The sequence below is a fragment of the Cornus florida genome, unplaced genomic scaffold (genome assembly GCF_030987335.1).
Source record: "Cornus florida cultivar Cherokee Brave unplaced genomic scaffold, ASM3098733v1 CherokeeBrave_3.0.0_Hap2_Chr10, whole genome shotgun sequence".
Taxonomy (NCBI): domain Eukaryota; kingdom Viridiplantae; phylum Streptophyta; class Magnoliopsida; order Cornales; family Cornaceae; genus Cornus; species Cornus florida.
Window position 1 is genome coordinate 109,696,435 of NW_026775580.1, and position 60,948 is coordinate 109,757,382.

The 60,948-nt window shown below is 34.6% G+C and overlaps 5 protein-coding genes and 1 pseudogene across 9 annotated transcripts; 3 read left to right on the forward strand and 3 right to left on the reverse strand.

Moving 5' to 3' along the window:
- Positions 1-3,127: 3,127 nt before the first annotated feature.
- On the forward strand, positions 3,128-9,305 carry LOC132277003 (sucrose synthase-like). 3 transcript variants are annotated; one of them, XM_059778691.1, is made up of 14 exons: positions 3,128-3,286; positions 5,158-5,283; positions 5,453-5,579; positions 5,692-5,843; positions 5,933-6,125; positions 6,349-6,684; positions 6,780-6,875; positions 6,967-7,140; positions 7,244-7,360; positions 7,449-7,615; positions 7,703-7,927; positions 8,009-8,572; positions 8,678-8,816; positions 8,970-9,305. In XM_059778691.1, exons 2-14 carry the CDS (start codon positions 5,186-5,188, stop codon positions 8,997-8,999), a joined length of 2,418 nt encoding a protein of 805 aa, XP_059634674.1. In that variant the 5' UTR covers positions 3,128-3,286; positions 5,158-5,185; the 3' UTR covers positions 9,000-9,305. The 3 variants fall into 3 exon arrangements, with proteins under 3 accessions (XP_059634674.1, XP_059634675.1, XP_059634673.1); XM_059778692.1 differs by lacking the exon at positions 3,128-3,286 and adding an exon at positions 4,066-4,223; XM_059778690.1 differs by lacking the exon at positions 3,128-3,286 and having other exon boundaries at positions 5,092-5,283.
- Positions 8,876-13,342, reverse strand: LOC132277004 (protein STABILIZED1-like; annotated as a pseudogene).
- Positions 13,343-19,062: 5,720 nt separating this feature from the next.
- Positions 19,063-21,033, forward strand: LOC132278380 (pectinesterase-like). Its single transcript, XM_059780172.1, has 2 exons — positions 19,063-20,185; positions 20,339-21,033. The coding sequence occupies exons 1-2, from the start codon at positions 19,063-19,065 to the stop codon at positions 21,031-21,033; spliced, it is 1,818 nt and encodes a 605-aa protein (XP_059636155.1).
- A 139-nt stretch (positions 21,034-21,172) lies between these two features.
- On the reverse strand, positions 21,173-35,593 carry LOC132277006 (uncharacterized). Of its 2 annotated transcripts, none has more exons than XM_059778693.1 (11): positions 34,614-35,593; positions 32,543-32,819; positions 32,148-32,333; positions 31,268-31,420; positions 30,680-31,150; positions 26,786-28,912; positions 25,386-25,585; positions 25,136-25,291; positions 23,663-23,897; positions 22,565-22,878; positions 21,173-22,073 (listed from the first exon to the last, which is right to left on the reverse strand). In XM_059778693.1, the coding sequence occupies exons 1-11, from the start codon at positions 35,384-35,386 to the stop codon at positions 21,746-21,748; spliced, it is 5,220 nt and encodes a 1,739-aa protein (XP_059634676.1). In that variant the 5' UTR covers positions 35,387-35,593; the 3' UTR covers positions 21,173-21,745. The 2 variants fall into 2 exon arrangements, with proteins under 2 accessions (XP_059634676.1, XP_059634677.1); XM_059778694.1 differs by having other exon boundaries at positions 32,543-32,919; positions 34,614-34,648.
- A 7,170-nt stretch (positions 35,594-42,763) lies between these two features.
- On the forward strand, positions 42,764-43,535 carry LOC132279809 (auxin-responsive protein SAUR76). The gene has a single exon (XM_059781850.1). It carries the CDS (start codon positions 42,833-42,835, stop codon positions 43,190-43,192), a length of 360 nt encoding a protein of 119 aa, XP_059637833.1. The 5' UTR covers positions 42,764-42,832; the 3' UTR covers positions 43,193-43,535.
- Positions 43,536-57,221: 13,686 nt separating this feature from the next.
- LOC132279811 (protein SMALL AUXIN UP-REGULATED RNA 51) lies at positions 57,222-60,398 on the reverse strand. 2 transcript variants are annotated; one of them, XM_059781853.1, is made up of 3 exons: positions 59,870-60,398; positions 57,938-58,503; positions 57,222-57,531 (listed from the first exon to the last, which is right to left on the reverse strand). In XM_059781853.1, the coding sequence occupies exons 2-3, from the start codon at positions 58,392-58,394 to the stop codon at positions 57,503-57,505; spliced, it is 486 nt and encodes a 161-aa protein (XP_059637836.1). In that variant the 5' UTR covers positions 58,395-58,503; positions 59,870-60,398; the 3' UTR covers positions 57,222-57,502. The 2 variants fall into 2 exon arrangements, with proteins under 2 accessions (XP_059637836.1, XP_059637835.1); XM_059781852.1 differs by lacking the exon at positions 59,870-60,398 and having other exon boundaries at positions 57,938-58,685.
- Between the last annotated feature and the right edge of the window lie 550 nt (positions 60,399-60,948).

Below are 60,948 nucleotides of genomic sequence, written 5' to 3' on the forward strand. Positions count from 1 at the left end.
TATATTCTTATATGACGACGGTAGCAATACGTTCATTGGTCAATGCGTGCACCTCGACACCCATATTTCTTACAAGTTGGGTATGTCTCCCACCACTTATGCTGGAGACGAGAAAAAGCAAGTTCTCAACCTCAAATTTTCAAAAGAAAGAAAAGAAAAAGAGGCCAACAGTGATGTCAATTGTCAAATCTTACGATTCTATCCTCACCAACAAAAAATAAAACAAGATAAATTGAAGGGTCTAACAATGCTATCCTAACATTCTGCTTCTATTCATTTTTAGTGATAGTCTATATATTTTCTTTTTCTTTCTTGTTCCTTTTTTCTTTGACAACCTTAAGTTCAATCGAACTCAGCTTTTCTTTTTCACCTTCTTATGCATAATATTTCCATTTTCGTCACATGAAAAACATTTTTGATAATAATATTATTCCATTCGGATAAACATAGTTGGAATTTGACACCATTTGAAATTGAAAGTCGATGACCGTATAAAAATCTACACTTGGACCATGGTTTCCTATGATTAGTTGCGTGTCAAATAAGTACTTTCCATTTCCATTCCATAAGTACCAAACACCAAATTAAAGTTTGTCCAACATTTTTGGTATGTTTATTTTATTTTATTGTATTAATTTAGTGGGCCATGCCCATCATAGTCATACTACCAAATTGTATCAAAAGATAGAAGGGACGTTGTCACGTTGCTGTGCTGGTAAAAGTAACCATCATGGTAAAGGGGGCTGTTGTTGGAAACGGACAAATCATGCCAGCCTGGCTTGGATCAACTAGTACTATTATTAATTTATTGGTTGGGAAAATTGCACCACAAGTTAAAATGATTTGTCTAAAATTTGAACATGCTGCAATTCCAATTGGTAACAACACTATGTGGAACGAGAATCACGACTTATGAAACAGAGGTTGTTGATTTTGACACTTTCTTCTAGGGGCAAGGTGTAAACATGTTTTTGGAATTTATCCGAAATTTGTCATCCAAAAATACACATGCATGGGGGATCATTTTCACAAAATGGATAAGAAGATATGGCGGGGAGAAGAAAATTCCATGCACACTTTCCTATTACCAAATGTTCTAGAATGTGGAACATGGGCAATTGAAAAACACTTTCCTATTACCAAATGTTCTAGAATATGGAACTTTGGGCTATTGAAAAATTAACTTTGGATGCTCTCAAGGCATTGAGAGAAATAAAGGATTATATATTTAAGTCTTTATTTGACATTGAATCATATAAAGACTAATCTCAATAATTCACTACTTGCATCTAACTATTGTAGCATCATTATTATTAATTTTTTTTTTATTCTTTTCACTCCGTTTATTTAGATGTAAAATATTTTTATTTTTATAATATTTGGTTGTAATAAAATATTTATGAAGAGAAAAAAAAAAATTAAAAAATTAATTTAATCACTAATTTTCATTAAATTATTTTACATGTTCAGACTTTTCAAAATTAAAAAATACATATTTTGTGTTTCCTAAATATAATTAAATTTTTATTTTTATTTTGGTTAAGTGGTACAATCTCACTTCCCTTAATTCCATTGAACAGTAGGCCGCTGAAACATCAAAATAATTAATATCATTTATGGGAATATGCGCGTGTGTACTGTACTTAAAACACTCTCTCTCTCTATATAAATTGTACTTGAAAATTGAATTTATGATGCTGCTATCTACAGAAGTTTGTAGTCTATAATGGAGAAACTTAAAAATTCAACCCACAAAGTTGCGTTCGTATTTGGCAGAGACAGAACATGGCTTGCGTGGAAATCAAACGTCTGTGTCCCCACAAACTAGCCAACCAATAGATTTCCAAACTTTCTATTTATTTATTATTTATGAGAAAGACGGTAGCCAATGGATTTACCAGCACAATTTCAACGATCGCTTCGAAATATTCATATATATATCCACATATACCAGTAAACACACACACACGCGTGTATTCATACAACTATAAAGCTGTATAGTATTGTAATATAGTAGAGTAATAACTTAAAAAAGAAATAACTATATTTACCTCCTCTAAAGAATATACAAAGAACACCTAAATAGAAGAAACTCCTATCCCGTGTTTAATATTTACTTAAAATCATAAAATATCCTTAAAAAAATTTAAAAAGAGTATTTTATTTGTATTTTGGCCATACTAGAAGTACTCATTTATCACTTTTTCAAAAGCTAAACAATGATATATATGGTAAGTCAATATTATTTTTGAAATTTTAAGAAAAATCCATGTTATTTGGACATTCAATAGAGGTAAGTGTAATTATTGTCTTAGAAAATACGTAGCTCTGGGGATGGTTTGTAATAAGATAATTGAAAATAAAAAATTGTTAAAAAACGCCAATAAGGGAAGCTCAGATCCTCTGCGGTTCCCTCAGGTTCCTTTAAACAACAACCAATAATACTCGACACGTCACCCATCCAAATCTCGCGCCATTCCCCACAAAATCACTCCACCGAACCGTGACTGGCGATTAATGTCTGAACACGAAACAATTTTTTATTCACTTTAGACAAAAATTTGTGTGTGAAATGACGAAAATCACCCCTAGTTCAACAGTAACGTGGGTCGCTCCAATGGGATGATCAGAAGAACTCCCCGCCAAAGAAAAGGACCGGTAAGCAAAGATCGTTGACTAAAACACCCAATAGCAGGCTAGAAACCATTGAAAAGCACGAATACTTTTATTTAAAGTTTAAACTAGTATAAATGTATGTAGACGTACACATATATGTCATGTATTTATATATATATACATACAGTTTTGTCAAAGTAGTATCTAGTATGTGACGAACATGAGCATGAGCATGAACATGAACATGAGCATGAGCATGAACATGAACATGAACATGAACATGAACAGTGAGGCTAAAATACAATACTATAATTTAAACTAAAATAGTGGTAATAGAGGAAGAACAAAGTGGATATAAGAGGGGCAGTGGTTAAATTAATTAATTTTGTGGGGCATAATTAATTAGAAACAGTGTACGGAAGTGGTAATAGAAAACAGGGGTTATGAAAGGGTGAAGAAAAGGAAAGTGGTTTTGTGAAAGGAACGCTGAAACCAGAGGAAGGTGTGGTGACCAATTGATCTTTCACGGAAACCGAAGGCCCACTGGCCAACACCAAACCATCATCACCATTTTTCTATATCAAATTTATATAGATCTATGTATATATAAAGCCACCCAAGCCTTACTCTTCTCTCATTCATTCATCCCACTCCTTTGATCTTTCTGTGTGTGAGTACCGTGTGTATTGTTACTCTATTTATTTCATTATTTTACTTGGTTTTTTTTGTTCTTTTCTTTTCTTTTCTCTTCTGTGGTTTGGTTGGTTGTTTTGTTGATAATGCTTTTTGAAAGGTAAATTATATAAGGATATGCGTGTATATTCCGGTTTTGCAGGTGTTTTAAGTTAGTCCATATCAATATATGTCGGTGGCTGAAATAATATTGTGTCGAATTAAATTGTCTTAATAGAGACTTTGTTGATCTTGAGTTATGGAGAGAGATGGTTTTTATTTCTTCTTTCAGATTTCATTTTCAGTAGCTTTAGGAGAGATAATTTCATTTTCAGAACACACTAGAGAGACTAATTTGTCGGTTTTGTGAGATCTGGTAATTAAGACTTCGTAACTTCAAAATGGTAAATATTTTATTAATGTTAAAAGATTCCCGCAATCTCTTCGTCTTTCTTCGTTTTTATTTATTCTGTAGGATTATCGCAATCTCTGTTTAACTTTGATTTTTGTGGCAACTAAAATCAAAGTCAGAGGTTTCTTGGTTGAAAAGTTGTGGTCTTAATTGAACTTAAATTTAACATTTATTGCCCTGACATATTTGGATGGTGGACATAATCTGCTTATTTATTTACTGCCGGAGATTTGACTTCTCCGACGAGATTAAGGCGGGCGGAAAATATATTGACTCAGAAATATATATATATATATATATATGTGTGTGTGTGTGTGTGTGTGAGAGAGAAAGGAAAGTACTATACGGTGTAGAATTTTCTCACCAGCATTCCATTTTGAGGAGTTAGATGTTGGGAATACCATTCTAAGTTTGAGAATTTCTCAGCCTTTTTTCTGTATAAATAAATTCTCAGATGGAGCTGTAAAGCATTCATCTCTAAACCCTTTTCTCTTTGCTTCTTCTACTGCTCTTCCTCCTCCTTGTGAGTAGTTTAGTTTATGCTTTCTGATTAATTAATTTTCTCTGTATTGGGTCCTTGTCAAATCTTCCAATTTCATTTAACTTTTCTTTTTCTCCCTTCCAAACGGCCTTGCTACCAGATCAGCCTGTTCTGCTTCTTATGAACCAAAAAAAAAAAAATAAATAAATAAAAAAAAAATCATTAAATTTCTGTTCTGTCTCTCAGGAAAAAACAGAGAAGAAAACAAATCAATCATGTTTTCGTTTCTTTCTATTTCTCAGGTGTTTTGAGATAGGAAAAACAAACAAAGATTAGATCCTGTGTTGGTTGAATAGTCACTTTTATTAATAGTTGACACAGATGACATGTATTTGTTTTGATTTCGTTTTATCTGATATTTTAGTATATAATTCTCTTTGAACATTCTTATTTTTGTTTGGAAAGCTATTAATTCGAACTTTTCTGGTAAACCAAGCATAGTTTTGTATTTTAACTTGTTTTTCAATACTCTGCATTTTCCGAATAGAGAGTAGATATTAACTAGTTTCACTGTATCAAAGGTTTCTATTAGAATCCTTTTTAATTTGGGTTTCAATACTCTCCCACATCTATCCGTTTATGTTTCTCCAATTGAATCTAATTTTTTAAGTCACACATTAAATTATTTACCCAAATCAGTTACTTAACACATTAACCCTAATTAAGCTGTCAGATCAAGCATTAGTCATGGGGTTTGGTTGGTATGTATCTATTGTCCTTGATTTACGTTGATCTAATAAATATAAGTAGGTGGGCGGTTTGGTAGGTTTTGAAAATATGACATAGATCCTCCTCCTAATTAGGTGGCCTTTATTTTATTTTATTTATATTTTATTTTCTCATACTGCTTTTTATAAGTATAGTTTTGGATAAACCAATGTGTATGTATGTCTAACAGTTTGTCTCTCATTTGAAGGTTGTGTGAAAATTCGTAACCAGAGGACATGGCTGAACGTACTCTGACTCGGGTTCACAGCCTCCGTGATCGCTTGGATGAAACTATGTTTGCTCACCGTAACGAAATATTGTTGCTTCTGTCAAAGTATGTATTCCCTCAACGTTTTTCTGGTTAAATTTATTGTTTGTTATGAAAAAACCTTTTTTATTTTGTACCTCATTTATGGTTCTTTATTGTTAATGTTAGATAATTAGATCAGAATTGAGAATTTACATATATTCTATGTTTATGTGGGGGCTTCTTGGAATTGCAGGATTGAAAATCATGGTAAAGGAATTTTGAAACAACATCAGCTTATGGCTGAGTTTGAAGAGCTTCCTAAAGATGCCCAAGACAAATTGCATGATGGTGCATTCATTGAGCTTTTGAAATCAACACAGGTAAGCTTGATTGACACTTGAATTAATTCTTTGATTTGGGTTATACTTAAATTATAATAAACTGTGTGAGTGAATCTGTTAATTTTTTTTATAATTGATTGTTTTACAACAGGAAGCAATTGTCTTGTCTCCATGGATTGCTCTTGCTGTTCGTTTAAGGCCTGGTGTCTGGGAATACTTGAGAGTTAATACTCAGGCCCTTGTTGCTGAGGAGCTGACTGTGCCAGAGTTTCTGCAATTCAAAGAAGAACTTGTGGATGGAGAGTAAGTTTGAGTCTGGATTATTATTTCATTTAAGTTTTTTCTCTTTGCTTCTATTTTGTTTATTGATTGATGCTTGTTTTGATGCACAGCCGCAACGGGAACTTTGTTCTTGAGTTGGACTTTGAACCATTCAACGAGTCTGTTCCTCGCCCTACTCTTTCCAAGTCCATTGGCAATGGGGTTGAGTTCCTCAACAGGCACCTCTCTGCAAAAATGTTCCATGACAAGGAGAGCATGTTCCCACTCCTTGATTTTCTTCGAGTCCACCACTACAAGGGAAAGGTAAAATTGTTTTCCCTAATTTATTTATTACAATTTGATGATAGAATAATGGTAGAACCCAAATGAAAAAACATTGTTTTTCTTGTACAAGAATTATTGTTAAGTTTCAAATCTGTCCTAGAAAAAAAAAAAAAAAACATTGTCAAGATAGGAAATTCTTTATGGATCTCTTTAAGGTATTCTAGAACATGTTCATTATTGTAATATATGATATTCTGTGCAGACAATGATGTTGAATGACAGAATTAAAAGCTTAGATTCACTCCAATCTGTTTTAAGAAAGGCAGGGGACTATCTTACGACACTCACACCAGACACGCCCTATTCTGAGTTTGAACACAAGTTTCAAGAGATTGGTTTGGAGAGAGGTTGGGGTGATACCGCTGAACGAGTATTGGAAATGATCCATCTGCTTTTGGACCTTCTTGAGGCTCCTGATTCATGCACTCTGGAGAAATTTCTTGGGAGAATACCTATGGTTTTCAATGTTGTTATTCTTTCTCCCCACGGTTACTTTGCTCAAGATAATGTTTTGGGCTATCCCGACACTGGTGGCCAGGTGTGTTCATACAGAAAATTATGTAATCTTCATTTTTTTTTGGCATTATAATGCTCATAAACATTAACTTTTGTCTTTTGATTTTGTCTGTAAAGGTTGTTTACATTTTGGATCAAGTGCCTGCTATGGAGCGCGAGATGCTTCTACGAATAAAGCAGCAAGGACTTGATATTGTCCCTCGCATTCTCATTGTTAGTATTGCATTAGTTGTATTTTTTTTTTCCTTTTTTCATTGATTTGTTTGTTCTTATTTTTAATGCACTATGATGCTATTGTACCTAGGTTACTAGACTTCTCCCAGATGCAGCAGGCACCACTTGCGGTCAGCGTCTTGAGAAAGTTTACGGAACAGAGCATTCACATATTCTTCGAGTGCCCTTCAGAACTGAAAAGGGAATTCTCCGCAAATGGATTTCACGTTTTGAAGTGTGGCCATACATGGAGACTTTCTCTGATGTAAAAAGTTCTATCATACTAATTTTTTCTACCGTTTTCAGTGTTCTTTCTACAATTTATTTTGTATCAATTTTGTCTAACCTTAATCTTCTAAATTGTGCAGGATGTTGCACATGAAGTTACCAAAGAGTTGCAGGCAAAGCCAGATTTGATCATTGGCAACTACAGTGAGGGTAACCTTGTTGCCACCTTGCTATCTCAGAAATTAGGTGTAACCCAGGTTTGTGCTATAAGTATTATTCAAGTTTCTTTTCTTTATCTTCATTTTGCAACCAAAATGTTTTGTAATGCGTTTGCTACCTTTGCAGTGTACCATTGCTCATGCATTGGAGAAAACAAAATATCCTGATTCCGATATCTACTGGAGAAATTTTGATGAAAAGTATCACTTTTCCAGCCAGTTTACGGCTGATCTTATTGCAATGAATCAATCTGATTTCATTATCACCAGCACATTCCAGGAGATAGCCGGAAGGTATAACCTATTTTAAGTAACTATATAATTTCTGTGTCAAATATCTATTCTATGAGATCTAAACTTCTATCCATTACATTTTCCCAGTAAGAACACCGTAGGACAGTATGAGAGTCATACTGCCTTTACCATGCCTGGGCTGTACCGTGTCGTTCACGGGATTGATGTGTTCGACCCCAAATTCAACATAGTTTCGCCAGGGGCCGATATGTCCCTATACTTCTGTTATAAAGAGCACGAAAAGAGATTGACGGCACTTCACCCCGAAATTGAAGAGCTTCTTTATAGTTCTGTTGAGAACGAAGAGCATTTGTAAGTTTCCATTCCTTTTACTACTGCATTTTCCTCCGTGTGTTTGGATAACTGCTTACTGATAAGTTGTTGTCTTAACAGATTGGTGTTGAAAGACCGGAACAAGCCCATCATATTTACCATGGCCAGGTTGGACAATGTGAAGAATTTAACAGGACTTGTTGAGTTGTATGGTAAGAATGAGAAGCTCCGTGAGTTGGCCAACCTTGTTTTGGTAGGAGGAGACCGGAGGAAAGAATCAAAGGATTTGGAAGAGATAGCGCAGATGAAGAAGATGTACGATCTCATAGAAAAGTACAAGTTGAATGGTCACTTTAGATGGATTTCTTCCCAGATGAACCGGGTGAGAAATGGTGAACTGTACCGGTGCATTGCTGACACAAAGGGAGTTTTTGTGCAACCTGCATTTTATGAGGCATTCGGCCTGACTGTGGTTGAGGCCATGACCTGTGGTCTTCCAACATTTGCAACATGCCATGGTGGTCCAGCTGAGATTATTGTTCATGGAAAATCTGGTTTCCATATTGATCCTTATCATGGTGATCAGGTTGGTGACCTGCTTGTCAATTTCTTTGAGACTTGTAAGCAAGACCCTTCTCATTGGGACACGATTTCAGAGGGAGGTCTGAAGCGCATTCAGGAGAAGTAAGCATGCATAACAAGCTTTCATTAGACTTGAAATTCTATAAAATTATTTTGCGTAGTTAGGTAAATCACTTACTGATCCTTTTTCTTTGCTTGGTTTTGTAGATACACATGGCAGATTTATTCTGAGCGGTTAATGACACTGGCTGGGGTTTATGGGTTCTGGAAATATGTGTCCAAACTTGATCGTCGTGAGACCCGCCGTTATCTTGAAATGTTTTATGCTCTGAAATACCGCAAGTTGGTATGCTCCTTTGCCTATTCTCTTCTTTGTCAAAAGGATTCTTTCACTTCACATTAGGATTCTATTTTTTTTTTTTTTTTTTTTAAATGTTTTTGCTTTTATTTTTTTTTTCCTTTTTGGGGTTGGGCTAATGATGATCTTTGTTGTTTTCAGGCTGAGTCAGTGCCCCTGGCTGTTGAGTAGATGAAAGGAAGAATATTTGGGCTGGGGAAGTGGAAGTTTCTTGAGTTGAATAACTCTCACCGTTTGAGATTGTTGGAATTATTGAAGAGGCTTCTGTGTTTTCCTTAATTTTTTGCTTTCCATATTGGCAGTGCTTGAACATGTTTGTTTCTTTTTTGTTGTTGTCGTCAGTCACACTAAAAATGTTGACTTGTCGATTTTTTTTTTTGCATTCCCCTTTTGCCTTTATGAGATTTGAAGATTGAATATTATTAGACATTCTGAGTAGTGAGTTATTATATAAATAAAGTCGAATTTAAATTCCCACATTATAGTTTCGTATTTTTTTCTTTTGTTGTGTGTGATGGAATTTATTGAAATCCAGTTTCATCCATCTTTTTTATTGAGAAAAGTATTACTTGAAAGAGAGAGTTTACTTGGGATGTGGACAGGGTCTAATTACTTGTATGAGTTACTTGTGTTTTGAATGTTACCAAATAATATTCTAGTTGGACTCCATCCCACCTTATTTTTTCTGTGTTTGGATGCAACTATGAGCTAGGGACCAAAGTAACAAGTAACTAGCTATTATATGTAAACCAGGTTCAAGGAACAGAGTTATTGCTTTAGAAAAGACCTTCAATTCTGGTCACTTCAGTTCCTTTCAGGACCCTGTTCTTTGTCATTTTCTAGGCCAACTCTCTATGAATGAATGCACAAGTTAAGGCCGAATTGATTTCATATTTGGAGAAGCAGTGTTGATTTACAAAAACTACGCGAAACCCTTATTTCCTTTTCTTGGATAATGATGTTTTTATCTTGTGAATTAGTACCTTCATTTGTTCTGAGTTTGGATGAAAAATGGTGGGAAGCAATGTTGGTGAAAAGGGAGGTTTAGTTGTTTTATGGAATAACTCTGTCATCATTTGAGATTGTTTCACTTCAATGGGAGCCTATCAATTCTAGTGACAAGAGTTGAAATGTTGCTGTCATTTCTTACCCCCACCCCCCCACCTATTGTGGTTTGAATTTATTTACTTTTACAATCTGAATTGCTATATCTACAAAAATAAACTTCTTTTTTTTGACTTTGTGCATAAGAGTGGAAACTACTGACATGACTTTGGACTACTAGCACTTATCTAATCTACCATAATGATGGAAAGCAATACATGTAATAGTTATTCTACCTTTCCCATATTTTCATTTCATGGCTCATTAATTTAATTCTTCTATAGTTGCCACAATTTTGTTTATCCCCTTTATTTTTGTAAGTCGGTGCTATTGTACTTTTCCTCCTCCACTCATCTTGCATCAAGCCTGTTTTTTTTTTTTTTTTTTTTTTTTCCCTGAATGTGTTGATTTTGTTGAAGAACAGATGTTACAGTATACTACTGAGAAGAAGTGGCAGAAACCTCAGGTACACCCCAAGATCAACCAAAGAAATTCAAGAGCAAAGCTACAAACATAAGAAGTGAATGACAGGAATCAGTACCTATTAAGAAAATCAGACAGGGAGATGCCCAAGGTAGAAATTCCTGCAAAACATGCTTCCATAGCCTGTTTTAGGATGTTGCTAAACAATTTTCTTAGCCTCCTACGTTACCTAATGTTTGCTAAGCTTCTATGGGTACGTTATCCGGGCCTATCGATTAATTACTCCCCATCTTCTTAACTGTGTGCTTTACCAACTGTGTGCTTTACCTCCTTGTCAATGATGTTTTTTTCTAGCTTTACCGCTAAGCTTTGCATATTTTATCACCACAAAACATTTAGAGCAGTACAGTAATCCGTCTCTCATCTCACCTCCTAGCAAAAAACATAAGACACCTTGTGCAAGAAACAAATATCCTACAAGACTAGTATTGAAATCTTCAAGCAGAACAAATGTATATGTTCACAAATTCTACACTTCTCCCAAAAACTTAGTAGAACATATATAATGAAGACACAAAAAATTAATGCTAATATATACTATAATAAGGGAGACTGTAAACCAGATGGGAAGTTCAAGGATTAAATACCTACCAAAAAACAGAATAGTATAATAGTTATATAATGGTTATATCAACAAGAATGAAAAGGCACAAAATGATGTTGGGCCTAGGAGATCTTTTGCAGTACCTGACCAAATTGCAAATGAATTTCCAGAAAAGAAATATATATACTTTTAATTTCAACACTCACTCACACTCCTAAGCACTCAGTTACTACACTCCTAGTCTCCTACTATTCATATGATGATCTTCATTACAAAGTAAATATATATGAGTAAATGTTATGGATGACAAAATTTATCCTCAACCATCATCCAAAATAAAATAAAAATGAAGACAACAAGAGTTACTAACCAGCTAAAAAAAATGCAATAACAGTAATTCCAACACTGAAATTCCAATAATTATATTAAATAATGCTTCAAGTATTCAACTCTCCAAAGCAGTAGTTGTCAAGGCAAACGAATCATAAGCAAAACTTCTAAAGTACACAGAAATTAGGTAATGACTAGTGACAGTACTTATGCACCTTCCTTTCGTGCCAAAATAACTTGGCCACGGCTGCAAACACATGGGGATCATGGTGGCATCTTTTTTATTGCATCCATGCTCTTGACACTTAGGCAACATATACTGCTCGCTACTCTTTCAGCAGCCTCAGTCTCCTTCATCCAAGCTTCCCTGTCTATCGCCAATCCCTCCCTTTGCAGAGTCTTAATACCCCTTTCTATAATCTTGTGAACCATAGCAGTATTCCCATTAGCTTCCTCTAACTTTGCAGCAGTAATCCAAATTGCAAGCTCCTCCTTAGGGAGCTTCTCCCTCGCCTTATTAAGAACCCTCTTGGCATTATTATAAGTTTCCAGCCTCACAAGAGCAAGCCATAAGTCCACATTCAAGGGACAGCATTGAACGGCCCTCTGGAGCAAAAGCCTAGCATCCTCCTCCTCATTGGCAAGCTTCACAACCGCCTTCCAGAGCCAAACAGAATCAGGTATATGTTCAACCCCCAGTCTCAAGATCCTATTTTTATTAGCCTCATCGTCTTCTAACTTTGCAGCCTCCATCCACTTCACTGAATTGGGAATCACCTTCAAACCCTTGGCTATCAAAGCCTTGGCTTCGTCAGGACTTGCCAACCGACACATATCCAACCAAACACCATCATTCTTGGGGCACTCCTCACAACCTTTCTTTATTAACTGCCTGGCTGCCTGAATCTGACCTGCAATTTCCTCCAATCTCGCAGCTGCAATCCAACCATGAGGGTGCGTTGGATTGGTCTGAGTAAACGACTAAGCAACAACCTAGCTTTTTTGATAACCGATATCTCTATACGTATACCACCAGTAATGTTCAAAGTCCTAAGAAGATCGATCAGATACCCCATCGGATCAACAACAGTCAATCCTGTTACGGAGTCAGAAACCCTATCCGACTTCAATGATAACAATGTACCCAACGCAGACAAATCTGTCACATTCTTCGGATCCAGACTATCCCCCTCAAACTTGTTTTTCTTATTATTCCTCAATGAATAATAATCTCCAATTTCGGGAATACTATCCCACTCTTGCGCTGGCAGTGTATACAGTTTCCTCTTCAAATCCGCAAACTGTTCAGTGATGTTTATGTTAGAGGCCCGGTACTTCTCAATCTCTTGCTTCAGCCTCCTATCCTTCCTCCTGGAATCCATCCGCTCATCAATCGCCTCCCACATTGCATCAGCTTCCTCGTCATACTCTGCTGATACAAACAACCTGGCATCATTCCCCTCATACTCATCATCAAACTTCTGATTCTCATCATACCCCTTATCGTCAGCTTCCTCCTCCTCCTCTTCTTCCCCTTTTACCCGCCTGCGACCAACCCCGGCACTCCTGCACCGCCAATTGTGATGGCAGACCGATCAGGGAGGTCAGGGGTAGCACGAGCTGGACCAATATCAGACCGGGTGGTGAACCCAGTAGCACCACGGCCCAGTCCGGCAACGTAGTTCGCCGGAGGTTCAGTATTGAGGAACTCTAAACTGTTCTTAGGAGGCACGAGGCCTCCGACGAGAGGGATGTGTAGTGTGGAAGTCGAATTGGGTTCGACGCCGGGTTCAGAGATAGGGATGGAGTCATCGCTTGCGATTAACGAGCGTGGGGACAAGAAGCGGCGTTTGAACACCATAACTCAGTTCTGTGCTTGGGAAAAGAAGCAGCAAAATTAAGGTTTGGAAAACCTGAAACGAAGCCAAGCAACCGCAGAGCCTTGATATCTGTTTGTGGTGCGGGAGGATTTCACATAAATTGGTTTCGAAGAAGGATCTCTCAATCTCATATGATTGAATGGGTGAGATTTTAAAAAGAGTCTGGAATGGGATGGGATTTCATAGGGAATATAATAATAACAAATTTCGATGAAAATTTTGAGAATTTGACAAGGTGATGGATAACTATTTTAAGTTACTAAAATATAAAAAAATAAATATTTTTTCTAAATTTCAATTCATTCCAAACGTGAATAAAATTTTAATTTAATTACAATCTAATTCATTTTTCAACTCTAATTTTAAATCCAAAAAAATTGATTTCAAACAAATCCTAAGGTTTCCATCCTTCAAACTTATATTTTTCATGTCTTATTCTAAAATTATACAAAAAAATAATAATAATAAATAATATTTTTTTTTTCTAAATTTCAATTTATTCCAAACGTGAATAAAATTTTAATTTAACTACAATCTAATTCATTTTTCAATTCTAATTTTAAATCCGAAAAAATTTGATTTCAAACAAATCCTAAGATTTAGGAAGGGTAACTCTCTATATGCCTTCCTTATTTATTATTTTCTTAATTTTGTAATTACATGTGCAATTTAATTACATCATATTACTTAATAAATTAAAGAGTTTATATGGATAGCCTAAAAAAAAAATAGGTTTGTTATTATATTTTGGAGATGATTGATACATTTATTTATATAGCTTGGATTAGATAATTTATATTTGGATGAGTTTTAATTTTAAGTTGACAATAAAAAGGATGGGTCTAAATTATAGAGTAATGATTCCAAAATGAGAGTTAATTAATGAACTTTTTCACGAATTAACAAACTAAATTGAGGAGTGTTTGATATTGGTTTTATTTATTTTTCTTTTTCTACGCCCAGATCGATTTGGTTATTTGTCAAACATATATGCCCAGACTGAGTATTTGCAAGAGTCATATTTTGAAGCACGTGTATTACATGCTGATAATACACGCGTATGCATGTGTATTATGATTCGAATACAGCACGTTGTAACGGGTGTAATCAATTTCTTTTTTTTAGGTATTCACGCATTAATATGTTAGAAGAAGATAGTTACATGGGGATGAAAAATGTAAGGGTAAAGTACACTAATACCTCTTGAGGTTTGCTAAAAGGACACATAGATGAAACTTATCCCATTTTTGGACAATGATACCCCCTCAAGTTTGATACTTATACCAAAGACACCCCAATGATAATGAATTGATATTTTTGCCCTTTGACTTTTATATTGACCAATTTCAATATTGAAATTACCTATCTAACATTCTCTGCAAACCCATTCTTTCCGCAATGTAAACTGAATACTCTGTATGAGATACTGCCAGTTTTGGAAATTGATATTGGTTATTTTCAGAAGAATTTTGGAATAAAGATTATATAATGAACTTCTACAGGTGATGTGTAATTCATAGTAGCAGCATCAGTGAATCACAAATTCAAGCTTGATACAGGGTTTTCTCTTTACCTAGACCTTGCTGTTTGTTTTTTTATTTCAGTGATCACAGTTGTTTTAAGTATTGATGATTAAATTTAGCACGGTTTGTAGTCATAACTGTCATATGTATCAAATTGCCAAGATTGAAATTGCATGGAAAAAGATTTGAGAAGACCTTTTCGGTTCTATTGTGTACAGTAAACAGTAAAGTTTTAGAGAGATCGGACAAAAATGGGATCTAAGGTTGGATATGGTTTCGAACTTCCTTTTTTTTTTCTTTGTTTTTTTTTTTTCTCCAATCAGCTGTTAAATAAATGGTGCTGCTCATGAGTTTGTGCCTAACTCTGTGTGTGCTTTTTTTTCACCAATCAAATGAACTAAATTTAACCTCCAAGCTTAAATAAAAGTGACCTAACCAACAACGAGCTGGTGAGATATGACGAAGGACTGAATAGCTGTTCTCGTTATTGTGACATATCATTTGCAAGATTGAAGTAGTAAATTTTTAAGTGGATTCATTGATCCACATAATTTTATAGGATTGGGAGAGCAATTTGTTCCATGCCATCTAGATGATGGATGATTGTTTCACTGATATTCGCTTTTGTTGCACAAAGTATACAACGTCCAAAAGTTCCTCTTTCCAACACCAATAGTTTACATTGCTGACGACGACCTCAAACATTACACCAACAGATCCACTGCTTTGAGCTCCGATTGGCCGACGGTGGAATCGCTTGGTGCCTTCATCTCTCTTTTTCATTGCCTATTATACTGGCGAGATCGTGGCGGTTGTCAAGTCCGACAAGAACGTTGAGACCTTCTGTGGCCAAGTAGCCGCCATCATAGTTAATGAGGGCGACATCGGAACAGCCATCGCCGAAACGGAAGACGAACTCGACCAAACCAAATCGAAGGCCTCTTGTTCATCGTCAGATTTGATTCACCGGTGCGATTCATCCCGCTGTAGCTTCCGCTGCCTCCTTGTGTTTGTATATACATATATGTGTATATAAAGTATTGGAAGGGTGAAGGGGCGGCTGGTGTTGGCGCGGCAAGAGAATGCAGATGTTGTCTCGCCACCACCGTACTCATCCTTCACCGGACAATTTCACTGTCGGAGTATAGAGAAAGAGAGGAGGGGTAATTACAGGAAGGAGTAATATATATATATATATATATTTGCACAGATGGGTATATGTGTCTATATCGGTGTACAAAGAGAGAAAGGAGAAGGTCAATTAGGTCATTTAACTGTTTTTGATATTTTATTATTAAAATTAATCAAATGATGTAGGGTAAATTAGACCTTTCACACGTTTTTAGACTATGTTTGGCTGTCAAATTTAACAAGGGGGTGTCATTGTCCAAAAATTGAATAAGTTTCATCTGAGTGTCCTTTTGGCAAACCTCAGGGGGTGTTAGTGTACTTTACCCAAAATGTAATGAGTTGGGTTGGACTTGAAGCAAAAGTTGCTGAGTTAAGCACGGGTTGATGTGAAACTCGATCCAACTCGTTGAGTTGACCTCTATTCAGCTTTAGCAATATCCCCTTTATATCTAACTATCTAAGGATGTGTTTGAATAGACAGGGGAAAAAAGAAAAGAAATGATAGTATTAGTCATGAGAGAAAAGAAAAGAAAAGAAAGTATAGTAATAATTTCTATTAAGCTATGTTTGGTGTGAGTGAATGGAGTCAAATGAAGGTGGAATGGAATGCATTTGTTTCCATTCTCTTGTTTGGTGTGTTGCATTAAAAGTGGAATGGCCATTCTTAGGGAATGTCCATTCCATCAAAAAGGTGGGAATGCTCATTCCACTTCTTGAGAGGTGGAATGACCATTCCATTCCCACTAAGAATTAATAAAGTAATAAAATAATTTAAAGAGATAATTCTCGCATACACACACTATATATATATATATATATATATATATATATATATATATATATATATATAATATGTATCTATATGTTGTTTGTTCCCCCTCTCTCTACCTCGTTTATTTTTCCTCTCTATTATCTATTTCCCTCGTTATTCTTGTTTGGATAAGATAGAGGGGAGAAAAAAAAAGAAAGGATAGTAAACAAATTACTTTTTTATCCTTTCGTAACCACGGGACTTGAATGGAATAATAAATCTGTATATTGATTTGTGGAGATTAATTTTGGTATTATCAAAATACTACTTAAAATCACTGTGCTTTCTCTCATATCTTCTCAAAATTGAAGAGAAAACAAATAAGAGACCCAATCCTTCCACTTAACTTATCCAAACACAAACTTACACTATCTTTTCTTTTCTTCTCTCTCCCTATCCCTCCAAATCAACCCTACCAAACACACCCTAAGAGCATATCTAATGGCCGCCCATATTCAAAATATAACAATGGATGAAAATCTCTTCTTGGTTTTAACTTTTATCTCCTACGATATTACACAAATATATGATATATCTATATGTAACACTGGATATTCTCCTTAACTAGGGTTCCCTCCAACTCGTTCTCTCTCTTCTTGACTTGACCTAAGGTGCTTCATCTGATTCCTTATTAAATTCTGTTAGATCTGTACCAACAAAATTGGTATTCTTCTTCTGATCGTCAATCTTTTGTTCCTTTCCAATTAACCAAACAACCCATGATGTTTTTAGTTGGTTATTTTGCGTTTGATAGCAAAATGGCAAAGCTATATATATTTTCTATTTTCCTTATTCATATATATCAGAAGCAAAGTAAGTTCCTTCTGGATGCTATCAGGAAGGTACCTTATAGTTCAGGATTCGGTTAATTTTTTCCTTTTATTTCTCAATTTGGTCGTCTAGAACAATTTCAATCAAAGTTAAGAGGGTAACTTTACTTTTTAAAATTTAATTTTTTTCGAGTATTTTTCCTATTTATTCTGTTAATTATCTCACTGATTAGAGTCTCTGAGCAATATTTATATCCTCACAATGCTCTTGGTGATATTCTTTTGGGGTATAATATCAGTCTCAATGGCTGTGACACATAAATGAATGGTTTGGAGTTATTGAAATTTGTATCTTAATGACATCTCAAAATATTTCTTAGGCTGTAACAGTTTGAATCCTCAAGCTTTTCACCCTAATTTCTTTTTTAATTTTACTTTATTTGTTGCCTTGGGGTGATAGATTTTTTTGGAAACCCGTGCATATTTGTATATGTTGAAATTCAGGTGCATTAGGATAATTTTATTTATTTATTTATTACTAGAATAAATTTTAACCCAGCAAATATATATATATATATATATATATATATATATATATATATATATATTATTAATATTAGCTTGTCCAAAAATATATTAGCTTACCTCATTAACAATTCTTAGATTCGTCCTTAGTTCTGCACATCCTGAAGTTAAGACTCATAGATCTATTGAGGGTTCAGTTCGTGTGGGCATTCATTTCCATTAAAAAAATTTATTTTTGTATTTTATATCTCTAAATTTTTATTTTTTTAAAAATATATACTCATAAAAATTTGAAATTGCTCCACCGAAATTACAGAAAAATCCTACTATATAAATTCTCCCTTCCCCACAAATGATTTTTGGGTCCATCACTGGTCAAGACAATGATATATGTCAGGAGGAACTTGCTCCGAATGTTTTCTTAGATCATACCTTTTCGATTCAAATATATTATCCGTTCAGTCTTTTAGTTTGTTCTCTTTCACACTAACACACACACTACACATTTAAACTTAAAAAAAGTTCAAAACTAGAGTAATTTCTTGCTTCTCAAAATCTTATTTGCTCTTCAATTCTTCTACCCAAAAAACACATGTTTTTCAATCATTGGATTTAAAACAATCCCATTATGAAGCAGAACAGAGGTCTTTGATTACTGACACAATAGAACTAGAATGATATGGTTTTTCAAGCATTGGATTTATGTGCTGAAGATTCATTATGTAAATTGGAAAATAAAAGCAATACAAAAAGTCCTCTGTGCTTTAAAAATTTCAGCAATCAACAGAAAGGACCATGGTATATGTTTCATTTGTAATCATAACTATTTTTGTGGGTTTTTTTTTTTTTTTTTTTTTTTTGGGTGCCTTTGACATTCAATCGGCCAGTGGTAATTGGGCCAAACAATTAAACAAAGGCCTAGATCCAGTCCAAACCTGTAACGATATCAAAACACAAACTTTTTCACATTCTAGCCGTTTGGAAGGCTGGCGTTAAATGGCCAAAATTTTGGTTTGTTCTCTCTCTCTCTCTCTCTCTCTCTCTCACACACACACACACACACATTTTCTCAAAATCTTATTTGCTCTTCAATTCTTATACCCATCTTTTATCTGTTGTGTTAAAACAGAAAAATGGAGTCCCCCACCAGTACCATCAAGAGCCCAACAGATCAAACCTCCATAAATCTGAAGAAAACCCACCATCATAAGACGATGATCACATGTACTCTAGTCGTCGTCTCTCTCACCCTCATCACAATACTCCTCACTTCACTCCTCACAAGAAGACATCACTCTTCTCCTCCTACACAAACAAAGGATGGTCACTCATCATCATCATCATCTTCACCACTACTCCGTCCCATCATCTTCATCAAGAAAGCTTGCTCAAACACTCTCTACCCTTCTTTATGCTTCAACACCCTCTCTTCTCTTCCTCTCTCCAACATCAACTCCACAACCCTCCATCACATTCTTGAATTTGCCATCAATCGAACAATGAATCGGGTCGCAAAAGCTCGACATGTTGTGGGTTTTTTAACCCTTCAAGAATTGAATTCTCAGGAAAAGAATGCTCTGAAAGATTGCTTGGAGATGTTGGACCAAACCCTTTATGAACTTGGACAAGCCATTGATGAGTTGGTTATGTACTCTGCTTCAATGGGTCATCATCGTCATCGTCATCGATCATATGGTAATCTCAAAACCCTACTCAGTGCGGCCATGACAAACGAGAACACTTGCATTGATGGGTTCTCTGATTTGGAAACTTTAAAAGGTCAAAAGGGTGGTCACAAACAGTATCTCCAAAACTTCTTGACTCCTATCTCTCGCATGATCAGCAATTGCTTGGCCATTATCAAACACATGGAGACTATAAATCATGAAGATCAAACCCTCGACAATCAAAATTTGTTGATTAACAGGGTCCCAGAAAATGAGTTCCAAGCATGGATGATGACAAGTGATCATAGAAAGGCGATGAAAAGTGCATTCAGAATTAGGCCAAATGTTGTCGTTGCCAGAGATGGGAGTGGAAAATACAGTACAATTGGAGAGGCTGTGAGTATGGCGCCAAACGCTAGCGAAAACCGTTATGTGATTAAAATCAAGGCAGGAACATACAAGGAGAATGTGGAGATCCCCAGGGAGAAGGTTAACATCATGTTGATCGGAGATGGGATGAATTCAACGGTGATCACGGGGTCTAGAAACTTTGTTGATGGATGTTCCGCTTTCAATTCAGCTACCTTAAGTAAGCTAGCTAGCTGCATTTACGTTTGCATTTTCCTTGTAGAGTTTGTGCTCTAAGAATGTCACCACGTTTAATTTTCTTATGTTTTGATTCAGAACTCTGCATAATCAATCTATATAGGACTAACTGTGTCTTTCACCAAAATTTTTGCAGCTGTGGTTGGAGACAAGTTCTTGGCTAGGGACCTCACAATCATGAACACAGCAGGTCCCAGGAAGCACCAGGCAGTTGCTCTAAGAGTGAATTCCAATGCTGCCTTCTATCGTTGTAACTTCACTTCCTATCAGGACACCCTTTATACTCATTCACTGCGCCAATTTTATCGCGAATGCACAATCCAAGGCACCATTGATTTCATCTTTGGAAATGCTGAGGCAATCTTTCAAAACTGCCTCATACTTGTTCGTAAACCCATCACTGGTCAGAAGAACATGATCACTGCTCAGGGGAGAGAGGATCCTAATCAGAATACTGGCATATCATTGCAGAACTGCACCATAGTTGCTGCACCAGACCTTGCTGCTACAGAGAGGGGAAACGTTACGACATTCCTGGGGAGGCCATGGAGGAACTATTCGAGGACTATGATCATGAAGAGCTATTTGGGGGACCTGATACACCCACGAGGTTGGTTTAAGTGGGATAAATATAGCACTTTAGACACCGTAGAGTACATCGAATGCATGAATTTCGGACCTGGATCAGACACCAGAAGAAGAGTTAAATGGCCAGGCTTTACAAAGAATTGCAGTGAAGACATAGCAAGGAAATTTACGGTGGGGGAATTCTTACATGGTAGAGATGATTGGTTAGAGTCCACAGGTTTTCCTATTTTTGATGGTTCATAAACTATATAGGTCATTTAAGAGAACTACTGAAATTTCTCAAGAGGCTAGAATGTGTGTGTGTGTGTGTGTGTGTGTGTGTTTGTGTGTATATATATATATATATAAGGAACACAAAAAGAATGTAACGAAAACAAGATCAGCATTCACAAACTTGACATCAGCATCGTTCATTGACGCTATTTTTTTCTATTTCAATAATTGCCCCATTTTGCTTCAGGGGTTACCAGTTACTGGAACATTTACAGTACATAAACCAGCCTCAAGCCTCGCGGCTCTTGCAAAGGGAAAAAAATAGAAGGCAAGAGAAACCTTCTGTACACCGATGCAGCTAAACTATATACAGCTTACTCTTCACGTTTACTCTCCCGGTTACAAAAAACCGCCTTACATTACATCTTTGGTATTTCCTGACTGTACAATACAATGAATTCCCTGGCCACTGACAATTTAAGCACTTGAGGATGCCTTGAAACTACAATGTCCTTTTTGATCTTGTATTTGCTTTCTTTCTTTACTCTTCTTTTCTTTTTCTTTTCCCCTTTCCCCATTTTTGTAACTCTCATTTTCTCTGTACTACTTTCACAGCAGGCAAACTCGGACTGAATATTAATTAATAGTTCACATGAAGCACCGAGCCTTTCCAAGTCTTAACACACTGCATCTTAAACCACTGAATATTCAGCAGCATACCTTCTTCATATTCTGCCTTCGGTTACCTTATTGTGTAGTCTCTAATTCCAGAATGGTCCTTGTTTTTTGGCTTCTCATGGAGAGGCTCCCTTGGATAGAGAACTATTGCCAACAATAAAGAGAGAGCAATACCAGCAACCCCGCTAAACGGTTGGAATGCGTGAGTACCGGTTACCCACCGTGGAAAATTGGGCTGAGAGGTCAAGAAACCACCATGTTGTAAGACAAAACTTGAAGCCATTATCCCTGCACGCAAACCGATGGGGAGAGAGAGGCTACCCTGGCTTCTTTGCCGTGCCCCTGCCAAACCCAGTGATAACAGCCATAGTCCTGGTATCGCCCATGGAGACCTGGAGCCCATTGAAGGATAGGATTATGACATTTTTATCTTGCATAAAGTCAGGCTAGTCAGCACACTGAATCATAAATGGTAATTTTAATAAATTACAGTAAAGAATCAGCAGGAAAAACCTCTCTATACTACATTGGAATGAAAAAGCATAATCATCACAAAAAGTATTTTGAAATGGAGGGTGCCATGGGGGACAAAAAGAGCAAATGAATATGGGCAAACCAAGTGGTGGGCTGGGTGTGTGCATGTGTGTGTCAAACACAGATTTCTGAAAGGGCGTAAGGGAAGGAAATCTAGCATCAAGACCCCCAGTGATTCTAGTTTCTTTAGAATTTAGAAACAATTTCAACATATTCAGAACTGATATAACACTTGATTTGACTAATCAGAAGTGTTTAAAGAGAAACTTCCAAATACATGAGAGAGAAAAAAATACGCATGAAGGACAAAGGTAACAAGTGATTCAAAAATGCAAAATGAAGAACATACCTCTGAAATAAGGAAAACACAAATCCTGAAATGATAATTCCACGATAATATCCAAGATCTGCTGCAATTTCATCAGGCAACCATGACCTGAAAAGCAATTCTTCCACCAATGCAACACCTGTTGCTGTTATGAGTCCTTGACCAACTAGTATAAGCATTCGCCCATACACTTTGATCCACGTCACAGCATCTAAAGAAGATGATGGAAGAGTGGAAGGCCAAGATACACGAACACAACCCAGTAATGTATTTACAGAATGTATTGATAAAACAAGCATTACTCCTCCAATCAAACCCTTTAGAAAAAATTGGATCTGCAAGGAAGACACCAACATTAGCAGTTCTGTCTAAGCTGACTAGTGTCGGAAAAATGTTCACAATATTGAAGTCTTAAACCTCACCATGGACTTATAAGGAGAAAAGTAGATATTAATGACAAGTGTATTGATATCGACAACAAATTGCGAGAACAGCAAAGTTTAGGATTCATGGTAATGAGAAGTAGTTTCCAATTATATGGACTCCGGGTATGGCTTAGATAGGGTATAATCTTCATGAAGCCAGCCCCAAGTGAGGCTATTTGAGTTGATTGAGTAATTTTAAAAAGTGATTGTCAATAACCTGAATTCATGAGTCACAAAAAGTCTAAGAAAGCTATGTTAGTCCTTATTATATCAGATGGCACCAAGTTTTTTCTCCCCTTTCTGGAAGGGCCTTTTATTTCTTCAAATTAGAAGAGATTAAGAAAGGGGCTGGGTGGGGCTGTAGCTAAATGGTTCCCGGAGGACTCCACTATATCGCTGATCAACTAAGTATAATGAATTCATGCAACAATCACTGAATTGATTCTGAATACAAGAGTTCATTGCATATCTAAAGCTTGATTTCTTGACACATCCCGTCTGAAGAAAAAAGCACAGTAAAAAATTCAAACAGCCAGGAACATAGTTTCAATCAGCATTGTCCCACTACAATAGCCCATAACATTTAACTGAACAATATGTAACATGCCTACATGATATCCAGAACTTTTCTCCACTTTTTTCCTTACATGATACTTTAAGGACGTTGTCTTCATGAAAGAATAGAAATCCATACCTTTGGCAATGAAGTCAAATCCAGCCCATATTGCTGAAGCGGATCTTCATACCCTCGAATTCTTTTGCCCCACAACGTAACAAGTATCATAATAGAGGTGTAGAGGCCAAAAATACAAGCAAGCTCAGCAATTTTGCTGGAGGTATGTGTCGCCCAGTTCCTTACAAGTGTTGGAAGCAAGGGGACAACAACCGGTGACCATAAAACAAGAACCATGCAGACAAACCCGAGAATCCTGAGGGAAGAAAGTAGGACAGTAGAACTTAATTAGAATAATATCCAGATGCAGAATACAACCTCAATTAGAAAAGCATGAATGGTCAAAACATCTATAAAAAGAATAACAAAAACATACCCGATAAGTAACAGAAAATACAATTGGGCTCTGCTTATGAAAAAATGTATGCCATGTTCTTAATTAGCAGTTTAATGGCTACAAAATAAATAAATAAAAATTCGTACAGTTCAATTGACTTAAAGAATAGGGAAAAGGGAGATGAACTGTTAAGTATTTGCTTATATGCATATAAACATACAAAATCACAAACACAAAGTAGATAATACTTCAAACATCATAAAATTGAAAAAGATAATACTTCAAAGATCATATTGAAAAAATATAACATATATAAAAAATAAATAAATAAAAACTTAACAAAATAAAAAAGTAGAGAATACTTCAAACATTATAAAACTGAAAAAGATAATACTTCAAAGATCAAGTCACAACTAACAAGGTAGACACAGAAAGCAAAGGAAATTTTTTTTATATACGTATAACTGACCTCTGGGGTGGAAAATTAAAAAATCAATAGATTTGTAGATCAAACAAGATCCACCAAAAATCTCTCAAGATTTAATATCAACAAGAATTCTATGTAAGATCTAACCTATATGAAGTGAAGATTTAATATCAACAAGAATTCTATGTAAGATCTAACCTATATGAAGTGAAAATATAATATATATATATATATATATATATATATATGTTATGAGAAACGTAACAAACCCAAGATAGAATCAAGAATCACGACAAAAAAGTTAACACACCACACAAAGAACACAAACATTTATACGTGGTTCGGCAACAGCCTACGTTTTTGGATCCGGCAAAAGTTTTCACTATGTGTAAAATTGGAGATTACAAGTTTTCAGCCCCTCACTCTGTTTCTGTACGAATTTCAGAGTCTCACTGTTCAACGGGTCGTCGGGTCATAAGCGGGTCATAAAGCGAGCTGGCACCAAATTCGGGCCATAAAATCACAATATATATATATATATATAAATATTGAGAGCTTACCAATTGAATGAAAAGTCCCTAAATCATAATTCAAGATTTAAGCTGCTTAGATTGAATGCACTTGTTTACAGAACTTTTAATTGTTTTTTTGTTACTTTCAAATGAATGCACTTGTTTTCATATTTTCAGTTCACAAAGCAGGATGGGAGAAAACTCAGCAACATATTCACCTCTGGAACAAGGGGCGTTCAGCAAGACGCAGAAACAAAATAAGCCTGTCAGTCAAACTCATAGCACCACGAAAACCGCCCCAGAGCAGAGCAACTTTACCAACCAGCCTCAACATGCCACCCTTCTGTCCCCATTCTGCCAACATTGCAACCAACCTGCTTGCAGGAGGAAATTGGTAAATTAAAGAAAGGAGAAGAGAAAATATAAGTGGATGAAAGAGGGAATAATTCCAGCACCAATTAACCCGACCTTTCTTGATCCACTTCACCATCTTCTGTTGTAGGTACCACAGGACCAGCTACAGACATGGCTTTTTCTGCAAGGCTTGTGACTAGGTTATTTTGGCTTTTTTCAGACATTTCCACCTCAAGCTTGTCAGGCTCCGGATAACTTTCTTTCTTGAAGGAGACTGACAAAGTTTCAGCTGTTTCACTACCTTTACGTGCATCCTTCATGCACATAAATCACCAAGAAGTATGAGAAACACACAAATGGATGGAAAATGATGGTACAATCTACATGCAAGGTTATTATGAAGGGGTATAGTGCTGTTTTAATCACAGAATTTTATATGACTTCATACTCCTGTCCCACAAAATTTAAATTCTATGGGAAAAAAAAAAAAAAAAAAAAAAACACAAATTTCAAGAGTTTTTAGTTTTCCAGTATCACCCTCCCTCTGTTTGATGATATAATTGAATTTTTTTTCCCTTTCTGGTGAGTATTTAATTGAATTTTTACAAGGTAATGAGTGGAAAGAAGAAAAAACGTGAAGCTTTACTTTTCCCCAAATGCATAAATACTGTGGTAGTGTACAGAAAAGACTGAACAATGCGAATCTTCTGTGTAGTGGACACATAATGGAAGTGTCAACAGAGTTCTATCCCAGAAAACAGAAATTCACTGGACGCATAATGGAAGTGTCAACAGAGTTTTTTTCAGTATATGGTTTTCCTCATAACGATGGATGAAAGGGAGAATAGAGGGAAGGATCATTGACCAAATTTGATGCTTGGTGAAGCGAATTAAACATTGAAATTATAGGTATATTAATTGTTGCCATACATAGTGGATATTCATGCACTCATCTCCTCACCACTCCAAGCCATAGTTCTTATTAAGTTATTGTTTATAGCTTGCATAATATTTCATTCTTACATCATATACGTGTTATATCAGTATCTTTTTTTTCTCTACCTATTTTCAAAACATGTAAAAAATATACCAGAACACTATATTGAAAAATATGGGGAAAAAATTACACATGTATCATGATTTGACCACCATAAATATTATTAAATACATGGACACCAGATCGAGAAAGATGGAAAGCAGAAGAAAAAAGACGAGCCCTAGACAGCTTACTACACAAGAGTTGACATAATAAAGCTGCTAAAAAATCTGCACTAGATTAAAAAAAATTAAAAGATAAAAACTATATGGACCGAAAAAATAGGCACCTGTCAAAAAATAAATAAAAGAACAAAAAAAAAGGAAAGATAGTCACAGAATTCTTGTACCTGATTAATCAAAAATTCAAAATCACCCACTCAAGAACCTCACTATATAAAATAGAACTTCATATGAGCAAGTTATTGAAAAAAAACAAAATGATAATATGACAGCTTGAGAGAAGATATACTTGTTACCTGTTGATGCACCAGTAAAGCAGATGCCCCCAGAGCAGCAGAAACAGCACTAACCATGACAGCGTCATTGTTTAGATTTTTTGATTCAGCTTCCTCTGAATTCTGCAAATCATAATTATGATCAATCTTATCAGAAGGGAATTGATTAATCTCTATTTCATGGTGAACACGATTCCTTTCCCCAGAATTGACTTGATCAAGCACCAAAGCTTCATGTTGGCCATTGCCATTCACTGTGGCTACAATAAAGAATTTTCTCAAAGCAGCTAAGCAAGAGCCTACAATGACACCAACTGGCAGCAATCTTCTCAAATAACTGGTTTCCTGGACAGCAATTGAAATAGCCTTTATGATGTGCTCTCCATTAAGAGTGCCAACTTTTTCTGAAGTACAATCCTTACCATCCAAAAACAATACACGCTCCTTGCCACGTCCTACAGCCAGTGACACAGCATCTGCGATGAGTTCGAAATCTCTGGCAAGATCGGGTACCATTTCCTTCATGTCACCTGAACTTAGCTTCCGACCAACTTCAACATTCAAAGAATGCAATATAATTTTTTTAACCAAGCTCATTAACTCCACTGATGTATCACCAACCTCAACTTTTTGATTCAGTTCATCCACAGCCTCAGATTCTGCAACTGGTTCCTGTCGTTTTTCAGCATCTAATATTACATATGATGGTTCAATAATTTCACCTGTATAATTTGCTTTTGAAGTTGAATGAGCTTGAACCTTTATTTCAACACCTTCAAGAGTTGCACCATCACCAATAGGAATTTTACTGTTTCCTGGTTGTTCCAGAAGCTTCCATAGACCTTCTTCTGGAAAATAGTCAAGAAATAAAGCAGTAGTTTTATCTAAATCTAGTGGTTTGGTACTTGCCATATTTGACAAAAGATATTTTCGGAGGTATTCCTTATAACATGCGTCTCCAAACGGATTTGTAATCATGTATGGTTTAATATCATTGAAGTATCTTTTTGCCAAAAGTTTTTGACCACCCAAATGTTCCTTCATTTCATTTTTCTGCTCACCTATGTGGCTAGCTGTATCACTTCCTCGAGAACTATCAATAATGCTCCTGTCAAACGATATGGGGTGTTTAATAGGTTTCCCTTCTACCCATCTCGTTCTTGCATGATTCTGTAAATCCATTATATTACATGGAGGAGCATCTAACTTATCAGATGGTAGAATCATGTCGTCATTATTTTCTTCTCTCTCTTCCAACTTCTCATCACCAATGATGAGATTATTCTCAGACGGAAACACAGTTTTCTGGTCCTTGATCTCGTTTCCATCTTTAACTTCAATTTCTTTTTCTTTTTCCTCCAACTGAGTAATCATATTTTCAATTACACCAAAAACACTGTTAACAGCCACTTGGGTGGAATCATCCATCCCTGTCAAGGCATCTAATGCCTCTGAAACGCCGAAGGTTGGGGAATCAGGACTATCTTGATTCACAACAGGCTGCAAAGTTTTTTCTTCCCTTTTCTGATTATCACTGCCCTCCCTTTCTGTCAATTCGGTCTCAGGAGAGGATACTGGAGAGGAGTTTCCTTCCTCCTTGGTTGAAGATATTGTTTTATTTTGTTCATATGAAGAATCTGTAATATTTTCTTCACCTGGCTGTATAGTATTCTCAATAACTACCTGGTTATTATCAAATTCATTGTCATCCTTCTTTACTGAATCACTGATATCACTACTGTGACTACCTGTTGATTGAAACTGATCTTTATCAATGGATTCTTGCAAATTCTCAGAAGCCTGAAGCTCTGGTCCTACTCCCCCAGCACACTTATCTGTGTTAGGTTGATTCTTATTAGAGTCATCTGCCAGGTCATTAACCCTTTCCTGCTGCTCTGATGAATGAGGATCTTCATGCCCACCTTCTGTATTGGATAGTCCTCCGCCTTGTTCTTGGAACTTGGGATTTAACGCTGATGCCATATTAGGAATCTGACTGACATTCAACAGTTTGTCAAAATTTAAATTAGTCCCTTGGTTATGCAAAATTCCAGAAACAGCAGATGTAAGCTTTCCACGAACATCTTCAGGAACAGCATCTTGCAAAGCTGTCATTAGTGTCTCTCCTTGACCCACAGCAGTCAGAACCTAGACATCAATGGCAAATAATTGTGATTATATATTTGAAAAAAAGGAAAAGATTAGACATGTTTTGACAATGTAATGAAATGCTCTCTCTATTAAGTAGCACTAGCAAAAACGTGTTCTATACCGTGGCCTCATATAACAGAATTTTTTTGATGATATGGAAATACACAATCAAGAAGCACATACTAATACTTAAATGGCAATTTATTGTTCTACAGATGTCATTCACCGCATTAATGTCATGAATACCGGCAATTCTATTTTTGGAAAACAAATAGACAAATCCTACTTCTTGTTTCACCAAGTAAATCTCAATTGCACGCCAAAAGCAGTGTGATAACACCCGATAGAAACAGAATTGATCCACTTTTAATTTTCCTCTACAAGGGCAGATCTCTGTGTGCTCTAGGTGCACAATTCTATAAAAGCCACACAAATGATATTATAACAACAACAGGAATTTCTCCAAGAAAGGTATAGTAGCACAAAGAAACTTAGAAGAGCTAGCACATTCTCACAACTTGTGTTAAAAATTTATCCACTTTTAATTTTCCTCTACAAGGGCAGATCTCTCTGTGCTCTAGGCGCACAATTCTATAAAAGCTACACAAATGATATTATAACGACATGAATTTCTCCAAGAAAGATACAGTAGCACAAAGAAACTTTGAAGAACTAGCACATTCTCAGAACTTTAGTTAACAAATAACAGTAACATACAGCTTATGAAGCTACAGAAAGAAGAAGACCAAAAAATAAAAATATTACCAGTGTTGCTTCAACTCCAACCCATGTGACATCTTGGAGGTGTGCACAACTACATACACACCCTATCAAGCTATTGTTTGATAAAACTGAAAACAAGTACTGAAAATTTTAAGAGCTGAATTTTAAGTGCTGAATTTTGTAAGTGGTAATTAAAAAATAAATGTTTTTAAATATATTTTTGAATTTTTAGTGTGCAGCATTCGGTGGTAAGTGATGTCCCCGTCACTTAAAATTTTGCCTCATTTAAAGTGGCGCTTACCGTTTTCAGTGATATTCAAATTGCGCCACCAAATGCACTTAACTGGATAAGCACTTAATTCGTTCAAAATTAAGCGCTGAATTGAGTTTTCAAACAGCATCTAACTCAACTAAATAATGCCCTGCCCCTAATATTTGGATAGGTTACATTAATTCTATTTTTAAATTTTGCTCTATTTAGAGTCACTAATTCAATCGTACTACATGTTACCATGTCTTGCTATCCCAAACCAAGTTGGTTTTGATACTTCCCATTGCTAACAATTATATGCAAGTGGACCATCATGATTTCTCATTGGTGCAATTATTAGTTTCATTGTACATCACCAAAAGTTCTTCATCAGTTTGTTCTAATTCTATCTCCAATTCGTACTCTCAGATTTGAACGTGTTCGCACACTTAGCAGCCCAAACATTTATCATTGCACCAAAGCAATGGCCCCAAGTCTTAAATAACATAAGCGTACTAATTCATGAACTGAAACCATAATGTATTTACATTGTTTAAGCACAAACTGAAAATTCTCACAGTAGTACTGGGTACTTGTTCTGTTATAATGGTATTCACAAGGCACAGATGATAGGCCATAGGCGGTAAATTTTCGAGTGCATTTGGGTCTGAACTCTGGAGAAAACAGGCCTTACGTTAAATAATTATATAAGTCATATGCCCACTTCAAACCAACAAAGCACTTTACCAAGACACCAAAAATAAGGGAAACAAACAATTCATAAGCATCACCTTCTTCTTCTGTTCTTCCGACAGAGTGCCAGGCATAGTTACATCAAGCACATTCATAACCACTTGTGTCGTCTGTAGTACTTTGCCTGTTTCACTGTCTACACTATCCATAGGACCAACTCCCTCTTTGACTAATTCTGCATCCACAGAGCTAGTCTGCTGTACCGCACTATTGTTCTCTTGTCGCAGTCCTTTTTCAAGTTTAAAGTTTATCTGTAAATCTCGCTTGAATCTTGAAGGGATGCTAGTTGTGATGTCACTTCCTTCAAGCATCTCCTTCGAAGGCACTACCGAATACCCATTTAAAGCATCTGATTGGCGAAGATTCAGGAGTCTGTTTATTGTGTCGCTCTTATTAGATGCTCTACCTTCTGCCAGTGCAAAACCTTTTGAAGGATTGATGGTAACATCTACATCTTTCAAAAGAGGATGACGACCTTTCAGAAGTCCAAGCTCCACAGCAGTGAGCCACTGCATGTAGACATTTTTAACTCTCAAATCAGGCCCAACTTGGATAGAATACAAGGCAAATACAGTACAATGGAATAACTTTCTTCCATGATAATAATATATAATCCAAGTCGTTACCTCAATGGTGAGGTGCTGGCACCATGATATGGTGAATCTGTCACTTCCAATAACTGTAGATGGGAAACAAGAACACAGGAGCAAGCTTGTAAATGGATTTTCGGCAATCAAACTGTGTGGAATAGAGAATAGAGGCACTGTCCCTTCGTCAGTCTGATAAAATAACAGAACTCTAACATGTCAGATATTCATTAAGGGGCAAAAGGTCATGTAAAGCTAAAAGTTCTACAAATAATGATGACAGGTGGATGATAGAGTACTGTTTGCAAAACAATATTACACACGTAGTTTATGCATGCACAAGCATAAGAATTTCCTCAAACAATTAAAGGTAGAATCTTCTGAACATAGAATTCATAGGCAAGCCGCTAAAATTCTTTCCCAGGGAGAGAGGATTCATAATTTGCTTAAAACCTCAAACTAAAGTGACATGGTTGACTTTCAACCAACACACTGGTAATAAAAATGCAAAGTATGTACATTAACACATGAAATCGATAGTACTATGTGCACGCAACAATGCATAAAGCAGTAATATTTTAAGATAGAACAGCACAATGGAAGTATCAACACATCCATACAAGCATCTCTTAAAAAGAAATCACAACGCACATAAATTTTTTTAAAACGCATGACAAGAGCGATCTTGTTAAATATTCAAATGTAAGATGGCATAAGAAGTACAAAATATGCAACTATATAAAGAGTACAAGGAAACTTCCAATTCCCAAGCACACCTTGTGTGCTAGGTTTTGTTTAGAAATCTTAAATGGCATCAAATTCATAGTAGATACAAAGCAGAGCGTCCACGTGCAAAGCACAAGTGATGTTGCTGAAAATACAAATGCAGTATAACCAAAATATTTGCACAAGTGTTCACCTGTATAAAGAGAACAGGAATTTTCACATTCCCAACCACAACTCGTGTGCTAGATTTTGCATAGAAATCTTCTATGGCATCAAATCCATATGACACCATAGATACTTCTCTCTCAAAATCACGAACAGATTTTGCCAATAGAGCCTTTTCCACATCAAACCCTTTTCCCCTACCATGAAATAGCTCCTGAAATCATCAAATAAACACTATGCAGCAACTAAGACAGTGATTATATTAATGACAAGTACTAAATAGTTGACCGTTAACCCAACTCAAAGCATACGGCATACCACATCTAGCATTCTATTTCTTTTAAGATAAAGGATCTCTTTTCTTACAACAAAGCAGATGTAGCATGTGTATTGAACACATGAAAGTTCAAAAGAATAACCAACCTTGTTAGATCGCAAAATATCTATCAAGCCACTCATGAGCTTCTGATCAACAGAAGTATAATGAGTAGCAGACTTTGTGGCCTCCTCTAAGTCAAAAGGATTGTCTATGCATGTGGCAGCCGTAAGAGGTGTTTTCTCTCCAACTTCTGCTAGGTACTTTGTCAACATGTTTGCACCATAACCCCAGCCAACACCCATCAATGTTGTCCATGGTCTTTCCCTTTTGACGAACTGTATAGCTGTGCGGATATCATCGCTGTCAGCAGCTGTAAATAACCTACATAAATGAAGTGGTTTAAGATGTCCTACTATCAGCTTGTTTTGCAAGAAAACCCCAAAAAGGGATCAGGAATGCAACAACCTTCTCATCCAGGAACCTGAACATGAAATTGGTTTTATTTTTAAACAATTAACATAAAACCAAAGATGCAAAGCATTACATATCTTCTCAAACACAATGTCAGAAAAACTGATTAATAGAGGTACTACTTGATTGCACATTGCACATAGGCGTCTTTCTAAGCGACAAAGTCGTTGCTCTTTTACTTAAAAAGAACAAATAAATAATTTTACATAATGCGACCAAATGGTACCTAAATTAACAGAATATTCATTCACCGAACCGTGAAAGGCAACAAAGCCCAATATGTTAATCAGATGGACTTGAATCATAAAGTACCAACAGGGATGTAAGCAAGTTAAGGTGCAGGAACAAGGAACATTGCCCTTTATGAGGTCCAATAGCTAAAAGCATTTTAAGTAACCATACTTTCATATAATACATACATACATAATACAATGTCCGTGTTACATTTATGCTACTAAATATATAAATAAAATTTTGTCATGAACATCTTGATAATATGAATGATACACAACTTTTTGTATAGTTTTAAAACCAGATTATTACATGTTCCTAAATCTGGAACGTAAATATAAGTTGTTATTAATCTATTTTAGCAGCCAATTGTGAGCATAACAAACTTTAGAATGTCATAGAAAATTTGCTTTAAACTTGTAACAACCCTAACCCTACCTAGACACAATATTGTCCGCTTTTGGCTCCCCCGAACCAGAGACTTCCCAAGGGGTCACCCAGGTACTACTACAGGTTAAGCACGCTTAACTCCAGAGTTCTCTTAGGTTCATGGCCATTACAGTTTTAAAACACGTTGTGTCACAGAAGGGTATTGAATCTACATATAGCACTGGCCTTTTCCCAGTCAATGTGGAATTGTGCACCTATCGCTCGCCCGGTGTGGTAGTTCGCTAGCGCCTCGCACCTGCCCACATAGGTTGCCACAAAACTACAGGCAGGTGAAGGTAGATTCTCCTAGATAGAATTAAACCCAGGTCAACAACCAAACCCATCAACCAGCAGAACAGAATGCTAGTGTAACAGATTTGTAAATAAGCTCCATCAAGAGCCACGTGAGCAATCAAATAAGAAACAGCAGCTAGGCCGAAGCCTAATATTTCCTCAGGCTAGCCCTAACTAGCCCAATGTCCCCTTCCGTGCTAGCTCCATGCTATCGTACAAGCCTACTCAGTAAGCCATATACATAGTACCATAACAAATAACATGTGTTATCATCTTTTGTGATTTTTAGTGTTTGTATTACTGAGACACTATTATTAAGCATGAAGTCGTGCACTGATTTTTACAACAATTCTACATGAACCACTACTATCAATATGTGAGAAGTTCATATCTAGGTGACTGGGCAATTGCAGCACCAAAACAAGAAGAAACTGTGATTAATTGCAGTTGAACATCCATGAGCGTAAAAATTTGTTCCCAGAAAAGTTCATATCCATGTGACCAAACAAATGCAGCAACAAAATTAGAAGAAACTATGATTAATCCTACTTGAACCGCTATCAATATGCAACTTTGTTCCTGGAAAAGTTCTTATGTATTTGATTGAGCAATTGCAGCAATAAAACAAGAAGAAACTATGATCAATTCAACTATCGCTATCAATATTCAAATTTGTTCCCGTAAAAGTTGATATGTATTTGATTGAGTAATTGCAGCAACAAAATGAGAATAAATGATGATTAACCTTACCGTGGTGTGGTGAGTGGCGAACCAGCACATCCCCTAGGGTTCATTACAACAGGAAAATAACCATGCTTCAAGCATTCAAACACAAACGACCGAATATTCCTATCCATACTCCCTTCAGCTGTTCCCGGAATAAGCAAGAGTGTTGTATCCAATCCATGCTCATCAGTCAAGTCTAAATTCGCCGGCCAGTCCAACGAAATTACTCCTCCATCATCAGTGCCCACACACTCTCTCTGATACACTAATCTCTCCTCCAACAAATTCTCTTTCCCATCACGTTCTCTCACTTGAATCATCCCGGTGTTCAACCTCACAAAATGTCTATCCTCCTCCACCAACTTCTCATTCACATCCTCCAACAATTCACCTCCCTCAAACAATAGGGAGGGACACCGTAACATCACGAAGCGATTAAACGGCGTCGGACTCGTGAACAATATCCACTCTCCGATATCACAAGGTTCAAAATTTTGCTTCGGTTTCAGGCGAGATAGATACAGAGCGAGGCCGGAGGTAAAACCGAGCGCCGGAGCTAACAAATCTAATGAATTCACAGAAGGAAACAGAGAAACCACGTTTTCAAATAAATTATCGAATGGTAATGGACCTAATTGATTGCGAACTACGAGGGTTCGATTGATTTTGAATCTTCGTCGCCTCCATTCTCGATATTCGCGGATATTGAAGGTTCTTTTTAGGAGAATTGAGAAATTCCGAGGAGGTCTTAACAGAGAATTTGGGGGAAAGTTAAGAAAATTCGATTTGAGGCTCATTGGTGACCAATAGATTTGTGCGTCGTTGAATTATTCGAACTTGATAGCTCAAGAATCAAGATAGAGAGCCATGTCTGAACCTGAAAGAGAGATATGAGATGAAGAGTGAAAGCTCCAGAAGCAACGAAACATTAGAGAGAGAGAGAGACAGAATGTGGACCGTACAAAATTGCAGAGGTGAAATGGTGAGCGGTCCTTCGGTGGGCTCAAAAAGTTGAACCAACGTACGGCAGGCACGGACTAAGAGGGATTGCTCGGTCCCACCGCTAGGGACGGGTGCGATCCACTCATTGGACTGGCTTGCACAACCATTATGTATGTGTTGCGTGGGTTGGGAAATTTGAAATGTGCCTGTTTCTTATGGGGCAAAAATTGAACGAGCGAGAGAGGAAAGAGGTACAAAAGAAAAATTACGTAGGATTTATAACAAAAAGAGTCAAGCATGTTTTATAAATGAAGGTTTAATGCTGATGAAATTATTTCAGTTTACGTAATACTACGTACCTTATTTTTGCACAAAATTCATGAAGTTCATTAAATACAAATTACTTTATTCGTGGATTCAAAAAATTGTGTGAGAGGCCGATGGACAATAGTAAAATTTTGTTTTTATAATATTAAAGGAGCAATATTAAAATTTTATCCGTATATAAATTTTTTTTAAAAAAAAATTATTACTATAAAATACTATAAATTTTTTTAAAAAAAATCAGTATGGACAATGATAGGGTGTATATGCTTAATATAAATAGATACACTTACACTAACACTAAAAAAAAACAAAGCAATCATGTGTGAAAAAAGTGAGGAGAGTTTTAAAAGTTTAAGGGAGTTGTTTTTAGGGTTGCATACGAGCTGAATTGAGTAATGGTGTGCTCGAGCTCAACTCGGTCAGGTGATAGAATGTTCAAGCTCGACTCGAGCTCGAGTCGAGAAAATTTGGTTCAAGCTCGGCTCGGCTATGTTTGACAAGCCTCGAGCCGTGCTCGATAGCTCGTTTAATTTTTAATTTTTATTTTAATTTTTATTTTTTTGTGGTACTTCACATCTAACGGATCGTGAAAAAAAAATAAATAAATAAATTTGAGAAAGAAATAGATTTGCAACAATAAAAAGAGAGAAATTTGAGAGAAAAATAGAAAGAAAATGATAAAGTTGATCGAAAATTAAACTTATCAGAGTTGATTTTGATGCAAGAAATTGAGAGATGCACAGATTAATAGTAAACTCCAAAATCTAAACTCAAAATCAGTTTGGATGAAAGATGATTAATACATAAATGTGTTGCTGTTGCTGTTTGATGGGATGATAAAATATAAAAAGAGAAAGAGATAAAAGTAAGATTCCATGAGAGAAAGCAGATTGTTGAGTGTGTTGAGAGAAAGCAGATTGTTGAGTGTGTTGACTACTAATAATTTTAGAAAAAAGGAAGATGATTAGGGTTAGACATAAGACATGGGCTTGGGTTTGATTGTACAAATGAGCTTGGTTTTTTTTTTAAATGAATAAATAATAAAATTAGGTCTAAAACAAAAAGGACAAAAAAATTTAATGTGTCAATGGACTAAGTCTTCATAACATAAAATTATATATTATAATTGGATATATATATTATAATCATGTATGTGTTTTATCGAGCTCAGTTCGTGACCGATTGATGAACAAATGAGTCGAGCCTATTGATGTTCAGACTCAGCTCGTTTATAAATCGAGCCGAGTAATTCACGAGCCGAACCCGAGCAATTCGCTAACGGCTCGGCTCATTTGCAACCCTAGTTGTTTCAAATTTGTTGGGCTCGAATGTGAGTTATTTCGAGTTAATTGGACTAAAAGTGAATTTTGTAATTGATTGGATCAAGGTGTATTACATGATTTCATGAATGTAAGTGCAACTTTCGTAATAGTTTCCACGTCAAAGAGATTTTAACTATTTTCAAAAAATGATTACATACTCTAAGCTTAAATTATTGCTATTTTGATTATTTTGTTGTAACAAAAGAAGGGAAGAGATAATGAGATGCTTTTATTTTTCTTTTGTTTCTTTGAAATTAACTGGTCTCAATGAATAACCTATTTTGTGATAGATAGTGCAGGACGCTAGTATGATACCGATGACAGCAACACAATTTTTAGTGTGGGTCGTCACTGGTCATAGGTGGGTGTAACAAAAGTGGTGATGTCGTAGCTCAGGTGGTGGCCATCAAAACATGCTTGATTGGTTTTAATTAGGAATTATGGGCTTCAAAACATGCTTGATCACTTTGGAACTTGGGACTATATATAAGAATGTCCAATTTCTATTCTGACCCACTGAAACAATAAAAATATGAACACTTTCAAGTGGTCTAACTTCTCCAATTTCCACTTCACAAACATACCCTTAAAGTTACATACATACTTTCATTAGGCCCAAACCCCATGAGTAACAACTAGGTCTCTGTGGCCCATCACAGCTCGGAACCATCATACAACATTAAGATCTAGCCTGAAAAAGAAAAAAAAAATGGTCTACTCTCTATTTTCTCCCTGATTTTAACACTCCATACCAGAGTCCAGTCACGAGTCGTGTGCTCCGATCTGTGTCTTCAGAACTATACAACTTCAATGTGCTAGGTAAATTTGTGAGAATGGTTTGAAGCCATTGTATCATACATAACTTTTGCATCGTAACTTTCATTTACCAGTATATCAATATCACAGTATTTGACATCAGTTCATTCTTGTACGTTGAAGGTAAATGGCAAATTTCAAATGAATTCTTTTTGCCCATCCTTATTGTTTATGAGTCAAATACTTCCTTCTCTATGCTAGAGCTACATTTTGTCGTCCTATGACATTACAAGTTACAACACGCACCTTAATTTCTTACCTGCAAATGCATACTTCAACCAATAGATGTCGAGAAACGAGTATAATCACTAATTGTGGCTAAAATAGAACACAAGTACTGATCTTGTGTGTGGCAAAATTACTAATAAGATCTTAGCAGTACCGCTGAAACCTTTTAACTGGTAATTCTTTAAATTAAAAAAAAAAATTATGGCCACATCGAGACTCAAATTTTGTGATAGATGCTCATATTATCATGTCAACATCTTAAATATTTTGCGAATTTCAACTCATAGTGTCGTCATGCCGTATTACTTATCCACACTTGAACAAAGCATGTGCAGTATTTCTACTTTGGTTGTCATGTTATTTTGTTGAGGACATAAAGAGCGTTACTGAGCTTTCCGTCTACTCCCATCAAAACTCTATTTTCACTGCCTCATACAAGACATTATATCCAATTTATGTCTCTTCATGGCAAATCATACGTGACACACTACCAAACTAATTGATGGGATCGTTAAGAGGATAGTCTTTGAGAGGCCAAGGAGGGAGGAACGTCTGGTCTTTAACACCACCAAACTTTAATTTAAAGTTTGCTGACTCATTTAGAATTTTAGATACACTACTTAAATGTTTGGCATCTACGGCACGGGTATTGTACTGCAATGAATATTTCACAGTGCACATGTGACTGTGGGGAGTCTCTTGGAAAACACCAGAAATGAGAAGGGTATTCTTCAACCATGCACTTGCGCGTTGTCCATTGGCAGGATCTAGGATACACTCGGTATAATGAAAACTTGAATGTTATAGTATTTGAGTACTGAATACATATTCTAGCCAACTCGAATCATAAATTTAGGATTGTATTACACTAAGTGATCAGATGTTTATGGCATGATTGAATCACCTGAATAATTACACTCAGTGTACAAGTTTTGTGTATTAATAATATATTCTTTGTTTTCTTTTACTATAAATTACCCACAACACAAATTAGTAAGCTTCACCTAACTAGGTTAATAATGGTCTATGTGATCTAAAAACACTAACCACGTACATGCAAAAACAAAACCCTCAAGAAATCAAGTGCAGTAGATTGTGTTGATTTGCTCTCAGCTGCAAATCCTGCCATGATTGGATTGTGTTTTCAACAGAGAATCACATAATAGAACAGTCCAAAAACAAGCATATGATCCATTGATTTTGACGAAAACCTGTCCCTTCATGAAACTATCACTTTCTATTAAACATGTATTAATTAGATAATATAATTTTTTTAACAAAATAGTCTTAAAGGAATCTTGAAGACCTTCCTCTCCCATACTTTATTCCTTTAATTTATACATTAATCCCTTGTCTTTGTAATGTCCTTCCAGTAATATTTTTAATATTTCCTTAAGGGAAGCCCTCTTGAAGCTAGGGAACAAAACAACGCGTGGAGGTTGGTTGTAATAATTAAATAAAATCACATTTAACTTTTTCATTAACACCATCAATCAACAAAATATATATTCATCAAATTAATCAAGAAGATGTAGTTGGCAGCTGATCACTTCTTTGTGAGTTCATTGTATGTTCTAATCATTTTGAAGCATATAATTAGCGTGTTTTTCGAATTTATTGCTTAATCATTTTCAAGCATAAACCAATCCGAAAAATAAAAAATTAAAAAAAAGTAATTAAAAAATGTACTAGGATATATAGGTTTGTGTATGATATATATATATATATATATATATATATATATGAATTCACATGGGAGGCAGTATGGGCATGATACATTCCGCTAATGATAAGTGTTGAAATGGGGTGAATGTTTTATGGAACATGCTCATATTCCCATGTGCTGCTAACGTGCTTTTGTTAATTCAAAACGGCGCTTGGGTCTCTATCAAGAATTGGACCATGAAATGTCACTGTACATAATAACCAATTCCAATTTGATTTCTTAAGTTCACAACACATACATTAATTGTCTGAAAATGCCCCCATATCCTGCTCTCATGTACCAAACCTAAGGGCAATGAATCCAATGTAAGAGAGTCATGCATGCCAACAACGTAGACAGAGAAAAAAACAGTGTGTTTTGTACATTTTTCAGACACAGTTCGTTCCATTCTCCAAACAGCAAACTGACAGTTTCGGCTAACAATATACTGAAATAGTTGAACTTAGTTTGGTAGCTAGTTTTACATATCCCAATTTATCAAGGCAAATAATTCATATCTATGGTGGTAGTTTTTTTTTTTTTTTTTTTTTTTTTTCGATTAGGTGACACCTGCATGGTATAACCTTTTGCAATTGTGATTTATAACAAAATGTATACTTTTACAAATGTTATTTACGAAGAATCTAAACAAAATGTAACAGAACAGTTTGTGGTGAAATGATTAACCAATAACATATAATAACAAAGTAACAACTAAATTTATTTAAATCTATCAAAAAATTATATATGTATACTTAATTTATTCCCTTTTGTTTCATTTTCCTTTAAAAATCGTGGTTGTTACCACCTGTTGGTTCCCATTCTAGAAAGAACGTATACTCCTAATTAATTAATTTTATTTTTTATTTTTTATTTATGTCAACTATTCTAAATTTTACTTCCTATTCTCTTCAGAATTTAAATATTCAAGATTAGGAATAATAATAAAATGAAGTTGGACAATAAGCTCCAAACTTGGCAACGGCCAATGCACATGTCTGTCGCTTGCAGCAGCACTTTTCCTTTGAAGATAGAATAGAGTAGAATAGAATCAGTTGGTTTTCATTGCTAGTTTAGAGAGACCAACAACTTTCTAGTTGGTATGTTCATTTAAAACAAAACCCTAGACAATTTTTAATTGTTCCATCTTTTTGACTTAATTTGAGTAATGGGTCCCAATCACCGAAATTTAAGCTATGACTACATTAATTAAACTCTTTTGTAAAACATGTTAAGGATGATTTAAAAAAAAAAAAAAAACCCCCTAATTAGGTTAGATTCTGGTCAATTAAGTTCATCAAAAGCCAGTTCCATACTTGTTAAGTGATGATAATGCTTGCGAGAAAGAAAGCATAGAAAGGATGCCACTCTGTTATAAGAGTTTTGACCTCTTCCTCAAAATTATGAAATTAAAACACACACACATATAATTGGAATTTTGAAAATCATTTCCTTGTTAACATCACGTAAGAGTAAATTGAGTAATTACATATGTGATTATAAGTGTTACAGTCAAGGCACGTGGCTCCGTCCTCTTACTAGTTGGATTTATATCTTAGGTGAACGTAGTCTATGGACCCCTACAAGCTTGCCCCGAGATGTTAGTGGGAACGTCGAGATACTATGCGAACGTTGTCCTCGAGCCATGCAGTAGCACCCGGGCTTGACTTGCATGAATCTCGAGCAAGGGTGAAAACTGCTGGGGCAAGTGCTAAGGTGCGCCATCGTGAGATACATCCTTCCCATTTATTCACCCTTGCTAGGGCAATTGTTAGAGTGTGCGGGCACAGACCCAATGTGGGACCAGTTGGGGGCAGATGCCCCCAACTGGATTTTTTATATTTTCATTTTATATCTTAATTTTTTAGAATTTATGAAAATGTCCCCACTAAAATTACAATTTGCCCTAATTGATATATATATATTTTTTTTGCATTTTATACTTTAAACTTTTAATAATTTATGAAAATTCCCCCCACTAAAATTACAATTTAGATCCACTATTTTATTTATTTATTTATTTTTTTGCATTTTATACTTTATATTTTTTAAAATTTATGAAAAAATCTAATTAAAATTATAAAAATGGACTCACTATATAAGTTTGCCCCCACAAATTAAAAGCCCATCCCCCTCACAAAATTTTTTGGGTCCATCACTGATGGTGTGCCATGTGGAATCGTGGGATACATCCCCTAGGCATGGTATAAGAGTAATTGCACCAGATAAATTGTTATAAATCTACTGCATATTATATATGATTAATGATTATTAAACCAAAGCCAACACATAAAATATATGTATATGTGTGCATTTATCACTACATTAACATGATAGGACTATACGAGGTATATTTACTTATGAGAAATTATACAGCTTTGTACTTTTTCCTTTTCCAATATATATTTCCAAAAACATATTACTCCCATGTACTCATAAATTGAAAGAGTAGAGAGATTTATAAGAATAAATATTTAAGTATGTTCCGTGTATCGTATACCTGATTAATCAGAATCGTTCTTGGTGTATATGTATGCGCAAATACTATGCATGTACATTCTAATTAGCCTAATGTATGGTGTGTCATGCTCTCGGAATACCTACAAACTTATAGTTAATTACGCAAAAGCAGGAGTACTCCTCATAAACTCACCTGACACCCTCGCACCAAAAAAGCACCGCGCAGCTGGTTTCTTCCGAGCCGCCATTGTCTTCCCACCAAGCTGGGCCCACACACATGAGCCGTTAAGCGTAACCGCACTTCTCCCAATTTACAATTCCACCCTTCTCCCACCCCTTTATAAACGAACCTTCCTTCAGCTTTCTCAGCCCCCGATAAACCCCATTCCCTTTCTCTCTCCTGCTCTCTGTTTCTTTCTCTATCTCTCCCAACTCTCTCTGTGATGGCCAAAGGAGGAAGCAAACTGACCAAATTGAAGTCAGTGTTAAAGAAATGGAACTCGTTCGGCAGACACGGCCGAGTCAATGGCAGTTCAATCGCCGCCGCCAATAACTCTTCCGACGACGACATTTCCCGGGACCTCCACCCCGTGTACGTCGGAAAGTCGCGCCGCCGCTACCTGATCAGCTCCGACGTCATCGACCACCCCCTCTTCAGAGAGCTCGTGGAGAAGTCCGGCGACTCCGAGTCCATCACCGTCGGCTGCGAGGTGGTACTGTTCGAGCACTTGCTGTGGATGCTCGAAAATGCTGATCCTCAGCCCGAGTCGTTGGAAGAACTCGTCGAGTTCTACGCTTGCTGAAAGAAGCTAGCTAATTTACTGTTATTACTACGCTGTAACTGAAAAAGTAACTGCTTGGAGGGTGGTTATTTTGTTACTCAATTCATGATATGGTATATAGTTGTAAATTCGATCTCTAAGGTTGATGCTGATGATTAGCGGTGTTGAAAAATAAAAAATTATTGAAAAGGGAAAAATAAAAAAGATAGAGAGAAAGAGAGTTAAGTGATGAGTTTGATTGAACGGTGAGGATTGAGCTATTTTACATCGGCTAATCTTGTACGGCCTGATGAGGATTATGATCGGTAATGTATTGTTGTTGTTCATTCTTTTATATATATATAAAAAATGTTCATTCCCATTATTCATAAATGTTTTTAATATCCAGCATTACTTATGTTCTTTTCGATCTTCTTCATGTTTGTTTTTTTTCTGAAATAAAATGTGATTTTCAATCAAGACTATCTCATTCAAATTTATAAAAAAATCACACTTAATTGAATAATATATAAGATATGTTGGTACATATGTATAGATTTATGTGAGGGTGCTATATATATGTGTGTGTGTGTGTATTATAGTACAACCTAGTATTTGTACTAATGTATTATTCTGTAGGCCAGTACATGTTTTATCGTGCCATTCCATCCACAGAATACCTGTGTAAGGGGTCTCGATCATAAGAATATTGAAATAGAAGATACAAGTGATAAAAGAATGTCATCAACAATGGACTTCAAGTCCATTCTCATAAATTTTGTTTTTTGTTATTTATTGAAAAAACTTACTTCTATTTTTTTTATAAAATTTTATATTTTATTTTTTATAAAATTGTTCAAGTAAATATTGTTTCAACTGTGAAAATGTAAAGAAGAGGTGAACAAAAAAGTGAGCAGGTGTGAAATAATAAAATATGGTATTTCACGACTTAAATGTTGTATAAATTCAACGTAATATTAGCATTATTAATTTTCTACTCGACATAATGTCTCTACAATGTATACTCAAAATTACCTCTTCTCGTACGTGGACTTGACCAAAATTAAGATTTGGCAGAACCATATACTGATAACAGAGACTACAGAGTGTATCACCCCTGCTCAAAACAAATGGGCATATATATATATATAAATGTATACTCCTCTTGCACTATGTAGCTGACTACGTATTGCAAATCTTTTTGGAAATTAAGTTACAATAGAGAAGGATATTTTTTATTCTCAAAATGTTAAAATTGAATATAGGCTCATGAAGTGACTAATTTTAAAATTATCCTTCACTAAAATCTTATCCTAACATAGTAACGTGTCAAATACTGAATACTCTGAAAATCTATGACAATGACCGACACGAAATGCATATATCATAAACAAAACTTTCTCTCTTATGATATGTGCATTTCGTGCGTCATGAAACTGATTTATGATGCATTCAGTAATCCATTTGTCTTCAAATGAAGATAAAATCTTAATATGAAAATTTTACTGTTATTAAAATGAAAACAGTATACAGATGCAACTTCAATGATTGATGATGATATCATAATATATTTCTCCCAAATCAATATTTAAAATTGTTTTCCATCATGTAATTGAACACAGTTAGGTTGCTGTCTATGAACATCATGATTGTCCAATTGAATACAAAACATTTAGTAAAACCATACATGCTTCATTATCTGTTTTAGACGCCATTTGTTGAATTATTATTTCTTGGTGGAAATACTTGATTTGGCTTGCTACTTATATTTTAACAACAAACTTTTCACTACCTCCAAAGCCATAATAAAATAATATTACAGTTAATTATATACAACGGTAAAAAAAATATATATTTTATTTTCACCAAACATCATTAGGATTTTTGTTTTTAAAAACTCCGAGTTAGGTTCAAATCTAGTTGACTTGAGAACTTAGCTGTGGCTCATCCCAAATCTGCCCCACTGCCAGCAAAATTCGTAATTGTCGCTCAAATTGGGTACTACTTTTCATTGTAAAAAAAAATAAAAAATTTGTAGCTGCAAACAATTTTCATATAGTAAGACAGCAAGTCAAAACAACTTTGTAGGAGGCACCATACTCTTTCAATTAAAATTGATTATTAAGATTCTTTATTATATATATATATATATATATATATATATAAAATAGTATTGTTGAAGTAAAGTAAAGAAAAGTGTATAGTTTACCATACAAATGATTGGGTTGTTAGAGATGCTTTGTTGAGATATACCACACACGCTCTGTTGGTTGCTTTTTAATGGTTGGATATGAAACCTTTTGTATTACACTTTTTATAAAGATTATACTAATTTAATGCATAGTGGAAGCCACAAATTTTGGGTCACTTCACGCAATTTAGCACCTGATTACCTGTAACGCGTTTCCAAGCTGCCAATACCAACCATAAAGTTATGCATTCCACACCAGACGGATCCCCCCGTTACCCAATCCCGTTTCAAATCAGATTTTCATATACAGTCGAGTCATTACAAACTTGTCAGTAAGAGAAGTTTTATTATTTAAAAATTTAAAAGTCAATTTAGTTTGTTACTTAAAAAACTTTTCAAAAATTTAAAAAATATAAAACTGTTTTCAGATAGTTCTCAAAAGCCGACTATTTTTTTTCTTTTTTAAGTTTTTATAAAAATAATTTTTAAAAATTGTCAACAAATTAAATTTTTTTATTTTTTAGTTCTTAAAAAAACTGAACTAAGCCAACCTAAGTACATCACCATCGTGAAATGTTTTCAGAAATATTTGATACGAACGAATAAAAAAAAAAGTGAAAAAGTATTCATGTTCAAAAAAAAAAATCATAAAAAAAGGTCAGGGCATTTTGAGTTTTAAAAAAATAGAAAAAAGAAAGGCAACACATAAAACAAGTTTGAGGATCATTTCTAAAAGCTACTAGATCTTAATAAGTTTCTTGAAAGTACAGAATAGTTTTTTGGAAAAAATACTATCTAGAGAATATTTTTCGCATTGTCAGACTCTAAAAGTTCACGATCTTAGTCATATGAGTATGACTTTTCACGAGAGCCAGCCTTGATTGAATGGAAAAATTGATTCATTGAAAAATGTTCTCTTCGTATGTACAAATAATACCGCGCAGATTTGATCAGTGTATAATAATTAGGGATGCAGACAGAGGGGTTGGAGCTGGATTTGAATAGGGTCGAATATGAATTATGACTCATATTCAATTTGCTTGTATCGGTTTAAATATGAGTTGCGTGAAAATGAATCAGATCAATCTGTCATGACCCACCAAACCATTTTAAGAAGAAAAAAAATATTATTATTTTGAATAATCTCATTATTATTATATAAATATTAATTAACATAAACAAAAATATCAAAACCAAGAACTTTGAGAGAGAGAACAAAATGTAGAGAGAGAAAGCTTTCTTTATTTCTTTTTATTTTTTCTATACATCTCGGATACACACCAATACACACACATGTATATATATATCCATAAGCCAAACTTACAAAATAAGCTAAGGAAACAACCTGCTTGTATGTATTCAATGTGTTCACACCTACAACATTATATATATACAATGAATCTATACACATAATTCAAACATATCAAATTCTCTCAATAGTGGGCCACACTACTAATTATATTTCTTCCAAATTTTCATAAATAGTGAACCCCACGCCCCACACACACACACACACACACACACATATATATATATATATCAATTATTATAATTTTTTATTTTAGATAGATAAAAGCTTGTAAAAATATGTATGAATGATTGTAAATTCTTTATTTTATTTTGAAAATTCTTTAAATTAATATTATTTTATTTTGTGACTAAACATGCATGAAGGTAAGATATTATATATATTATATGAAATCATCTGTTAAGTTTTTTATAGAATAAATAATTAAATGAATAAATCAGGTCGTTTTGCTTTGAAATACATATGTAAACATAGATTTCTTTCGAGTCATGTATTACATGCACGAGGAGTCCATGATGCAGAGAGAATTTTAGGAAGAGATAGTGGAATAGAGAATTTCAAAAAGAAAGAAATAAATTTGAGTCAAATAGAAGTTGAGAAACTGGGTTTCTTATATAATGGGTGATATATGGATTAAAATGGATAAATATGAGTTACTCATTTTGGCTCATATTTTAAAATAATTCACCAATATTAATTTTAAAACGGATAAATATGAATGAATTGATGGGTCAAAGACCCATTTTGTCACCCCTAATAATAATAAGAGCCTGTTGTACATTTGTACTCCGCTGCCTGCTATATTCCTTTTCATGCTGCTTCTTGTGTTTGATGATGCCTTTGTCTGTTTTTTTTCGGTTTTTTTCTTGAGTTGATGGCTTTGATTTTCTTTTATCATAGAGAATAACCAGATTTTTTTTTGATTAAGTCCTAGAGAATAACCCTTGTAAACTTATACTCCAATTGGTTCCTTTTAATTAAGTCTCAACTTACCTACCAAGCAGATAACAATAATAAAAAATATTACAGCAAACGAGAATGTATATTGGATTTAATTGAAGTTTTTAAAAAACTTAAAAAGAGTAACTAAGGTGAGGTACGTTGTTTGGTGCGAAATGCAAGTATCGATATAGACAAAATATGCATAAGAAGACGACCCGTGTTTTGAGGCTTTTATGACGGAAAATAACCCAATCATGTTCGCTTTATATCAATTTTCATTATCTATATATATATATATGGTTACTCTGTATCGCAACTGTATATACTTATGGGGTTTATGTCATGTTGCAAGGGTAGTGCTACTAACAAGTGGAAGTCAGTTAGATGGCCAGAGAGACCAGCCCACGTGGTAGTGGGCCGTGAAATCCCAATGTACCTTTTCAGGGCCCATCTCACGAGTAATGTTGCTCCTTTCATTTTTGTCTGCAAATTCATGAATACCAACTTTGAATTTTCATGTCATTCCAATGTGTGAGTGTGAGAGAGAGAAAAAAATAGAGAGAGAAGCAAGAGAGAGAGAGATGGGGGACAACCAAGTCCGTGTGCAGCTGTCTTTAGTATTCAGACATCTAAATTGTATCTTCGTTTCAAGTCCCATGGTTTTAGTGAATCAAATAAATTTAGATATCAATGTGCATACAAAATGTATGTATTAATTAAATTTAAATGAGAATAAATTTCGAATTCTGGTCATATATGAAGAATTTTGCACATTATATTTGGATGAGTTTTTCGATAAAATAAAATAAACCATTTAACAAGGACAAAATTGATATTTGAAAAATAGTTGAATATGAAAAAGAAAAAGAAAAGACTAGCAAATTCGGCCCACAGTATATTTGGGAGAGCAGGTGTGGGCCAATAGACAGATATGACAGTCTAGTACCAACAGGACAGGTTGAGATGCGAAGGCCCACCAATTTAAGAGTTTATCTCCGAATATGCAGTAGCCCGTAAAGTTGTCTAAATAAAATAAGCAACCTATTAGTAGTTGCAACTGACTTTTATCTTCTTCAATGCTTTGTGACCTCCCGTACTCTCAGAATCATTCCAGTGAACACACACACACACAAGTGGATGAGCATTTTGGTTGAGTAAGTCATCGCCATAATAATACTCTTTTTATCTTATATTAAGTGTCTTCGTTGATAATTATAATTTATGTATAAATTATATATATGTGTGTATGTGTGTATGACAACATTGACAGGGTGTTAGAGACCTAAGAGCAATTGCAGTGAGCTCTTCAAAGCCCATTTTCCGTGAGCAAAAGGACCTTTGGGCGTGCAACGGCCTAGTAAAAAATGGAGGAGCCCAGTTTTGCTTGCGGGTCAGCTCGCGGTATTCAGCGAGCCAGCCCGCGATCATCGAAATTTTTTTTTTTTATTTTTTATTGCAAAATGACACCGTTTTTTGTTACCTTTTTTATTTTTTCTTCCAACGGTTGTGCACAGTGACTGAATAGTGCCTTAAGGCACTGTATGGCAAATTTTTTTTTTTAAAAAAACCTAAAAATATGTTATTTAGGGCTCTTTTTTTAAAAAAAATAAAATAAAATAAACTTCATTAAATAAAAAATATATTGTTTAGGCATTGTTTGTCTAAAAAAAATTAAAAAACCTTTTTTTCTTTTTTTTTTTTGTTAAATTTTGGTTTTTTTTAAAAAAAATTTACTTTAAATTTTAAATGTGTACCACAAATAATGTATTTGGTGGTTAAGGCACTGTTTAAGGCTATAATTTTATTTTTAAAAAAATTCAATTTTTTTTAACTTTAGTCCAAAAAAAAAAAATTAATTAAAAATTTTAAAATCTCTATAAATACCCCAACTCTTACCATTACTCATCACATCTAACACATCTCTATTATTTACCATTCAACTTATTTCTTCTTTTATTTTCTCAATCTTAACTATTATTTTCAAAGTCATTTCGATTCCATGGATCCTTGACATCTATTTTATTACAACACCCAATTCAACCCATCAAACGATGAGTTTTTGCCATTTCCCAAAGACAATATCAATTATTATGGAGGAGATTCTCAATTTCCTTCTTATCAATCATCCCAACCTTCTTATCAACCATATCAAATTTCTCATCATGATTGTGGTACTAGTGTTCCACAATCAAGTAACTCAAAACCCTGGCCAAAACAACTGGTTATCCGACCTAATAATTGGACCAAGGCTGAAGATAAGGCTTTATGTTGGGCATGGATGTCCATTACCTCTGAATCGATTACGGAGGCAGACCAAAGTAAGAAGAAGTTATGTGAGCGAATTCTAGAACAATATAAACAACATATTGGTGTTCCAACTGAGAGAAATGATGGAGGTTTGATAAATCGTTGGTCGGTGATCCAACAAAAAATTAGCAAATTTTTCGAGTGCATGACTACCATGGAAATGAATCGTCCCAGCGGCTTCAACAGTGATGATATGGTGAGTTATTTATTATTTAAATATAACTCGTAAATATTTTAAATAGTCGGCTTTTAATTTTTTGTTGATTTTTTCGTGTAGATGATAGCATATAAAGACCTATTTCGTAGCCAAACAGGTGGTGAATTTAAGTTAGAAAGTTGCTGAGTGATCTTGAAGTACAACAATAAATGGCATTCACATTATGCCGAACCAGTAGGAAAAGGAAAAAAGAAAAAACAGTCGAAGAAGAGGAGTGGATTTGACTTTGACATTAATGAGTCTGTTAGGCACTCATTACTATCTACTCTGTCAAGTCATGCAGCCACGACAGATGGAGTTTCAACTGAAAAATTACCACACATCGGGGAAAAAGATTCACCCGGTGTGGAAGAATATCAACTACAAAGACCAGCAGTAAGAAAAGCGGCGAAACAACGTCGAGCAAAAATTAATTCAGCGAATGAATTGCAAACTTCATTCGTTTTGAAATTTAATAAAATCACCAGCCGTTTTGAGAGTCATCAGGAAAAAATGCAGGATGCCCAAGTGGCACGAGGGTAAGAAAAATGGAGAAAGAGAAGACGAGACAATTAGAGATTCTAGAGAAACAAAGACTTGAAGAGAAGGAGATCATGTTAATAGATCCAAATTCGGTACCAACAGAAGCGAGGAAAGCTTGGATTATTGAATGACAAATTGAGATATTGGAATCTTTGAATTCACGGTCCACCCCAAAGTTCTCCATAGGATTTTGTAATCCTTGGTCTATTATTTTCTTATTCCAATTTAGGATATTGTATTGTTTAAGTTATTTTTAATTGTTTTGTTTAATTTGTTTTTTTTTTTTCTTTTTTTTTTTTTAATCTATAATGGATAATGTATTGTTTCAAGTTATAATATCAATCGTAATTTTTTTTAATAATTTGCAAAAATATTGTTTGATTAAAAAATATTGCCGTTGAGAAAATATAGTAGTTGCAAGTATAACCGTTAGGAAATTTTTTTAAAAAAATAATAATTTTATATATATATAGTTTTTTAGAGCGAAAATTCTGAGAGTCTGATGGAGTACATAATTCTGGAAAGTGAAAATTACTAACGTGATTCTTGAAACAGCTGATGTGATATTTTTAGAGAGTCAAAATTTAAAGTTGATGCAAATGGCCTAAGCAAAATTAAGGCGTGTTATTAAATTCGGAAATGCCCTTTCACCATACTATTCCAAATAAAAGGCCAAACAGTCAATTGATGAAAAATTCCGCATTTCGGACTTTATTTGTCAAGTCAATCTTCCTTTGTAATTGAAATTCAAGGATCTATGAACCAACTCATACTTGAGTGGTTAGTGGTTACTTATAAAATAATTGAAAAAAAAAAAAAAAACAAAAAAACTCATACTTTGAGTTTCAAGACAGTCACACTAGTAGTTACGATTTACCAGACTCGGAAAGAACAAAACAAAAGACATGACATGTGATGTCTCAACCTAGACTCTCTCTCTCTCTCACACACACACACGCACAAATACACAGAGTAAGTAAAAACTTATTACTCCTCCAAAACAACGGTGGCTGAAAAATGAAGTCAAAGTTGAGAATTAAGGGTCAAAGGAAAAAAGAGTGGAACATGTGGATTGGCGGAGAGGAGCTTTAGGCACAGTGTGAAGCCAAAGAAACATGTGGTGCAACCATATATGTGTCTGGATTCATACAGCATACATATATATATATATCTGGTCGGGGGCATCATATATATATATATATATATATATATATATATCCTCACTAATTTATATATATACCACTAAATCTGAATTTGCCTTTGATGTGCACGTTCATTCATTGATTGACATAGACATAAAGTGACATTGATCAATCAAGCAATTGCTGTTCAATGAACTAATACATGTACAGTATCACTTTAGACCTAAATTAAAGTAACAATATTCTCCAAATCTTTGTCCCACAAATATCAACTTCACCACGTGGTTAGGAGTCTTAGGAAACAAAGATAAGGATTGGCATGATCTATATATTTCAATAAAATTAAGGAAATAAGGGTTGATAATTAGGTTGATAAACGAGGAAGAGATATCTAATATATATCTAATTCACTTAATATAGTATGGCATATAATTATTTTTGGTTCATGTGAAGGACTTGGCTCTTTGTGGACTATGGTTTTGTAGTTTTTAGGCATGAAATGATTTTTATAATGTTGATAACAAAATGATTTATCGATCTCTAATCACACAGATGCACATGCATATTTGGTTGTATAGTAGAAGTTGTGATTACATTATTAACGTCACTGATAAAAGTTCATTTTAACAAATTAGTTGAAATTAAAAACAATCACTTTCTAGAAAATAATACTAATGATAGATTTATTCATGCCAATAAGGAATTTTTTTATATATATTTTTTCACTTAGATGTCATTTCTCCTTCACGTTCAATTGAAAAAATGACATCTCACTGTGAGTGTGGGAGAGAGAGTATAAAATGGTTAAGAGCGAAGAAATTAAGGAAGGTCAAAAGGAAACGAACGGAAGGACCGGCTTTATTGATGGGGATAATTAATATGCTGCTATGACGCCTACATAATTGTAAATGGAACTCCCACCTTTAATTTTCAAATGTCTAATTTTATAATTGATTTAAGTCAACAAATTTTATTTTATTATTTTTTAAAATCAATGCTATATTTATTTTAATATCACATATATATTTAAATATATTTGCCTTTTCAAATTATCAAATCTGTCGATAGTACTGAAATTTAGAAAGTCAATATTTCAAATCTTGATAAAAAAGGAAAAAAAAAAAAAAAAATGCCTTGCTACTTGTCACAACAAATACAGTATAAATTAATTTTCAAGACTTTTTATGATGCTAAACCGAAACAATATACGTCCTTAAAAGCCTTGGATTGATGGGCCAACCTGACAGACTGAAAAATTGAAATTGTGAAACGAATAAATTGAAGTAGAGAAATTTTTATTTGTGGGCCTAAATAAAAATGAAAATAAATTGGGTAAATTATGTTGACCTCCCTTGAGGTTCAGTCAAGTTACACTGACCTCTCCTCTTGTTTGACAAATTACACTAACCTTCTTTTAAGTTTAAATTTTCATAACAGAAACTATCCCTCCATTAATGACAGTAGTTTGCCCGGGGAACCCTTTTCTCCCTTGAGGTTCAGTCAAGTTACACTGATCTCCTGACAAATTACATTAATCTTCCTTTAAGTTTAAATTTTCATAACAGAAACTATCCCTCCATTACCTGACGTTAAAGGTCAATGCCCAGTCAATATTAGTAATTGCTGATGTAAGTTTAAAGTTACTAAAGTACCCTTTTAGTTATTATGAAAATAAATTTGACCTTACAAGTAAAATTACTTAAAAACCCTCCATGGTTGCCATTACATTGGAGCCTTTTGGGCTCTCTGCAATATACTAGAATCCATGAGAGCCACTTGTACAAGCTCTCTCACTCAACCTTTCAAAAAGAAAAACCTCTCTCCGCTGAGTAATTTTCATTGGATAATTCTTGTACTCCACTCTACATAATAACAATTGCCTTTTTTTTTTTTTTTTTTTTTCTTCTCTCTTTTAAACTCACTATAGAGTTACTTCATTCTTCATGTATTCCTTATTATGTAGAGTGGAATATAAGAATCATCCAATATCAACGCCATAGGAAAATAAATTTTCTAAGTGTCTTGGTTTTGGACTTCGTTTGTAACCAAATGCAATTAGATTAATTATAAATGGAAGGTGGAGAGGATTTACTACAACCAAATCTCCAATTATAAATAATCCAATTGATTATTTGGCGTGTTTGAGTTTCAACACCAAATATGGATTTCTGCCATACCCATTTGTTCTCTCTTTTATCCTATTTGGATTGCCTTCCTATACCCTCATTGTTGTCACCAATCAAACCCAAATATATATACACCAAATCAAATAAATATATCCTCTCTCTCTCTCTCCTCTCAAATTGTTTCTCATCAAACAAATATATATATATATATATTTATATATATATATATATATCTCTTTTCAAATTGTTTCGCTTTGACATATGGATAATTTTATCTTTTCAATGTTCATCCTTTCATAAATAAAATACAATAAATATAATGAGGACATATATGTAATTTCACTTAAATAGTAAACACCATTCACTTGACAACTATAACAAGGGAGGTTGGTGTAATTTGACGAACAAAAAGAAAAATCGATATATATTGATGAAATCTCAGAGAAGGTCACTGTAATTTTTTCAGATAAATTTAAGTAGAGATGAGTTTGGTATTTGGATTTGATGGTTTGTAGGGAAAGTCTCTTGGTTAACGCCACATCACCTCTGGAAATGCAAGATTAATGTTGCAAATTATTAAAATAGACTGTATATATTTCTGACAGGTAAATCATACATATTTTGTCCACTTGCAATTGAGTCTTGATAATGATGATTTAATATGGTTTAGGAAATTACATGTGATTGATGTAACAGTCATTGTGGACCATAAATTAATATGATTCACCATCGTTATTTAAAACTCTAAACTGTAGCTGTTCTCGTCAGCATAATTCGTTTAGAACAGAATCATGTTTGTAAACTTGGAAACACGCCCACGTTGAGAGATAGAGAGAGATCTGCAGCAACAGACAATTTAAAACTTTTTTTTCTTTGGAAGTTATATAATTTAAAACTTTCCCACAAGAAATTGAATAGTAAAGTTAATCACCGCCTATCTTATCATTGATGTATTTAAAAGGAATTTTAACTTAAAAAAAAAAAAGTATTTAAAAGGAATAAAAAAAACCTACACTCTCAAACAACCGAAAAAAAAAAAAAAAAAAACCTATTCAATGAACTACATCCCTTTCCTTTAATTTCCAACAAAAAAAGAAGTGAACTTTATTCACGCTAATATGTTTAATCTGTTAAGTGAACTTTCCTTTAATTTCCAACAAAAAAAAGAAGTGAATATTTTATCTTTTCTTTATATTTTATTTTATGTACACCCTTCTAGTAATGCATTGCACTAGTGGTTTACGCCTTTTTAGGGTTTGCTTGGTTGGAAGGACGTATCACTCTCTCTTGACTAATTTTTTTAAATCTTGATGACCACACTCTGACTATTTTCCGTTGAAAAATGCAGTGCTATTTTAAGGTCGATAGGAAATACAGACAAATACTTTCTCGGCCATCTATAATGTGATTTTATTTTATTTTTTTATTTAGCAAATTAGAGGGAAGGGAGACTCGAATATGAGCACATCTTTTATGAAAAAAAGGACGTTCTGCTAACTAAACTATACAGTAATACCCTCTATGATGTGATCTATAGTATAATTAGAACTTTTGAAATGAACATGACTTTATTTATTAAACATATAGTATGAACAAAAAGATTCATAATATTATAATTGTACTGCTATGATTATTAATTAAACGAGTGGTAGAATTAATTTAACAGATTAAACATATTAATATGTTTATGACAAAAATAAGATTAAGGTGAATCCAATTATCTAAATAGTAACTCACGTGAGATTTTCATCTCATACTGCTCCTCCCTTAACGTGCATAATGAGAATAACGCCTGGATTCAAAAAAGATGAAAATATTATGATTATGAACTGAGCAAGGATAGTGTTTTTACAAGAAATCTCTAGCCTACCTTCCCGCAAGGGATCTTTTCTTAACATCAAGCGTGTTGGTAATTTTGCTACCTCTAATTATGGGTGCTTTATCGAGTCTACTAAGAAAAGAAAGACTTGATATTGTTTGATTACTCAATTCAGTACTTAATTCTAAATGTCTCCGACGTTTATCTCACATTCGAAAGATGGTTGGAGTAACACCAATTGGATATAAAATGAGAAAAAAAATTTGTTAAGATGATTTAGACATGTGTTTTGAAAACATTTAAGCACGTTGATTAGGAAAAATGACATAGTTCACATCAGTGTTATTAAAGGCTCAAGGCGCACCAAAATGCTAAAAATATACATATCTCATTATCAAATATAAAAAAAATAAATCCATCAACTATACAGGCATCCAGCAACCATAAAACAGAGCACAAATTTGTTTTCTTGAAAGACAAAACATAATTTTTTTTTTTTTTTTTTAAAGGCATTATAGAGCTTAAAAAGAAATAAATTTGTTAACAAAAACAAAAAAGCAATTGCAAGAAAAGAAAAGGAAAAATAAAAAATAAAATAATAAACGCAAAGACAGAAGAAGTAGATGAAGAGTGAGAAGTATACGAGAAGAGATAGAAAGTGTTAAAGAAGAAAAGGAGAAAAAAGAGAGTCAAAAAAAAAAAAAAAAAAAAAAGAAAAAGAAAAAAAGAAAGAACTAACTGACTTCGTCGTTTGTCTCTGCAACTAGGGCTTTGTTGTTCGTCTCACAGTCTCACTCTTTCTCTGTTCGGTTGACACTTTGACTCTTAAGCTTTCTTATTTGTTTATTCTTTTGAACAAAGTTGTTCATCTTGTATACTTAGGCTTTCTTATTTGTTTATTAATTTATCAAAAGTAACTTTTTCGGCTTTTAAGAAATAGAATAGTCATTTTTAAAAAAAATTAGTGAGGCACGCTTGACAAACAGGACGAAGCGTAACCGAGGCTCACGCCTAATAAGCATCAATGCTCTTGGGATGATAACAAGTGCCTCGAGCCTAGACGCACCTTTAACAACACTGGCTCACATTGAGAATAATACTAGACGAGGAAGACCAAAGTGTTAATATCGGAAGAGTTAGTAAGAAAAGATAGGATAATTACATAAATTGACCGATGCTATTCCCTTAAATAGAACATAATGAAAATATAGACTTCATGCAGCCGTCCCCAAATCATTAAGAAAAGGTGGTTCTCATATCTCACACTATCAATCTGAAGCATAGTTATCCGTGGCTTTAAGACTGCAAACAACCACCAAGAATTGGGTAGTGAGTGACACTATCAATCTAGTTTTTATGATGTCCAGTTTTCAACTCTACAACACAAAGTTCAGAGTGCAGATAATAACGACTGATGAGCTCAGTCACACATGATTTCATGTGAATGCATTTACAGAACCACTAATGCGCATTCAATCTTTAGTCAGAACCACAAATGAATTACAAATTACTGTTGGACAATAAGAATCAATGTGTTTCAAGTTCGACCAAACATCAATTGTTGGCCACCCCCAAACAACATGACAAGGAAAGGTGAGCCACTAATTACTTCTCCAACATTTGGCATCATTAAATTTCTAACTAAAGCTCTATAAAAAGAAAGAAATTCACCAAATAAAAAAATAAAAAACCTCTGCATTACAAGGAGACCTTGCTTTACACCAGAAGATTAGCCCTACCATTTGGGATCCAGAATATTCACTTACTGAATAATCACTTACTCTTCAATGGTTAATGATGACCCAGCTGCAAAATCACCAAGAACTTCAAGTTAATGAAGTGAAGTAATTTGGAGGATATTAATCCCGTGGATCATCATTTGATCAAATGGTGTTGTAGAGAAGAAATTTACAGCGTGTGGAAAATCAATTTTGAAAAGGGATTACTAAAATAGTTCTAGAGATAGCTAGATTGATATCCTTGCAAGAGATTTTATTCGAACATTTTCTATTGGCATATAATTTTCAAGTACTTGAGTTGAGTATTTTCAATTGTTACAGAATTTTAAGAATGCACTATGTCCTAAGTTTAATTAGGAAGTTGTTCACACCACTAGAAATAAATTATGTAGGAATTAAGTCTGTATCTAGTTCATCTCTCCTAGCAACCTCAATTAACGAAACGCCGCATACGGAAAAAAGAAAAAACTTACTTGTGTGGTCTTCAGGATGATCTTTGTGATGGTTCTCCATGCACTTAAGGAGGTATTTGAAGGTCTCAATCTCGCATGGGATTGTGAGCGCACCACTGTGATCAAACCCAAACTCCTCCTCAACCTTTTCCAGTAACACTTTGAACACAGGGTGGGTAAGATAGCTAGTGGGAATAATAAACCTCCGAAGCTCCGGCCCAACATATACTGCCAAGTAACCTCTGGGAACACCATGGGGTGGTTCAGGGCTCTGGCAATTATCCTCGTCCGAGTCACAATATCCATTTGGGCCTATCAATCGCCTGCTAATTGCTGGTGAAATGCCCCCGTGATTTTGGTCAGAGTGGAGGTTGCTTGCCTTGGGAGAAAGTGTGGCAGATTGCCACTTATGGAGAATTTCCTTCAACTTAACAATCTGTCGGATTCCAGTCACCTTGCTTCCCCCGTGGTCATCCATTCTCCTATGCTTACCACAATAGTGATGAGAATTCAAATGTTGTATTCAAAGTGCTCTTCACAGTGCTCGATTCCAGATGAACAAGTCTCATCGATCAGATCTTCCTCCACTACATTTAAATATATGAACATGATTTTTTTCAATTCAGTTACAAAAACAAGAGCTCATATACAATTTAAAACTCAGCTATTGTTTTTGCTATTCTACACTATCCAATCAATAGTTTGCACAATAGGACTTCACACCATCTTGCATCAGATACTTTTTCCAACTATTATCCCTCTAATCGGAAAAATTAGATGCATTTATGAAATATATATATATATATATATCAGTCAATTTTTATAACATCCAAGCAATAGAGTCCACAATAAACCTCAACAACATCAAATAATTAAAATGCTTGTGATACTCCTTTAACTAGCTTTCCCTCTGGCGCAGGGAAAAATTAAATGTACAAAAAAGCCTTACTGCTCTTAGTTGTGGAGGGACGGTTCTGGGAAAATAAAAGGCAACCATCCAATTATGACCTCAAAAATATCAAGGCATGAGTATTTGATATCATTAATTAATACTAAAAATGTCAAAGACAACACATCAGAGTTGGAGAGGTAGACAATTTATAGTTATATGTATGATTGTCAACATATTGAATGAATGATGCTTTGGTCTAGTAGTAGAAGTTGAAATTCCAATTTTGACAATTAAATACAGTTTACAGGTGCAAAATTTTCAGAAATTAAACCTAATTAATTGTGTAGGCCCCTGATTTTAAACATTACAGGTGCAGTTCTTTTAAAGCTATTCTAATTATTAAAGATTTCATTTCGAAGTAATTACCGTACAATACTGAATGGGGAAATATATATATATATATATATATATCTTTTTGGAAATTAGAATAGTATTAATTAAAGTTTTGTGAGCAAATTTTCTAAGAAATTAGAATATTATCAATTAAAGTTTTGTGAGCAAATTTTCTAAGAACCCCAGATTTCCAGATTCAAAGCCACATACACATAACCATTGATATATATATATATATATATATATATATATAATTCAAATGATTCCTCAATGTCATAACGAAACTCCATTATTCCCCCCTCTAGATCCAGTTAGTTTTTTTTAAGCCAATAAAAAGATTCTACCATCAAATGAAACAACTAAGCCATTGATCAAACTATGTTCATCATGAGATGATCTAACAAAACTAGTTAAAAAAAACATATAGAAAATAAAGAAACAAATGCCACAAAAGAGTAGTGTCAATTGAAATCATAAAAAGAAAAAAAACATAACAAAGAAAATAAAAATGAAACATAAATTTGAGGATCCAATCAGTACCATGCAAGAAAAGGAAAATCATAACCACATAAATCAGAGGATTCAAATCATCAAACAGAACAAATCAAGAAAGTAAAAAATATATATAAATATATATATATTTATATTGCATATATAAATTTATATACCTGAATGGGGTGGGTGAGATGAGATGAAGGAGGAGGCTTTTCAGCTGCCAACGAGAAGAAGAGAAAAGGCCATGGGAGGAGGGGAAGTGGATTTGCAGAGAGCGAAGTGGTGGATCGACACACACAAACACACACACACAATCAATTTTCCATGCAGAGAATTCCTTAGTCTCTCCATTTTCCAATTATACCCCTCATTGTTTTTCGCAATGAATTTCTCTCTCTCCTTCGCTCCACCAACGTTTTCGGACCAGCCGTTATTTTCGTTTTTCCCAAACAAACCGTATGATATCAACAACACAACATAAATGATGTTACGCTCTCAAAACTATCAATTTCTCCCTCTTTTTTGTCTTTTTCTTGAAATGATCAAAATATCAACCTAACCATGGCCGTTCATAACTTCACAATTTCATGGTTTTTCTTATGCATATATATTAATACAGAATGCTTATAAGTCTAAAAAAGGGAAAATAAAAAATATTATGAGTAAGATTGACAACAAAAAAAGAAAAAAAGTAGGGTTTGATGATTTGCGCAAGATAGCATAGCACATGTCGACATGTGATGGTATCATAATGCACCATATTACCGGATGAACTTTTAACCTTACAAAAGTACAAAGATCCCTTAAAAAATATTGTTTGCTAATAGTTTAATGATAAATTTATGAAGAGTTTTAATTTGCATAAGCTATGATCATGTTAGCGGTTTATGCTAAAATAAAAGAAGGCCTAGCTTAGCCGGTGTGTAGCTCCTTTTTGGTATTAGCCGTAAGCATTTTATTTTATTTTTAATCAAATCAAATGAAACAAAACAATGAAGCTGCATATCGTGTTCTTGTCTCCTTGATTAATAAATGATGCTGAGGCGCCACGCAATTTCGCCGGCATCATTAACAATTATTATATCTTTTCTAAGCGAGAGCACTTTATCACACAATAACACGTAGTGGTCTTCACATGTCACCCTGAAATTTGAGCGCATAAACACTCCAAAAACAAAAAAACAAAAAAAAAGGGGTAAAATTCTAAGAGGGGTATTCCAAAAGAAGTACTAGCAATGTTCAATCTGTAAAA

What these genes read in the sequence shown, in the direction of transcription:
- LOC132277003 (XM_059778691.1), top strand. Translation starts at nt 5,186, where the DNA reads ATGGCTGAACGTACTCTGACTCGGGTTCACAGCCTCCGTGATCGCTTG. An exon ending in TCCACCACTACAAGGGAAAG is followed by an intron (nt 6,126 to 6,348) that starts GTAAAATTGTTT and finishes TATTCTGTGCAG; the next exon opens with ACAATGATGTTGAATGACAG. An exon ending in TTCCAGGAGATAGCCGGAAG is followed by an intron (nt 7,616 to 7,702) that starts GTATAACCTATT and finishes ACATTTTCCCAG; the next exon opens with TAAGAACACCGTAGGACAGT.
- LOC132279809 (XM_059781850.1), top strand. Translation starts at nt 42,833, where the DNA reads ATGGCCAAAGGAGGAAGCAAACTGACCAAATTGAAGTCAGTGTTAAAG.
- LOC132277006 (XM_059778693.1), bottom strand. Translation starts at nt 35,386, where the DNA reads ATGAGCCTCAAATCGAATTTTCTTAACTTTCCCCCAAATTCTCTGTTA. An exon ending in GGTGAAGTGGATCAAGAAAG is followed by an intron (nt 25,292 to 25,385) that starts GTCGGGTTAATT and finishes TCCTGCAAGCAG; the next exon opens with GTTGGTTGCAATGTTGGCAG. An exon ending in GAACGCCCCTTGTTCCAGAG is followed by an intron (nt 23,898 to 25,135) that starts GTGAATATGTTG and finishes TTCTTCCCTCAG; the next exon opens with GATTCTCGGGTTTGTCTGCA.
- LOC132278380 (XM_059780172.1), top strand. Translation starts at nt 19,063, where the DNA reads ATGGAGTCCCCCACCAGTACCATCAAGAGCCCAACAGATCAAACCTCC. An exon ending in TTTCAATTCAGCTACCTTAA is followed by an intron (nt 20,186 to 20,338) that starts GTAAGCTAGCTA and finishes AAATTTTTGCAG; the next exon opens with CTGTGGTTGGAGACAAGTTC.
- LOC132279811 (XM_059781853.1), bottom strand. Translation starts at nt 58,394, where the DNA reads ATGGATGACCACGGGGGAAGCAAGGTGACTGGAATCCGACAGATTGTT. An exon ending in TCATCCTGAAGACCACACAA is followed by an intron (nt 57,532 to 57,937) that starts GTAAGTTTTTTC and finishes GTGATTTTGCAG; the next exon opens with CTGGGTCATCATTAACCATT.